Consider the following 62,983-nt stretch of genomic DNA (forward strand, 5'->3'; position numbering starts at 1 on the left):
CTTCTCCCATGCTTCTATCTATCCTTTGCTCTCCCTCTAACAGGGAGCAAGGTAGGGCTAAGGCTTTAAGTGCAATCACCTTGGGCAAGAATGTGTTTATTTAAATCTATATTAAGGCTTACCTGGAGTGCTGCAGTCCATGAGGTTGCAAAGAGTTGGACACAGCTTAGGGACTGAACAACAACAAAAATCATTTTCGACCCTTATATGAGAGTCGGTTTTTAGCACCGGGCACCTGAGTTTGAGTAAACTCCGGGAATTGGTGATGGATAGGGAGGCCTGGCGTACTGCAGTCCATGGGATCGCAAAGAGTCGGATACGACTGAATGACTGAACTGAACCTGGAAAGAGTGGATGGAAAGGAATTAAGATGAAGGTACAGCAAGGGAACATCAGGGCGGGAGCCTCGACCTCCTCCCCACCTCCTCAGTTCCACCCTCTTGGTTCTCTCTACCCCCTCAAAGACTCCAGATATTGAAATAAATTTATCTGGAGAGCCTGGAGTTAGAAGGAGTCAGCAAATGGAGAAAGATAAACCATCAGAGAAAATGCAAGTGAAAAGTGTTTTTTCACTTAGAACTCTTTGTCGCCTGGTCTCTGCTCTTGTAATTCAGACTCCGCCTGGCACCTCCATGAGCTTCCATAAGCACAGATCTACGCAGGTCACCCCTGATTACAAACCCTCAGCTCCTCACTTTTGTCGCTTGCAGGGACCTCCAAAGAGGGTGTGTATATACACAAGCCAGTGAGGTGGAAGTGTTAATCACTCAATCATATCTGACTCTTTGTGACCCCGTGGACTGTAGCCCACTAATGGGCTCTATCTGTGGAATTCTCCAGGCAAGAATACCCACTCCAAGGAGTGGGTAGTACTGTCGTTCTCCAGGGGATCTTCCTGACTCAGGGATCAAACTCAGGTCTCCTGCATTGCAGGCAGATTCTTTACTGGCTGGGCCACCAGGGAAGCCATTTTCATGATTCATCTCAAACATTTTAAAGTCCATTCTTTTTGTGTATTTTTTACAATGTAAATAACGTTTAAGTGTGGTATTTCTAAAACCTTTATAAATTAAAAATTATATCTGTTGGAAAGGGTTCTTATTTAAGGAGTGAAGATCAGAAGAGTTTGGAGACCAGACCCCTTAGCTTGGTTGGCACAGTCCCAGCCTCGTTCCTAGCCTCGTGACCCAAAGACACACTAAGTACTCTAGACTGAGATTTTGCTGAAATTGCTTTTCTGTCTTCAGCATCTCAGCTTTCCTTATCCCAGCCACTCTCTTCTCAGTCCAGACAGCACGTTCTTTGGGAGTCTTTCGCATTCCTGCCCAGCACTCCAGCTGTGTCTTTAATTAGCACCCACCAGTCACTTCACTTTACAGTTAGTTCCCCAGCTGTTTGTTCCCATAGAGCATGCAATGTCCCTTGGGCAACCTGTCAGGCCGCTGTGGTAAGTGAGGCCATCTTTCCACTGTCTGTGTCAGCAAGCAGTGGGCACCCTTTTGATAAAATAATCCAGAGTGTGGGTACATCTCTCCCTTTATGGGACACACCCAAGATTCCAAATTGTCTCCTTTTCTGGAATTGTTATCATTTCCACCACCTCCAAATATTAGAGGAGTTTTGCAGGGACACCCTCTAGGGATGGCATTTGGGGGAGACATCCTTGCCTAGCTCCTCAAGTCCTGCATCCAAGTGGGTTTTTTTTTTTTTGGATATCCAGACACTGGATTTCTTCTGCCTTTCTGCCCCATGCTACCATTCAGATTTATATTTCAGACCGTCTGCTTCTTACTGGAGCATCTCATCAGTGTCTGGTTCTCTTACTTCTCTAGTTTCTTCCATTGAGTCTTTTCCTTAAATTGCCTTTCCACTTAAAAAAAATCACTCCTAATTTCAAATTAAACTTACTTCTGAATTAAAATTTGAGATCTCTGTTCAGTTTTAATTGTGGCAGGGATTTGGAGAACGTTACTCTCTATTCCCACAGTCGTTTTTCTTGTCTTCTGTGTTAAGACTATAGAATTCAAAACATCGTTATTCATGACATTTCAAATCTGTTTTCAGGAAAATGGTCCAAATGCTATCCTCCCACTGACACACTATCTCCTTACTAGTAATATCTTCTTATAAACAAAACTAGTCCAGTTTGAAACGTTCCCTTTGGAGCCAAGTATAAACATTATCTAAATTTTGGGTGTAATCCTAGATTGGGAAGGAATCTGTGTGGAATTTGTTTTGAAGTTGTCTGATGTCTGTATCTGCTCAATTCAGGAGTCTTTGCTTTTGTGCAGCTAGCTGTTCACATTAATTGCACTCAGGATTTTCCAACTGCAATATAAAAATGATATTTGCACTAAGTCTGAATAGGACCTCTGGTTTCTGGACATGTTCAGTGATTCCATGATCAAAGAGTCAATGATCATACACGGCTTTCAGCCTCTTGCCTGAAAGGTTTAGGAGGATTGACACCACTTGAGCTTTTGCCGTCGTTGCATAAAGTCATTCTTTGTGTCTTACAACCTAGGTGTGGTCAGTAACTTTTAGTGCCCACCAATACCCATCCTCTCCTCTTCCTTCCTGGTACACTGCTGGGCATCATTTCCAAGCTGCGTGCAGTCAGGTGGCTCAGTTCTGGCCCATGAAATGTGGGCAGAAAATGCTGTGGAGGACCTGAGGTCTCTAGAAGTTAGCATTAAAAAAAAATAGAGCCTGAGTCCCTGAATGACTGTGTGGAGCCGAGTAAATCCACCATATGCCTTTAACGGCATTAGACTGTAGTGTAAGGAAGCAATTAAACCTTATCCTGGTTTCACTACACATTTGTTCATTTGTGGGCAGATTCTAGCATGGCATAAAAAGACGGGCACAGATAGATCCCATGCCCCCTGCCCCTTCCTATGTCCCTGCCCCTAGGGTTGTGGAGGGGGTTCATATTAGGTCGCAGCAGGCAAATCTCAGTGATGGAGTGAGCACAGGAAAGGCTGGGACACTGAGAAAATGATATGTCAGAGCAAGCCAGAGGATTCCAGCCCCACAGGACCCTCACTCGCCTTGCTTCCTACTGCTGTCTAGTCACAGCTATGGTTTTTCCAGTAGTCGTATATGGATGTGAGGGTGGACCATAAAGAAAGCTGAACACCCAGGAATTGATGCTTTTGAACTATGGTGTGAAGACTCTTGAGAGTCCTTTGGACTGCAAGGAGATCGAACCAGTCCATCCTAAAGGAAATCAGTCCTGACTATTCTTTAGAAGGACTGATGCTGAAGTTCCAATACTTTGGCCACCTGATGCAAAGAACTGACTCATTGGAAAAGTTCAATGCTGGGAAAGATTGAAGGCAGGAGGAGAAGGGGACGACAGAGGATGAGATGGTTGGATGGCATCACCGACTAGATGGACATGAGTTTGAGCAAGCTCTGGGAGATGGTGAAGGACAGGGAAGGCTGTTGTGCTGCAGTCCCTGGGGTCACAAAGAGTCGGACATGACTGGGCAGCTGACCTGAACCAAACTGACTGCTACTCTTGCCGTCTTCATAAACTGTCCATCTCTCTATCCTGCTTTTTGATTATAAAAATTCTGATCACCCTATGATAATTACATAGATAATGTTCCTTTTATCTTTCCCATTCAAGAAATATTCCTCTAATCGGATATCACCTCCCCTGTGAACTTAGCCACTCCCAGGGAGTCCTGGTGCAGACTGAATATCCCGTACGAGTTGTGGTCATGATTATTATCGCGTGACACTGTGACTACTGGTTCAGTGTGTCCTTGGCTAGAGTGTAACACCTTGGCAGAGCTCCTATTGGCTTTATTTTCTCCACTTCTAGCACAGTCCAGGCACAAAGCAAGTGCTCAACAAATGTTTACTGAGTGAATGAAGAAAGCCTAGTTTATCAAATGTCAGTGCGCCAAGACTCCTTCAACTGCTCAGTATAGAATCCCAATTCAAACTGGCTTGAATAGGGGAAAAGTGTGGTTCACATCTATTTTAAAAAATCAGGAAAGAATGTCACTACGCCATGTGCCACAACTGCTGCGTCACTGCTCTGGAGCCCTTGAGCTGCAACTACTGAGTCCACGCACCTGGAGCCTGCGCTCCTCAACAAGAGAAGCCTTTGGAACGAGAAGCCGGTGTACCACAGCTAGAGAGCAGACCCGCCCTCTGCAACCAGAGAAAGCCTCTGTGCAGCAATGAAGACCTAGCACAACCAAAAATCAAATAAATCATGTTTTTAAAAAAAAGAAAGAATGTCAGGCATAGCTTGATCTGGGTGCTGAAAAACAAAAAAGATTGTTAGGAATATCTTTCCACTTCTTATCTCTGTTTTTCTCTGGGTTGGCTTCACTCTCAAGCTCACCCCTTCTGGACACTTGGCACTTGCCAACGGATCCATGGTTCCCTTCTACAAGTTCAGCAGCCTCCAGAGAAAACCATCCTTCCCACGGTGCCACCCCAACTATGGGTAGAGGCAGATCAAGCGGCTGGGGTAGGGACCTGTCTGCAGGTCCAGTGGCTGAGACTCTGCACTTCTGATGCAGGGGGACCAGGCTCGATTCCTGGTCAGGGAACTAGATCCCACAGGCAGCAACTAAGACCTGGCGCAGCCAAATAAATAAATATTAAAGGGGGGTGGGGGGGGGTGGGGCAAAGTGACACACTTGCACCCATTCTGCTTACGCCAGTCTGGAATTTACCTCCAAATGAACAGTGGGAAAGAGTCTGCCTGCAATGCCAGAGACAAGGGTTCGATCCCTGGGTTGGGAAGATCCCCTGGAGAAGGAAATGGCAACCCACCCCAGTATTCTTGCCGGGAGAATCCCAAGGACAGAGGAGCCTGGCGGGCCACAGTCCATGGGGGTCACAAACAGTCGGACAAGACTGAGCAACTGAGCACGCACAAATACGTCATGAAAGTCAGGTGCTCACAATCCACAGTCAAGAAAACTAAAGAAAGAAACTCATGGTAAGACTGAAGGAGAACAATGTCCACATAGCATCTTTGAGGAAACCACGTAAACCCGTTACCAGGGACACTTGGCCCACTCTGTGTCCCTTCATGAGGCCCCATGCATCTGGCCTCCTTGGTCTGGCCTTCAGTCTCCCTGACATCCAGAAGGCAGGGCTCTCGCTGAGGTCCGGCCAGGTCTTTGACTGCTGGGAAGTTGCTCACAAATCCCTTTGGGGACCTCCAGCCCAACTTGTTCCGGGAAATTCATGTTCTTTTCCTATCTTCAGTTCAGTTCAGTCACTCAGTCGTGTCTGACTCTGCGACCCCATGGACTGCAGCACACCAGGCCTCCCTATCCATCACCAACTCTTGGAGTTCACTCAAACCATGTCCATTGAGTCAGTGATGCCATCCAGCCATCTCATCCTCTGTCGTCCCCTTCTCCTCCTGCCCTCAATCCCTCCCAGCATCAGGGACTTTTCAAATGAGTCAGTTCTTCCTATCAGGTGGCCAAAGTGTCTTACCCCTATCTTTTTCCACCTGTGCCTCTGATCAGTATCTACACTTAAGAGAATGATATCAATACTTTGTTGCCAGGTTTCAGCTGATGGATAGATGCCCCTCCCTTCCTTTCCCTCCAAGGCTGGGAGCAAAGCAGGCCAGTGGTACTGGCGTCAGCATTCCTAGTCCAGGGATGAAGAGGTTTCTGGGACATGAAGTCCTAGAAACCTTCAGTGGAATCTGGGACAAATAATCATCTAAAATTGTCTTGTAATTAATAAATTATGCACTGTTCCTTACTAAATGGGGTACTTACCATCACATTGCAACACAATTTAAAACCGTTAAGCCTCTCGTTCAGGGAGAATTATGGCTCTACACATTTCTCAAACTCTTTCTTTCGCTACAAAATCAACTAATGAATAAATCCTTTAAGAAAACCCTGTGAAATATAGATACTACTAGACGATGTAAACAGGCAGAAAGCAGGTCTAAGAACTTGCAGTAAAACACACTCCGATATGGATGCTGGGTACGGTGCATGCAAACAAGAAGAGCCTGAATATCCACCAAGCTAAAGTGGCAGAAGGGACACAGTTAACAAGAATATGTTGAATCTGTGTGTTAAACGTATTACTCAGCCATAAGAAAGAATGAAATAATGCCATTTGCAGCAATGTGGATGGACCTAGAGACTGGTGTGGGGCTTCCCTGGTAGCTCAGCTGGTAAAGAATCCCCCTGCAATTCAGGAGACCCTGGTTTGATTCCTGGGTTAGGAAGATCTGCAGGAGAAGGGATAGGCTACCCGCTCCAGTATTCTTGGGCATCCCTGGTGGCTCAGCGGTAAAGAATCCACCTGCCATGCGGGAGACCTGGGTTGGGACGATTCCCTGGAGAAGGGAAGGACTACCCATTCCAGTATTCTGGCCTGGAGAATTCCATGGACTATAGTCCACAGGGTAGCAAAGAGTTGGACATGACTGAGTGACTTTCACTTTCAGAGACTGGTGTTCTGAGTGAAGTGAATTAGAGAAAGACAAATATATGATATCGCTTATATGTGGAATCTAAAAAAAGAGGTATAAATGAACCCATTTACAAAGCAGAAATAGAGTCACAGATGTACAAAACAACCTTATGAGTACTAAGGGGTAAGGGAGGGAGGAATAATTTGGGATATTGGGATTGACATTTATACAGTATTATATATAAAACATATAGTTAACAAGGACCTACTGTACAGTACAGAGAACTCTTCTCAATACTCTGTAACGACCTATATGGGAATAGAATCTAAAAAAAGAGTGGATATATGTATGTGCATAACTGAATTACTTTTCTGTACAGCAGAAACTAACCCAACATTGTAAATCAACTAAACTCCAGTAAAAATTAATTAAGAAAATTTTTTTTGAAAAATCCATTGTGAGAAAGGAGAAAACCACTGCTTATACTTTTAAAAAAGGTAAAACTCAAACTCTGTGGCAACTTCAAAATAAACATAAAGCACTATCAAACGTCTTATCCAGTTTCCTGAATGGACTCTTAGCTTGCCTCTCTGCTATGATCCTGTGTGTGTATCTTCAGGAGTTCAGTTCAGTTCAGTTGCTCAGTCATGTCCGACTCCTTGCGACCCCATGAACTGCCGCACGCCAGGCCTCCCTGTCCATCGCCAACTCCCGGAATTCACCCAAACCCACATCTATTGAGTCGGTGATGCCATCCAACCATCTCATCCTCTGCCGTCCCCTTCTCCTCCTGCCCTCAATCTTTCCCAGCATCAGAGTCTTTTCAAATGAGTCAGCTCTTCGCATCAGGTAGCCAAAGTATTGAAGTTTCAGCTTCAACATCAGTCCTTCCAATGAACACCCAGGACTGATTTCCTTTAGGATGGACTGGTTGGATCTCCTGCTGTCCAAGGGACTCTCAAGAGTCTTCTCCAACTCCACAGTTCAAAAGCATCCATTCTTCAGCACTCAGCTTTCTTTATAGTCCAACTCTCACATCCATACATGACCACTGGAAAAACCATAGCCTTGACTAGACTGACCTTTGTTGGCAAAGTAATGTCTCTGCTTTTTAATATGCTGCCTACTAGCTTCCCTGGTAACTCAGTCGATCCCCAGGTAGGGAAGATCCTGTGGAGGAGGAACTGGCAACCCACTCCAATACTCTTGCCTGGAAAACTCCATGGATGGAGAAGCCTGGTAGGCTGCAGTCCACGGGATTGCCAAGAGTTGGACACGACTGAGCAACTTCACTGACTGACTGACTAGGTTGGTCATAACTTTCCTTCCAAGGACTGACATCCTCAGTTCAGCCTTCTTTACCTTCCTCTTTTGCATAGGCGCCCTCGGGGCAGGATCCAGGTTTTGTTTCTCTCTGTATCTTCACTCTCCTAGCCTCTGGTCCTCACATGCAGGCCTGGCCCACCTGGGGCACTGGAAGCAGAATCAAGTCCCACGGAGCTCTTTGCTCATTTTCTCATTCTGCGCTGCATCCCCAGGGCTAGCAAAGTGCCTGCCACCTAGGAAACTCCCCATGAGCAGTTGGATGAATGGACGGATGACATTGTGACTGCTGTGAACCAATGTCTCCCCTCCTGTTCAGGTGTACTTGGCTGAGACGATTCATTATCTCCTTACCCTCCCTCCAGCTCCTGCTGATGGCCTTGTGCTGCCCGTGTACCCGCCCTAGCATTCTTAGCTCTGTCCCCGCTGGGTTTCGCGCTGACCTGCGCTGCCCTCTTGTAGCCTCATCTCGCTCCCTAAAGGGTGCGGGTCAGCCTAGCTCCTTTCCCGCCTTCACCATCTTCTCTGGACACATGTTTATTCCCCCGGGCACTGACTTTCCATCGGTGTCTCCTTAGCACTCCTCCTGCGGGGGCTGTCGCCAGGTCCTGTTCAGAGGTCTCATTCCCAGCATCTTGCCGTGCCCACCGCCATATGGATAGATACCCTGGATTATATTGTTTTCTCTCTTCGGTCATCAGCTAAGTCAGCAGAAATTTACTTATTTTTGAAAAACTGAAATCTGGTGTCCTATTTCACAAGGTGTGTCATTTCAGTCACACCCCATAAAAGAACACCACACACACATCAATTAAACGCCAGACACCCATAGGGCATTTTCACCCAAATTGGACACCAGGGCTGCTCTTTCAGTTCAGCATGCATTCCTACCTAATTTGATCACTTATCGGTGTTTACATACTATTTCACATTTTGGAGAAATCAGTTCATAGGACTTCCCTAGGGGTACAGTGGTTAGGAATCACCTGAGAATGCAGGGGGCGCGGGTTCGATCCGTGATCTGGGAAGATCCCACATGCCACTGAGCAACCAAACCCACATGCCACAACTACTGAGCCTGCGAACTCGAGCCTGTGCTTGGCAACAAGTGAAGCCACGGCAACGAGAAGCCTGAGCGCTGGAAGGAGGAGTGTCTGCTGCTAGCCACAAGTGGAGAGAGCCCATGAGGCAGCAAAGACCCCGTGCAACCAACTGAAAAATAAAAAAAAATTAAATCAATTGATACGGTTTGTTTGGGGGAAAGGAGCTGGTAAATCAAGATCCCTGCGGTGAATTGCTGCGCAATGGGTCTTTTCCTTGTCTAGTGACACAGTTAATGTGGGCTACAATTCTGGTCTCGGAGACCAGGAAAATATGAACGGTAGTATAAACAGAGTGATAAGAGGGAGGGGAGCGTGTTTGTCTAGTTAGACATTGAGGTTTACCATTAACTGTTTCATCATCGGTATGCATGCTGCGTTAACAGATAGCACGTGGGTAGCTGATTCCAACAAGAAACCGCTTGTCTCCTGAATTCCAGGAAGTCAGATATTGAGGGGGAGGAGGGAATGTGCGTGCTTAAGTGGGTAAGACAGGCAGTACCCTCCAATCACTCCAATTCTCCATCCGCAGGCAGTAGGTCTCCTCCCCCGGCATCTACTCTTTGCTTGCTTGTTGGCGTGTTCGTCTCACCACCAGCAGACACCACCGGGAGTTTTCCAGCTCACTTTTTCAGATTTTAGGGGCCTGGTTGCTCCCCTCCCCCCTCCCCCACCCCAGGCTCTTAGGAAAGAGCCTGCCCTACACTTGGGCTCCTAGCATCGCCTGCCTTTGCTGGAACTGCAAGTGAGAAAGTTTACATGTTATTTCGGGGGTTCCTTTTTTCCCAGAAGTTGCTCGTTTCTAAGTAGAAACGATAACAAAACTTATTTTCTTTCAGGTGATTTTCAGTGAATCGGCTCATGAAGAGGAACCTGGCTGGCCTGCGCTGAGACGAGAATGGCAGCTCCTTCTGGGCACAGCTTCTTTCTGATCGGTGCGCTGGGCGTCTTTGCACTCAACTGCTTCACCAGGGCTCAGAGGAACGGCACGCTCATTTTCACCAAGGAAAACACCATTCGGAAGTGCAGCTGCTCAGCAGACATCCGAGACTGTGACTACAGTTTGGCCAACCTGATGTGCAGCTGTAAAACCGTGCTGCCTCTTGCCGTTGAGCAAACGAGCTATAGTGACCGTCTGACCATCTGGTTCACAGACACGTCTGCGCTGGGGCTCCTGCTGAACTTCACGCTTGTCCGGGACCTGAAGCTTTCCCTGTGCAGTACCAACATTCTCCCCACTGAATACCTGGCTATTTGCGGTCTGAAGAGGCTTCGGGTCAGCACGGAGGCCAAGCATCCCTCCCCTGAACAGAGTTTACTCATCCACGACGGTGGGGAGAGTGAATCCAGAGAGAAGCCCACATTCCAGCGAGGCTGGCAAACCTGTATGTATCTCTCCTTCTTAGATATGGCACTCTTCAACAGGGAGTCCGCCTTAAAATCATACAGTGTTGCGAACTCTGCCAGCATGGCCAACAACTTCCCCTGCTTTTCCCACCTTAAAACCTTCCCAGTTCTAAACAACAAAAGCTACGTCGTCACCTTCATTTACTAACATCGTAGCCGTGCCCGGTCCTCCGGGGACTTCGGCATCTGCTGGATGATCTCAACAAGGGATCTGTGAACAAGGTCATGGGTATTCCTAGCCTCAACTTCACTTCTCCTCCAGCCTCCTTTCACACAGAGCCAGCCCTCTGCTCCACCCATGCCTGGCCATAGGAAAACAAAATAAAAACAAGCAAAAAACCTACTTGATTCAGTCTAGAAGCATATGCTGGGGGCCAGCTAGAGGCTAGGTTTTTGCTACTAAGGGAGGGTAGGGAAATGTCAGATCAGTGCACCCCAAGGACTGCTTAGTGGACCTCAGCAGAGGGGATGAACCCTAAAGAAAGGCGTCTTCCAGGTTTCCCCTGGATACTATAGATAGTACCCATTTTTTAAAATTAAACCAATTTTTGAAAATGGCAATTATGGTGATGCAGTGGTTGACACTTGCCTTTCAATGCAGGGGATGCCAGTTCGATCCCTGGTCAGGGAACTAAGATCCCACATGCCTCATGGCCAAAAAACCAAACTATAAAACAGAAGCAGTGTGTAACAAATTCAATAAAGACTTTCAAAAAATGAAAGAGAACGGAAACTGTTAGTCGCTCATTCTTGTCTCACTTTCCACAGCCAGTGGACTGTAGCCCACCAGGCTTCTCTAGCCATGGACTTCTCTAGGCAACAACACGGGAATATGTAGCCATTTCTTTCTCCAGGGGATCTTCTCGACCCAGGGATCACACTTGGGTCTCCTGGCAGATTCTTTACCATCTGCCATCTGAGCCACCAAGGAAGCCCTTAAGAAAAAAAAAAAAGAAGTCCACATCAAAAAAAAAAAAAAAACTTAAAAAAATAAAAGCATCTTCCTTCAAAACACTGCCTTTTTCCTCCCCCTCTTCATGTTCTTGCACAGGCTGGAATTCCCCTACATAGAGAACGACAGGCTTCAGTGGTTTTGGGACAAGGAGCCCCTCAAAATGATTAAATCCTCTTAGACTGGTATTTTCCAAACATCTTGTAAAGCACATTCACACTGAGAAAGGGAAGTCCTGTGAGTGTGTTCAGTGGTGGGGAGTGGGGGGCGGTGGGGGTGGGGAGGGTTGAAGCCTGGCGGATATGGTGGAACCTTAGGGCTGAATGAGAACATCAGGGTCCGAGAGGGAAGTCACAAAAGCCAAGTGCATTGGGGTTTTTGTTGCTTAGAACGAGGCCTAAATCCGGGGAAATCTCTCTCCCTCTAGCCCTTCTCTCCCTCTCTTGCCTTGCCACCTCCTGCCTTTGGCCCGGCTATGCCGCTTCCCCAGTGTTCCTCCCCTCCTCCTCCTGCTCCAGAAATCAGAGCTTAGATTAATACTACTGGAACTGTGTTTGACCACATTAGGGGCTGGCCTGGGAATGTAATAACCCCTTCATAACACTACTCGCATGGGTAAATACATCCAGATTACTGATGGATGATTAACAGAGAACTTTTAGGGCTTGGTCCATTTGGAAGTTTAAGACTGGAAAGTGAAGACACTCTGTATGATTGGGTTAACATAAAATGCTTTATGTGTGTTCATACAAAGAACTAAGGCAATATTTTTCATTAATTTTCACTGGAGGATAGTTTCTTTACAAAGATGTATCAACTTCTGCTCTCAGCAAAGAATACACGCAGGCACGTGCCCTCTCTCTTTTGGATTTCCTCCCGTGTAGGTTACCAGCCAGCACGGAGGAGAGTTCTCTGTGCTGTACTGCGGGTTCTCCTCAGTTATCTATTCTATAGATAGTATCCATTTTTTAAAATTAAACTGACTCATCATTGGACAAAGAAAATCTTCCCTCACAGCAACCCAACTCAACATTAAAGTGGAATACAAAGAATCTGTGGCAATTATGGTACAAACATCTAAACCCAGAATGCAAAAAGTTGGAATGTATTGAATGCATGATACCATAATGATAAGAAATAGTTCTACCATGAAATAACACACATTTTTCTCTTAGCCTTAACACCAGGTAGCTGAAATAACCTGAAAAGTTTCCATTTGCTTAACTGGTGAGAGATTTGGCCATTCAGACTAATTAGCATGCATCTATAATGTCAGTGCTTAAATTAGGCCAGAGCTAAGACCACGATACCAATTTTAATAGAACGATGTAATGAACTTATTACTGACATTGTATGTGAGAGGTAAGATTAAAGTGGTAGAAAAAGATAAATAAGGAAACAAAAGAGAAGGAAAGAATGGCAAGAAGGATATAGATGAAAAGATTCATATTAAATATATTTACTGTCATCAGTTACTGAAAATATAACAAATGGAATTTTAATAATTTTTATTAATAAATTATAAAATGTACTGATACTACAAATTATGAGTATTTTAATGTGCATATCTTCCATTTGGTGACTTTTAATAGCTTCAGAGCTCTTTCACATATGTTTTAAGTAATTCTTAGAAGAAATACTTTTTGGGTCCTTCTCTGGTGGCTCAGTGGTAAAGAATCTGCCTGTCAGTGTAGGGGACACAGGTTTGATCCCTGATCCAGGAAGATCCCACATGCTGCAGGGCAACCTGGCCTGCATGCCACAGCTACTGAACCGGAGCTCTAGAGCCCAGGAGTCACAGCTACTGGGCCCACGTGCTGCAACTACTGAAGCCTCTGCTCCCCAACGAGAGAAGCCACCGCACCAAGAAGCCCAAGCACCACATGCAAGACAGCCCCCCGCTCACCACAGCTGCACAAAGCAACAAAGACCCACTGCAACCCAAAACAACGTTTTAACAAGTGAACAAGAAAGAAGTAAGTAGTATATAGTGGAGCTATATGTAACCTTGCTCTGCATTTTCCAAGTCTCCTGTAAATGTGTTATTGTGTTTTCATAATTAAAAAAAAAAAAACCTCATGTTCCAAATACAAAAAAGAAAAGAAAAAATTCTGAACACAATGATAAGTTCATCTTTGATAGGAAGAAGTTCACTTTTTTCATTTTCCTGAGTGGAGCCAAGAGAAGTACAGATGCAAGTAGGTGTGTAGATGCGGTTCCCTCTGATGCTTCTCTATTGTCAGTAAAGAATTAGCTAGTTATTAGCTGGGAATAGAATGAAGGATTTGAGAAGAGGTATATAACATTCCAGTACTCTTGCCTGGAAAATCCCATGGACGGAGGAGCCTGGTAAGCTGCAGTCCATGGCGTCGCTAAGATTTGGGCATGACTGAGCAACTTCACTTTCACTTTTCACTTTCATGCATTGGAGAAGGAAATGGCAACCCACTCCAGTATTCTTGCCTGGAGAATCCCAGAGACAGAGGAGCCTGGTGGGCTGCCATCTATGGGGTCGCACAAAGTCGGACACGACTGAAGCGACTTAGTAGCAGTAGCATATAATAATCTCATGGTATGGGAAAGCTGGTGGCTCAGACAATAAAGCATCTGCCTGCAATGTAGGAGATCCAGGTTCAATCCTTGAGTCGGGAAGATCTACTGGAGAAGGAAATGGCAACCCACTCTAGTATTCTTGCCTGGAAAATCCCATGGACAGAGGAACCTGGTAGGCTACAGTCCATGGGGTCACAAAGAGTTCGACACAACTGAGCAACTTCGCTTTCTTTTCTTTCTTTCTATGGGAAATCAAACTTACCAAGGGAACATTAAAAATACGGGACAGATAAATTTGTTGAAATCCCAAAAGTACAGATGACTCTCTCATGATCTCTTCATTGCCGTATGTTTACATGTTTTCAAACTTTGCCATTGTTTCACTGGAGTGATGGGAAAAGGAAATGATAAAAACACATGATTATTCCCGTATCATTAACTCAAAATCTATTTACCTCTTTCAAAACTTCCCCGCTTCTTCTTTGCTTATTTGTTTGTTAAGACCCGTTGTTGTTGTTGTTCTGTTGCTAAGTTGTGTCCGACTGTTTGTGTCCCCATTGACTGCAGCACTCCAGGCTTTCCTGTCCTTCACCACCTCCTGGAGCTTGCTCAAACTCATGTCCATGGAGTCTGTGATGCCATCCAGCCATCTCATCCTCTGTCATCCCCTTCTCCTCCTGCTTTCAATCTTTCCCAGCATCAGGGTCTTTTCCAATGAGTCAGCTCTTCGCATCAGGTGGCCAAAGTATTGGAGCTTTAGTGTCCGATATTCCAGTGAATATTCAGGGTTGATTTCCTTTGGGATTGACTGGTTTGATCTCCTTGCTGTCCAAGGGACTTTCAGGAGTCTTCTCCATCACTACAATTTGAAAGAATTTATTCTTCTTAAATCAGTTGTGAAATTTGTATTTTGCTAAAATATACATTTTCTGTAAAATTTCCAATGTATTGTCACTGGGTACCATACAACATTTTCTCACAATTAATTTGGCTCTACTTCATGTCTAGTTATAGTTAAAATTTGGGGGGATATGTATGTTCCTTAATTAAGTTTGGGGTTTTTTTTGGTAATCCCTATGTTTGGGGTTTTATTTTATTATTTTCTAATTTATCTTTTATTAGTAATCATTTTATCTTTGACTATTTCTACTCTTCACATTCTTTGAATTATTTTGCTGTTTTTTTTCCTTTGTTTTTCTGAGGCTGAATATTTCTCTTTTCACTGGCTTACTTCACCCTGTTAGGCTCCAGTTTCATCCACCTCATTAGAATTGACTCAAGTGCATTCTTTTTTAATAGCTGTGTAATATTCCGTTGTGTATATGTACCACAACTTCCTTATTCATTTGGACATCTAGGATGCTTCCATGTCCTGGCTATTATAGACAGTGCTGCGATGAACACTGGGGTACACGTGTCTCTTTCAATTCTGGTTTCCTCAGTGTGTATGCCCAGCAGTGAGATTGCTGGGTCATATGGGAGTTCTATTTCCAGTTTTTTAAGGAATCTCCACACTGTTCTCCATAGTGGTTGTACTAGTTTGCATTTCCACCAACAGTGTAAAAGGGTTCCCTTTTCTCCACACCTTCTCCAGCATTTACTGCTTGTAGACTTTTGGATCGCAGCCATTCTGACTGGTATGAAATGGTACCTCATTGTGGTTTTGATTTGCATTTCTCTGATAATGAGCGATGTTGAGCATCTTTTCATGTGTTTGTTAGCCATCTGTATGTCTTCTTTGGAGAAATGTCTGTTTAGTTCTTGGGCCCATTTTTTGATTGGGTTGTTTATTTTTCTGGAATTGAGCTGCAGGAGTTGCTTGTATATTTTTGAGATTAATTCTTTGTCAGTTGCTTCGTTTGCTATTAGTTTCTCCCATTCAGGATGCTGTCTTTTCCCCTTGCTTATAGTTTCCTTTGTTGTGCAAAAGCTTTTAAATTTAATTAGGTCCCATTTGTTTATTTTTGCTTTTATTTCCAATACTCTGAGAGGTGGGTCATAGAGGATCCTGCTGTGATTTATGTTGGAGAGTGTTTTGCCTGTTTTCCTCTAGGAGTTTTATAGTTTTTGGTCTTACATTTAGATCTTAATCCATTTTGAGTTTATTTTTGTGTATGGTATTAGAAAGTGTTCTGGTTTCATTCTTTTACAAGCGGTTGACCAGTTTTCCCGGCACCACTTGTTAAAGAGATTGTCTTTTCTCCATTGTGTATTCTTGCCTCCTTTGTCAAAGATAAGGTGTCCATAGGTGCATAGGTTTATCTCTGGGCTAAAGTTATACATTATTCCATGAGTACTCCTTTAGCTATGCACCATATATTTTTATGAGGAAATGACACTTTTATTAATTTCTAGAGATCTTAGATAATGTATGTCTTATTTCCCCTTTGATTTAGAGATTTAGATGACTGCTCATTAATTCCCAAATAGTTAAAACTTTTTTTTTTTTTTTTTGTATTGGAGGGGTCATTCAGCTTCCTGGATCTGGCTTGTCATTTAACTTTTTTCTCTGGTTGGAGAACGTTCCCTGTAAAAATCTCTGTTTTGAAGAATTTGTTCAGTTGTTTGTTTACCCAGGTTAATGATTGATATTTATTAATGTTTCACAGATGCCATGGGTAATTAAATAGTCTCTGTTTGGAGAGAACATAATTTTATTAATCTATATATTTGAGCTCACTGATTATATTATTAAAATCCTATATAAACTTAAACACATTATTTGACTACTCCATCTGCCTGATTCAGACGGAGACCCACATATAAATAATAATAAAAAACAATGTATTTAGAGTCCATTTGATGTCTGCAGTTAATTTAAGAGGAAATCTGGAAAGTTAACTAACCAGGAACAGATACAGAGAAGGCCACAGTCTGGCTCAGCTATGGCTAGGGTTTTTCTGAATGAGTACAACAAACCATTCAATCCTAAAGGAAATCAACTCTGAATATTAATTGGGAGTACTGATGCTGAAGCTAAAACTCCAATACTTTGGCCACCTGATGGAAAGAGTCAACTCATAGGAAAAGACCCTGATGCTGGGAAAGATTGAAAGCAGGAAGAGAAGGGGATGACAGAGGATGAGATGGTTGGATTGCATCACCAGCTCAATGAGTTTGAGCAGACTCCAGGAGATGATGAAGGACAAGGAATCCTGGCCTGCTGCAGTCCATGGGGTGGCAAAGAGTTGGACAGGACTAAACAACAACAAAGCAGGAGTGGGGAAGGAAGCTGAGCTGTTGGAAGGGAGTGACTATAATCTTATCCCCATGAAATCCAATCTGGATGAGGCAGGAAACAGGCAGGAGGAAGAGAATGGGCAATGAAAAGTGATGGCTTCTGGACTGGAGGTAGAACAGACAGACTAGGAGATGGAATGAAGTTTTACTGAGGAAGACGCCAAGTAGCTCCCTAGTAACTTGGAGAAGATGCAAGTTGCCAACTCCACGATGCAATCATTATGATAGGATTAGAGGGAGGAGGTTAGAGAACTAACTCCAAGCAGAAGTCGCACTGGAGTGTTGAAAACATGAAGAATGAAAGAGTGAATGTTCATCAAATAATTCTGGAAAGAAATGCTCCAACAATTCAGTGTTAAGATGAATGACAATTATTATTTCCTTCTTTGTATTGTTCTGCACTTTCTAAATTTCTAAAATATAGTAATGCAGGTAGCACTTTTATAATTAGATAAGGGACTTCCCTGGTGGCTCAGATGGTAAAGAATTCACCTGCAATGCAGGATACCTGGGTTCATTCTGTGGGTTGAGAAGATCCCCTGGAGAAGGGAATGGCTATCCACTCCAGTATTCTTGCCTGGAGAATCCCATGGACAGATGAGCCTGGGGGGCTACAGTCCATGGGGAAGCAAAGTGTCGGACAGGACTAAGCAACTAATACTTTCAAAGGTTGCTTTTTAAAGTCCACTTCATTTTTTCAAAAATTTGGACCTTGGGGACTTCTCTGGTGGTCTAGTGATTGAGAATCTGCCCGCCAGTGCAGGAGAGACAGGTCTGAACCCTGGTCTAGGAAGATCCTGCGTGCCTGAGCACTTCAGAGCCTGTGATCCACAATACGAAAAGCCACCACAATGAGCCGCCCATGAACTGCAGCGAGAGTGTAGACCCCACTCACTGCAACTAGAGAAAGTCCACAAGCAGCAATGAAGACCCAGCACAACCAAAAATTAACAGGCAAATAGAATATTTTAAAAGATCTGAAAAATTCGAAGCTTGATTTGATGCCTCCCTCTGTAATCATATTATAATGTTACTGTGTGTTTGCTGCCCTGGAGTAAAATTAAATAGTACAGAAAAAAGACACAGTCCCTCATCTTTATTCCCAAAAGAGATACTTGTAACTCTGTTGCCTTTGATAAGGTATCTGCTTTTGCCTTTTTCCCCAAGAAGGAAAGACAACAATGTCTGAACGATTTTGAGCTAATAGAGGTGAATTCTCTTAGAAAGGATGCATAGCTATTTTTGCTTCTGTATTGGTTGTATAGTCCTTAGATGTATTTATAAAGTGTTTATTGTGAATGTAATATAAATATCACATGGTACTATGATTATGAATTGTACTTGTTGACATAGTAACACCAGAAGATATGAAACACTAAATCATACAAGATGGTGTTATTATTCAGTCACTAAGTTGTGGCCGACTCTCTGTGAGCCCGTGGACTGCAGCATGCCAGGGTTCCCTGTCCTTCACTATCTCCCAGAGTTTGCTCAGACTCATGTCCATTGTGTCGATGATGTGATCCAACCACCTCCTCTGTTCTCCCTTCTCTATCTGCCCACAAGTTTTCCCAGCAGCAGGGTCTTTTCCAATGAGTCGGCTTTTTGCATCAGGTGGCCAAAGTATTGGAGAAGGGCAAACCACTTCAGTATTCTTGCCTTGAGAACCCCATGAACAGTATGAAAAGGCAAGAATACCACTGGAGTGGGTTGCCATTTCCTTCTGCAAAGGGTCTTCCCAACCCAGAGACGGAACCTGCCTCTCCTGCATTGCCAGTGGATTCTTCACCCCTGGGCCACCTGGGAAGGACTGTGAAGCTAGCAGTGAAAAAAAAAAACAACCACAACAACAACCCAAATCTCCTCTCCCAGGAAGCTTACATTTTACTTTAAGTTAATGCAAAACAGTCTTCGCTAAATCAAGGACAAGAAATTTAATGAAATAATTAAAAGTTTTCTCCAGCTTTTTGCCCCCCAGAATAGAATTCTTGAGTTGTTTAGGAAGAAAGGTAAAATTTGTAGACCAGGAATTCCTAGACTATTAGATTTTGCATGCCACATAAAATTTTTAGATATAATAAACAATTTGAGGGGACTTATAGCTTTCACTACTTTTCAGTTTGTCAAATAAGGGTATGAAAACAAACAAAATATACCATCATCATTATCTCATTTAAGGAAAGAGATTTTAGTATCTTAATATGGAGGAGGAAGATCACCTCAGAACAAAGCACCATTTTCTTCCCCCTGATAAGAGACATCTGGCTACTATACATGAGCAGACTGTTCGTGTGCTTCTCATTTGGCAACTGACTAGAGAAAACTTCATGGGCTCACAGAGCTACATTTGGTAATCATCATCTCAGACTACACAGTCTAATACTGAGTTGGTAAACAAAACAAACAAAAGTGGTTTGCCTATTTTGTCTGAAATCATGGGTCAGTTATTCCATGCAAAGTCACAATTTAGTAGAAAAAAAACTAATTGGAATTATTGCTTGGCAAGGTAACTTTAAAAAGCACTGGGTATGGCACATATACACAGTGGAATATTACTCAGCTATAAAAAGGAATACCTTTGAGTCCAAATGAGGTGGATGAACCTAGAGCCTATTACACAGAGGGAAGTAAGTCAGAAAGAGAAAGACAAATATGTATTAATGCATATACATGGAATCTAGAAAGATAGTACTGATGATCCTACTGGCAGGGTAGCAAAGGAGATGCAGACATTTTGTGACACAGAAGGGGAAGGAGAGGGTTGGACGATATGAGAAAATAGCATGGAAACATGCATTACCACATATAAAAAAGATAGCCAGTGGGCATTCGAGGCATGGCACAAGGAACCCAAAGCCAGTGCTGTGTGACAACCTGGAGGAGAGGGATGGGAAGGGTGGGGGGTTTCAAGAGGGAGGGGACATAGGTATACCTAATGTTGACTCATGTTGATGAATGGCAAAAACTGTCACAGTAGTGTAATTACCCTCTAATTAAGAAAAAAAAAATCACTGGGGACCTCCCTGGCAGTCCAATGTAGATTTTGCCTTCTGATGAGGGGGTGTGGGTTCGATCCCTGGTCTAGGAGCTAAGATCACACAGGACTCACAGCTAAAAAAATGAAAGGTAAAACAGAAGCAATATTATAAAAAAAAATTCAAGAAAGACTCTAAAAATGGTCCATGTGATCAAAAAATACAACAAAATTTATTTTCTTGAAAAAGCACTTAACTGATTCAAACAAAATGATGAATGGAAGTATTCTATGAAAGCAGTCTTTGTCTAAAATACTCCAACATTAAATAGTGATGATATGCTGTAAACAGTCAGTTTAATACTCAGTGCACAGAGCAGTTTATAACATAATTAGTTTCAGATTGTATACTGGCTGACAGACGATGAAAGCAGCTCTTCTGTTTCAGGAATTTAATTTCCACAAGGTCTGTAACCTCTAGAAGGGCCTTTGGCTTGTGTTAGCAGCAAGATAACTTCTGAATCTTTAACTTTGCCCTTCAATTATCTGAATAGGTAGATTATAAAAGTTATAAATACATCCTGGCTTTTCATTTGTTAGCTTGCTTTAAAACACCCAGTGTTCTCCTCTCTATCCATTTTTAATCATCACTTTCATACTGGAAGACGTTTTTGAAGTTTCAGGCCAAGATATTAACACAGTCTGCTCTGAACCTTATCTTTCTTACCTTTGTCCTAATCATGTTACTGCAAATCCGTCTCTTGGCGCTGGCACTGGTGTCTACAGGCTGACCAGGCACAATCTGAAGCTTTTGTGATGAGAACTGGAGTTCAGTTTCACCAACGAAACACTCTGCTGGAATGAGAACTTAATGCTGAACAGCCAGAATATAAGAACTTAGAGTAATGCGAGTAGAATGGAAGCCAGATGTTATTAACTGTCTCTACTAACTGGAAGAAAATGTTACAGAGGACACTCTCAGCCTAGATCATCTTTCTAGCTTTCAAAAGTGAGTCATGGGTGGGCAGATTTCAAATGGCAGTCAAAGAAAACCAGTGAAAAGAGCCAGTTGTGTATGAAATCTTGAGCTTGGGATCTTTTGCTTCAACCTGCAACTTAAATCTCGAGTGAAATTTTGACAGAATGGTGTAGGCAAACAGACACTGTGGTAGGAGCACAAACTGGCATTGGGAGTGGGCAGAATGAATGAATGGGGTTAAAAAGTATATAAGCCATGGTAATGTAGTGATGAAATATGACTTGACTTGGTAAATAACACTATATTACAAAAAAATATTATATTACATATTTGAAAGTTGCTAAGAGAATGGATCTGAAAAGTTCTCATGGCGAGACAAAAACTTTGTAGCTACGCACGGTGATGAAAGCTAACTACACTCTTGTGATCATTTTGCCATATATGTAAATATTGGATAATTCTGCTGTACATGTGAAACCAATATAATATTATATGTCAGGTGACTTCATTTGTATTTCCCTGGTGGCTCAGTGGTGAAGAATCTGCCTGTAATTAGGAGATGTGGATTTGATCTTTGGATCAGGAAGTTCCCCTGGAGAAGGAAATGGCAACCCACTCCAGTATTCTTGCCTGAAATCCCATGGACAGAGGAGTTTGGCAGGCTATATAGCCCATGGGGTCACAGAAGAGTTGGACATGACTTAGCAGCTGAACAATAATTCCATCAAAAAAAATTTTTTTTAACTGGTATGCTGCTATAGAGAGCAGCTTAGAATTGGCAAAATTACAAGTGCACAACTGTGGATCTAGTAATTTCAATACCAATTCATCCTACTTGTGACCATTTTTCAAAGCTTTTCATCACAGTATTGATTATCATAGCAAGACTGGAAAAAACATTAATACCAATTATTATGAAACTACTTAAATATTAATAAATTATGGTACATTTGGGGCTTCCCTGGTAGCTCAGAGGTTAAAGCGTCTGCCTGCAATGTGGGAGACCAGGGTTCAATCCCTGGGTTGGGAAGATCCCCTGGAGAAGGAAATAGCAACCCACTCCAGTATTCTTGCCTGGAGAATCCCATGGACGGAGGAGCCTGGTGGGCTACAGTCCACGGGGGTCACAAAGAGTTGGACACGACTGAGTGACTTCACTTTCACTTTCATGGTACATTTGAACAATGGGTCACTATGCAGATTGGTAGAAGGGACAACACTTTATGAACAGATATGAGCTGATGTTCAATGCATGTTAAACTAAAAAAGTAATTTACACATTGTATTAGAAAAAGGTAATTCATAAAACACACATCTTCATTTTTATGTTCAAACAATATCTCTTGTTGTTCCGTCACTAAGACGTGTCCGACTGTTTGTGACTCCATGAACTGAAGCATGTCAAGCTTCCCTGTCCTTCACTTTCTCCGATAGTTTCCTCAAACTCATGGCCATTGAGTCAGTAATGCCATCCAACCATCTCATCCTCTGCCGCCCCCTTCTCCTGTCCTTAATCTTTCCCAGCATCAGGGTCTTTTCCAATGAGTCGGCTCTTCAAATCAGGTGGACAAAGTATTGGAGCTTCAGCTTCAGCATCAGTCCTTCCAATGAATATTCAGGGTTGATTCCCTTTAGGAGTGACTGGTTTGTTCTCCTTGCAGACCAAGGGACTCTCAAGAAGACGAGTCTTCTCCAGCACAATTCAAAAGCATCAATTCTTCAACACTCAACCTTCTTTATGGTCCAACTCTCACATCTGTACACGACTGTTGGAAAAACCATAGGTTTGACTATCCAGACCTTTGTTGACAAAGTGATGCCTCTGTTTGTAATACGCTGTCTAGGTTGGTCATAGCTTTTCTTCCAAGGAGCAAGTGTCTTAACTTCATGGCTGCAGTCACCATCTGCAGTGATTTTAGAGCCCAAGAAAATAAAGTCTGTCAGTGTTTCCACTGTCCCCCCATCTATTTGCCATGAACTGATGGGACTAGATGCCATGGTCTTCGTTTTTTGAATATTGAGTTTTAAGCCAGCCTTTTCACTCTCCTCTTTCACTTTCATCAAGAGGCTCTTTAGATCCTCTTTTCTTTCTGCCATAAGGGTGGTGTCATCTGCGTATCTGAGGTTATTGATATATCTCCTGGCCATCTTGATTCCAAATTGCGAGTCATCCAGCCCAGCATTTTGTATGATGTACTCTGCATATAAGTTAAATAAGCAGGATGACAATATACAGCCTTGATGTACTCCTTTCCTAATTTTGAACCAGTTCATTGTTCTATGTCTGGTTCCAACTGTTGCTTCTTGTCCTACATATAGGTTTCTCGGGAGACAAATGAAATTGTCTGTTATTCCCATCTCTTTAAGAATTTTCCACAGTCTGTTGCGATACACATAGTCAAAGGTTTTAGTGTAGTCAATGAAATGGAAGTAGATGGGGTTTTTTTGGGCGGGGGAGGGGGGGAACTCTCTTACTTTTTCTATGACTCAACAGATATTGGCAATTTGATCTCTGCCTTGTCTAAATTCAGCTTTTACATCTGGAAGTTCTTGGTTCATATACTGCTGGATTTTGAGCACTGCTTTGCTAGCATGTGAAATGAGTGCAACTGCACAGTAATCTGAGCATTCTTTGGCATTGCCTTTCTTTGGGATTGAATAAAAGCTGACTTTTTCAGTCCTGTGGCCACTGCTGAATTTTCCAAATTTCCTGGCGTATTGAGTGCAGCACTTTCACAGCATATTTTAGGATTTGAAATAGCTCAGCTGGAATTCCATCACCTCCACTACCTTTGTTCTAAGTGATGCTTCCTAAGGCCCCCTTGACTTCACACTCCAGGATGTCTGGCTCTAGGCATGTGACAAGACCATCGTGGTTATCTGGGTCATTAAGACATTTTTGTACAGTTCTGTGTATTCTCTCCACTTCTTCTTAATCTCTTCTGTTTCTGCTAGATCCTTGCCGTTTCTGTCCTTTATTGAGCCATTTTTGGTCCATTTTTGCAGGAAATGTTCCCTTGGAATCTCCAGTTTTCTTGAAGAGATCTCTAGTCTTTCCCATTCTATTGTTTTCCTCTGTTTCTTTGCATTGTTCACTTAAGGCTATCTTATCTCTCCTTGCTATTCTCCGGAACTCTGCATTTAGTTGGGTATACTTTTCCTTTCTCCTTTGCCTTTCACTTCTTCTTTTCTCCTGCTATTTGTAAGGCTTCTTTAGACAACCACTTGCCTTATGGCATTTTTCTTTGGGATGGTTTTGGTCACCACCTCCTGTATAATGTTACGAACCTCCATCCATAATTCTTTAGGCACTCTATAAGATTTAATCCTCTGAATCTATTCATTACCTTTACTGTATAATCATAAGGGTTTTGATTTAGGTCATACCTGGATGGTCTAGTGGCTTTCCCTACTTTCCTCAGTTTAAGTCTGAATTTGCAATAAGGAGCTCATGATCTGAGCCATAGTCAGCTCCCAGTCTTGTTTTTGCAGACTGTATAGAGCTTCTCCATCTTTGGCTACAAAGAATATAATTAATCTGCTTTTGGTATTGACCATCTGATGATGTCCATGTGCAGAGTTGTTGCTTGTGTTGGAAAAGGGTGTTTGCTATGATCAGTGTGTTCTCTTGGCCTTTGCCCTGCTCCATTTTGTACTCCAAGGCCAAACTTGCCTGTTACTCCAGGTATCTCTTGACTTCCTACTTTCGCATTCCAACCCGCTATGATGAAAAGGATCTCTTTTTGGTGTTAGTTATAGAAGGTCTTATAGGTCTTCACAGAAAGAATCAACTTCAGCTTCTTCAGCCTCAGTGGTTGGGGTACAGACTTGGATTACTGTGATACTGAATGGTTTGCCTTGTAAACGAACTGAGATCATTCTGTTGTTTCTGAAATTGCATTCAAGTACTACATTTTGGACTCTTTTATTGACTATGAGGGCTATTCCATTTCTTCTAAGGGATTTTTGCCCACAGTAATAAATATAATGGTGTGAATTAAATTCCTGTGATCCCACTAGAGACTGAGATAGATCCGCCTATCAGTGTTGAAGATCTCCTGCAGAGGCATGGGTTGGCAGTAGCCTGCCTCAGGGACAGGGTTACCGGCAGCAGCAATTCTGGGAGGTATGTGTTGGCATAAGTCCTTTTTGAAGGTTGCCAGCAGTTCTACCATAAAGCCTGTAGACTCCTGTATTGAGTTGCATCAGGGCATAACTAACACAGCATAGATCCAAATACCAGCAGACAATTGGATTAGCGCTTTACTGAGCATGGCCCTGCCCACCAGAGCAATACCCACATTTTCTCACAACCAGTCCCTCCCACCAGGAAGCAAGAACTATAATCCCACAGCCTCCAGAAAACCAGGATCACACAAAGCTAACCAAAATCATCATATAGATAACAGTCGTGTGGTTCTCAAGGATGCTATCAGCCATACCATGCTGATAGCCACTTGAGGGCCACCCAAGACTTGACAGCTCATGGTAGAGAGTTCTGAGAAAACATAGTCCACTGGAGAAGGGCATGGCAAACCACTTCAGTATTCCTGCCTCGAAAACCCCATGAACAGTATGAAAAAACAAAAAAAAATATGACACTGAAGGATGAGCTCCCCAGGTCAGTAGGTGTCCAATAGGCTACTGTGGAAGAGGGGAGAAATAACTCCAAAAAGCATGAAGAGGCTGGGCCAAAGTGGAAATATAGCCAAGTTGTGGATGTGTCTGGTGGTGAAAGTAAGGTCTGATACTGTAAAGAACAATATTGCATCAGTTCAGTTCAGTTCAGTTCAGTCACTCAGTCATGTCCGACTCTTTACAACCCCATGAATTGCAGCACACCAGGCCTCCATGTCCATCATCAACTCCCAGAGTTCACTCAGACACACGTCCATCGAGTCAGTGATGCCATCCAGCCATCTCATCCTCTGTTGTCCCCTTCTCCCCCTGCCCCTAGTCCCTCCCAGCATCAGAGTCTTTTCCAATGAGTCAACTCTTCGCATGAGGTGGCCAAAATACTGGAGTTTCAGCTTCAGCATCATTCCTTCCAAAGAAATCCCAGGGCTGGTCTCCTTCAGAATGGACTGGTTGGATCAAGGGGCTCTCAGGAGTCTTCTCCAACACCACAGTTCAAAAGCATCAATTCTTTGGTGCTCAGCCTTCTTCACAGTCCAATTCTCACATCCATACATGACTACTGGAAAAACCATAGACTTAACTAGACGACCTTAGTCAGCAAAGTAACGTCTCTGCTGTTGAATGTGCTGGGAAGCTATAATGTTAGGTTCGTGAATCAAGGTAAATTGGATTTAGTCAAGCAGGAGAGGGTAAGAGTAAACACCAACATTTTAGGAATCAGTGAACTAAAATGGATGGGAATGGGTGCATTTAACTGAGAAGTTCTCTGGAGGATCATAAAACTTTTAACATTGCCAGCGAACTGGAAGGTGACTAGAAATGGATGGGAATACCTCTTGTAACCTTTTGAATTTTGAAACAAGGAAATTCACATATAGGCACATAGGCGAAGAAGGCCCTACATTCGGTGACACAATGAGAAAGTATGTGAGCTCAACTTCAGAGTCAAATGTGCCCTTGCCAGTTTAAAGGGTTACGTCTGTGACATACGTCTCAAATGTGTCTCGCTACGTCGATTTTTTTCCTACACTTGTTTCTGAAATCAGCCAAGTTGAGGAACTGCTAACAAGCTTGGCTTTCTTCTGAAAAGACACTTTTGCTTTCATTGTAATAAAGGGAAAGGTGCTATTAGAAGAAAAAAAAAAGGCCAAATAACATTTTACCCTATGTGACATTCCGTCTTTTTCAAAGTGCTCTTAAATCATGAAAGGTGTAGAAATACGGAGTACTAACAAGGTTAGGCATATTAATGTATCACGGCTCAGTAATCTGGCCTAGAGAATTCCATGGACTGTATAGTCCAAGGTGTCGCAGAGTCGGACACGACTGAGCGATCTTCATTTCACTTCACTCAGTTCAGTCTCAAGAAAAAATATCCCATCCTTGGGATTCCACTTCCAGCTCCTCCCTACTTCCTCCCGCTCCACCTTGGGTCTCCTCCTTCCCTCGCCACTACTTCTCCGCCTTTTCCCCGTCTCCTCCTTCACTATCTGCTCCTCCCAGGGCCTGTCGGGAGGTTTCCTCGCGTGACTACGTCAGTGAGGGAGACGCACTGCAGCACCCGGGGCTGACTCTGTCCTCTCGTCTCTATGATCCTCTTTGTGACAGGCCGGACGGCGCCGGACTCCCAGGGTTCCGTGCCAATAGTCCTCCGGGCCGACAGGGGGACGCCGCGGGTGGGTCGGCGGGAACAAAACAAAACAAAACTGACGTTCTCGCGAGAGGCGCTGAGTTCTCTCCAATCAGTGATCGCGTGAGCGGCTGCGCGCTCCCCGCGGTGCGCGGTAGCTGGGAAAGGGAAGCTAGGAGCCGGGCTGCACTCCCGGGGAGATCGCGCGTGCGCTGTCGCGAGCTCGGCGCTGCCGGGGCGGCGGAGTTGGGAGCCGGCTTGGTGTGTGTGTGAGAGCGCCGTGCGGGACGTGGGGCAATGTTCCGAAAGGCCCGGCGGGTGAACGTGCGCAAGCGGAATGACTCGGAGGAGGAGGAGCGAGAGCGCGATGAGGAGCAGGAGCCCCCGCCGTTGCTGCCGCCGCCGCCTGGCACCGGCGAGGAGCCTGGCCCCGGCCCGGGCCCCGGCGGCGGCGGAGGCGACAGGGCCCCCGCGGGCGAGTCCCTGCTAGGCCCGGGGCCGCCGCCGCCGCCGCCGGCCGCGCTGACCTCGGGGACGGAGGCCGGGGGCTGCCTCCCCGGCGGCGCGGAGCCCGGCAACGGGCTGAAGCCGCGCAAGAGGCCGCGCGAGAACAAAGAGGTGCCCCGGGCCAGCCTGCTCAGCTTCCAGGACGAGGACGAAGGTAAACCGCCGCGCCTTGGGGGGCCTCCCGGACCCCAGGATCTCTACCCTAGCTAGACCTCCACCGCGGGTTCCTGCGTTCCCTGGACGCTCCCAGCCTCAGCATCCCCGCCCCGGGAGCCGAGTCGCTTCTTCCCGCCGCGACCGGCTGCACGTTTCCCCCCGCCTCCGGCCTTCTGCGCAGGCGGGGGGTGGGGGTGGGGGCTGGGGACGTGTTCCCGCGCCGCCGCGGGCCTTCTCTTAACTACCGCCTCCTCCTCGCCGGCCTCCCGAGCATCCCCTGTTCCGAGGGGCTGGGGACCTAAGATCAGTCATTATGAGTTTTTTTCACCTGGAAATTCAGTGCCTCCTGTCCTGCCTCGTTCCTAGCCGCTGTGTTTTAGGGAGAACCAGACTGCTCTAGTTTCTAGACGGCTCCCTGGACTGCTCTGGGCACGTTCTCCGGGCCTTCGTAGGTCACCGTGCCCACGCCTCTTGGCATGCTCGTCCTGGTCAGATATCCTTGAGTAGGAAGGGGCCAGACATCCTTGACCAGGAAGGCTGAGTGTGTCAAGAGGAGTGCTAGGTCTGGAAAGAGAAGCCCGGAGTTGAAGCTCTGGTTCTGAGTCACTTTGGGTCAGCCCTTGGCGATCGCCGATCCTGTTTCCGATCCTGTTTCCCTGTAAAAGCAAATAGGGGTACAAATGTACGACCTTAACTCGCATTAACGTTTGGACTGTGAAAAGAGACGGTGTAATGGTAATTCAAGGCGGTTTATCCAATCTGGTGTGAGGGGCCAGGCTACAGTGGATTTAGATTTCTGATCGTAGAAGAGCCTTCTATCATTTTACTTCCCCAGTTGTTGAGTGTATGTTTGTATAATCCAGTTAAGTCTATGTTATGAAAAAAGAAGTTTAGACTTTTGGAAATCTGACTTGCATCTTGATGCGCAGTGCTTTCTTGTTTCCAGTAATAGGCCGTTTCCGAAGTTTGCCAGGAGTACAGTCACATTTTTGTTTTCGCTGATGTAGGGACAGCTTGGTAAAGTGTTTGCATTCGACTTTTACAGTTTGCAAATCAAAGATGATTGATATGCCATCGAAATTTATTTTTGACAAGTTGATTAGCTCTCAGCTTGGTCTTGAAATAACTGTCCGTGTGTGATGGGTATAGAGTTAACTCAGTCTTGACAGCTCTGTAAACTAGCACCTTTTGATTTTGGATATTTTATTTAATATACCTTAAGAATTTGATAATTAAGTGCTTTTTTGAAGATCTCTTTTCCTCTCCTGAAATAAATTATTTAAGAAAGACAGAACTTTATTTAAGAACACAGAACCTTGTGTAGTTACATGTGTTATGCCTTTAAAAAGTCTCAGATTGGCATTTTATTCCATATTATGAGGTTAATTCAGTTTTTGGAAGCCTATTACGGATTTTAAGTAATTTCAAATTATGTAATGATTTGGAATGTTTGAGTATATTTAGAATTCAAAAGTTAAAATGGAAAATATTCTCTGAAAATAGTTGCTACAGATTTTGTTTATTTTTTAAAGAAACTGAAGAAGTTTTCAAAGTGAAGAAATCAAGTTACAGCAAAAAGATAGTAAAATTGCTTAAGAAAGAATATAAAGAAGATCTTGAAAAATCTAAGATTAAGACAGAACTCAACTCATCTGCCGACAGTAAGTACTAATTTGATTCTTTTGAAGTGACAAAATGAAACTCTGACAGGGATTGAATAGATTTGGTGTATATATAGTGAACTTGTTTGCTTGATTCTGTCAGTGTCAAGGGCTCAAATTCAGAATGATGCAGTTTTATTTAATTCCAACATGACTGCATTGTGAATGCGTTATTTAAAAAGACAGAACCATTGCCACTGGCGTGTTTCTGCTGCAGTGACTAAATTCTTCCAGTTTTCTGACTAGTGCTGCGAGTGCTGTTGAACAGAGAGGTTTCCCACTTAAACCTGAGACGCAGTTTGTTTCTTTTTGAAGGAGTACTGTGCAAATTCCTGTACTTGTATTCTGTACTGGTATTTTGTAGAGACAAGTTTTGGGTTCCTTTGGTTTTATTTACACAGTCATTTTAATTCGTCTAGAGCTTTTAGGAACCCCCTAAGTCTAAGGTTGATAATGTTCCCATTTAGCAGCCTTATCAGATACATGAATGCACACTCCTGGGTGTGTGGCACCTGTCTACATTGTACAAAACATCTCTTATGTCCTCTCACAACCTAAGTTAAACTTTTAAGCATTTATTTGTCCTTAGGAAAGTGATTTCATGATAATACGCTGTGGTCTAGTTATTCTCGTGCAAATGTTTTAGGGAGATCTTTTTATTTTGTGAAATTAAAGATAGAATTATTATTGCCCAGTTCTCCACTGTAGGCTTGATGTGGGAACGTATGTCATTATATCTCAAGTTTGCAATCTAATTTTGGAGACATCACTTCAGTGTATAACTGGATCCCGAATTTGGCAAAATGTCTAGTGAGTGACTTAAAGCTTTTTAGAGATGGGTGAAGGAATGCTTCATAGATAAAGTGGAATTTGAAGCTGGTTTTTGATCTTTTAAATTGCAAAGAAAATAGGGGAGGTGTGGAGCTATTATCAGAGACTTGCTGTTTTGGAAAAGAGCAAGTACATGTGACAGGCTGAATAGATGATTTGTGGGGGATGCAGAAGTTTAAGGTGAAAGGTACGTTGCTGACAGATTGTGAAGGATGTTTAGTATCTAGTATGGGGTTTAGAGTTGCCATTTCAGGGGCCTGCCAGGATGGTGACATGATAAATGACTTTTGAAATCTTAACCTGGTGTTAGCATGCAGCATGGATTGGCACAAGGAAATATTAGAGGCCTAAAGAAGTTTAAATGCAAGGGCCAGCTTTAATCCAGTAATAGTGGGTTTAAAAAGGTCTTAGTTGAGCAAGACTGAGGCTTTTCCTGACTCAGTGGGAAATTCTAGGTGAATTTAAAATGTTTGCTGTGGTTGTAGGGAAAGAAATAGAAAAAGATTATTTGAGAAGTATTCCAAGGGAAGAATTGGTAGATATAATGTATGTTTCAGCTATTAGATCTAAAAGAAATAGATTTGAGCTTTTGTGCCAGGTGACTGAGAGGATAATTGTGTGTGATATACAGAAATAGGGAATGCAGGTGGGAGGAGGAGTATTTTTAGGGGAACTGATTAGTTTGGAGTCTAGGAAGCTGCTTCAGTTTTTCCAAATCTCTTAAGAACCAACCGTGTATGATGAAGTTGAAGAAAGCTCAGGAAAAGTGAGAACTGAGAAAAGGCCATTTACTGCTGGGTTTAAAAATTGAAGCAGGTGCAAAGTTTATGTGGCCACCTTGTTTTCATATTAACTGATTTCCTACTTAGCAGATAACTCAATTAATGTCCTCCCCAAAGGTAGAGCCTCTGTGTTATAGGTTGCTGTTCCTGTTTCACTAATCAGCTCACAGTCCCAAACTTTTCCTACCCCAACCCTCCTTAGATAGGCAGAGGTGCATTAACTGGAAAACAAGGGTAGAAACAACTTAGAAAACCTACCTTTGGGATATTCCAAATTGATGAGTTCACCTTTGAACTTGAATTTAAGTAGAAATAGCCAGTGAATAGTTGGAGATGAAGATTTTGTTTTGGTGTTGATTGAGGTGATAATTGAAGCCAGGGGTAAATGGAATCGAGGCTGCAGCATAAAGGGAATATTCCTGAGGACCAAAGACCTCACCTGTAATAAGCATACACATGGAGAGGACAGTTTACTCAGGAGATACAAAGAGTCATAAAGTCCAAAGGAGAACAGATAGGAAAGTTTCAAGATGATGGGTGTTGATGAGTGTCAGTTGTATGAAATAGTATCAGGAAGGGCAGGAAAAGGAAGGGCTGTTGGTGTGGTGGCTGGGTTTTGGGGGGGCGGGCGGAGGGGGGCATCTGGCAAAAGAGACTAATTTAACTTGCCAAGCTCTGCCTGTTTAGAGGAAGGAACATGTTTTGCTCAATTGCTCAGTGATACTGTATCAGTTAGCTATGGCTACAGCCTCTGGTTTAGTTGGTAGGCTTGGAATGGGAGATATCAAAGGCTGTTTGCCAAGGTCGAGTCTGGCAAACTGGTGAGGAAGTGGAAGGTAGCAGGTCCACACGGCTGCTTTGGAACATTTGGCAGAGAGAGCAGATGACAGTAGCTAGTGAAATAGTTGGGATCATGTCGAAGTTCTTTTGCTAAAGAGAAGCCTGTGTCTCTTTGTAGACAGAATAGAGGAGATGGAGAACGTGCCCACAGTCAGAGTAGAATGTGTGTGGCGTCAGGTTTCCTAAAGTAGCGAAGACACTGAGGCTCAAGAGGAGCCTCTTTTTATAAAGCTGTCTGGAAGGATAATACAAGACTAACAAAAATTCATCTGTCACCATGTTCTGACTTTGTATTTGCTCTGTCACAAGCAAATAACTTGTGAACTTATTGCAACACTGAGTCTTTTAAAGTCTGCAGAAATCATCTGGGCATATTGGATCAAGTAAACCTTTTCGCAGTTCTGTTTTGTCTGTTAAAAGCCATTGATTTAATGTTAATTGAGAGCCTAAGCAAACGGGTAGTTCTTGACTCCCGGTATCTTTATGCATCTGATAAAGTGAGTTTTAAAATCTCAGCCTCAGAATGCACTTCAGAGGGAGTCTGTGGCAATGAGGTAGAGTGGTGAATTAAAAAAATTTAAGAGATCTGAAGCAGAGTGACCTAAGTCTTCTAAGTAAAGTTGTGCGGTAGGGGGTGAGGGGGGTAGGATCCTATCCCCAGGATTCTTCTTTAGGGGAGCAGGAGATGTAGGAGATGGTTTGAGAACTTTTGAAGCAGTTTTGGGGAGGGGCACATGCTAGGGAAACAACAGAAGGGTATCTTTCATATTTAGAATGAACTTTTTGTTTTACTCTTTCATTATATTCTTGGTGCCTCGTGTGTACATTGCCAGGTTCAGTGATTGAGGGTGGAAAATGCCTGTTTTTCTGCATTTTGCCTGGGATGGAAGGTGTAATAGGACTATTTAGTTATAAGTGAAATAAACCATTTGGTATAAACCAGTGTGACGTGGTGCCACCTGGAAGCCTGTGGCAGGAAAGGAGTCTTGAAGCTGGCCTCCGGAATGGCCTGCAGAAGAGAGAGCTCTCTTCCCTGCCCTTGTGATGGAGTGTAGCGACGCCACAGCTCCCTTCCTGGTTTGCATGCGGTGGTTTTTAGTGCTAACTAGTTTCTAACTTGTCTCTGTCCCAGTTTCAGGTTGCCAGAAAAATCAGGTTTAGTCACAAACCCACTGTTCCAAACATTCAGTCGTGGCAACAGCATCAGGGGTTTACACAGTGTAACTGTGACTTTTGGGTCTCCACCCTTCAGATGATGGTTATAACCTAAGATGATATCCCATAAAGTGTTCATTACAGAGAAGTTTCTATCTTGTTCTTGATAGAAAGCTGCCTCAAATGGGCTTCCCTGGTGATTCAGACGTTAAAGAATCTGCAATGCAGGAGACCCAGGTTTGATCCCTGGATCCGGAAGATCCCCTGGAGAAGGAAATGGCAACCCACTCCAGTATTCTTGCCTGGAGAATCTCATGGACAGAGGAGCCTCGGGAGCTGTAGTCCATGGGGGTCACACAGAGTTGGACATGACTGAGAGACTAACACAAATGGATTTAGAGTTTAATGAAATACTGACATATAAAGTGAAATAATGCTTCCAAGAGGTGAGAACAGTTACCTATGAGAGTTTAGAGGAAGAAGTTAGTTTTGGTAAAGTGGTAAAATGTCAATAAAATTAACTAAAGGTAGGGATTGGGCAGGGCCCCATGCATCCCGCTGTCCCCTGTATTGTTTCTGCCTTCTGCTTGTCTGCTGTGATCATTTCACATGTCAGTAGTTTGAGTATCTTTATAGACAATTAGAATAGTTGATGCTTTAATGAATTGAACCCATAATTGCATTAAAAGTGCCTCCTTAATTTATGGATTTTGTTTTAGATATGTTGTATTATTTATTTATTTATTTTTCAAAAATGTAGACGAACCACCTTTGGACAAAGCAGGTCATGTTAAGGACGCCAGTCTAGAAGATGGAGTTATCATCAGTGAACACGGGGAAGATGAAATGGATATGGAAAGTGAAAAGGAGGAAGAAAAGCCAAAGGCTGGTGGAGCCTTTTCAAATGCTTTATCTTCTTTAAATGTTCTCCGTCCAGGTACGTACTTGCAGATGTTCCTCAGAACTGAAGTGATCCCTCAGGAATGAGCCCTCTGTAATGATGGTCGTTAAGGAAGGAGTTAGCCAAGTGGTGTTTCTTACGACATCTGTTCCTTTTGCAAATACAGAATAAAGGAGAATTAGAAACTTCCCAAGTTCATTCTCAGACAGGCAGTTTCATTATCAAAACAAACGAGGGGTTCAGGTAAATGGATAAATAGTACAAAAGTCCTTTTTTTTTTAAAATGTATTTCAGACTAAGATTTTAATTTTTTCAAGAACTGCTACCAAAAGCAAAACTGCTGCTAGCTTTATAGTCAGGGTTTGTTTTTTTTTAACATTTTAATGGAAATAGTTCTCAGATCTATTCACTGGTTAATCAGCTTTTGAATAAATACTTAGTCACCAGATTTAAATTATGAAGAGTAACCATTTAACTCATTATAAAATTTAAAAATGCTTACTCTGTGGGAACTCCTTAGAGCTTTCACTGCTATGGTTTGATCACTGGTCTGGAAACTTCCACAAGCCGTGTAAAACAGCCAAGAAAATGATGATAATTTTTTTTTTAAGTCAAAATGTTTGCTCTGGGTTTGTAAAGTTGTGAAAAATTACATGCATAGATCTAATAGCATTCTGATTGGTACAGTCTTTATGGGAAGCTGTTTGACATTATGAATCAGGAGATTTCAGATGTTCTTACTCTTTGACCTGTAATTCCATAGCTATAAATATATCCCACAGAAACAATGTTTTTATTGTAGCATTAACTGCAATGAGAAATATTTAGAAAAAATGTCTAGTAAGAGAGGAGTAGCTTAGTAAGTTAAGTTACGGTGCGTTTACATGATGAGATATCCTGTGAGTGAGTGAAGTCGCTCAGTTGTGTCTGACTCATTGCGACCCCATGGACTGTAGCCTGCAAGGCTCCTCTGTCCTTTTCCAGGCAAGAATACTAGAGTGGGTTGCCATTTTCCTATCCCATAGCTACTTATGTAACAAATTCAAAAAATAGCAAGGCATTAATTTTTACTGTAGGTGAAAGTGTTAATTAATTTGATTATGTAGTAGATTATGCTTTATCTATTGAATGTTGTAAACCACTAAAAATTGTTTATGCAAAACAACAACAGGGAAAAGCTTACATTTTAATATGAAGAAAAATCAGATACAGGATTATATATTCAATGTATTTTCAGGTGAACTGAAAACTATTTGCAGGTGAAATACACTCTAAATCTAATAGTGTGTTTTAGGGTTGTAAGGTGTAGATCCCTTTTTTGTTTTATTCTCCAGTTCAGTAATAAATATGACTTTATTACTTTTGTTTATTTCTTAAAAATGAAATATAAAAACCATTAAAATAAAACTGTTTTCATGAATTTTCCCCTCCCTGCCTTCTTGTGTATATTGCCATTGTATATATTGTTTTGTTTCCTTAGCTTCTTTCAGTTTCTGTTTATACTAAGTTAAAAAAATGAACCAGTCATACGGCAGGCAGAGTTTGGGGAGAGGGGCGGGGATGCCAGCAAGGGATGTTAGAACATCATTTATGCATGGCTGTCTTGGAGAGATTCTTTTATCTTTCATAGTTTCAAGAAAATAGAACCTTTCTTCCTAATGTGGCATGGGTTCTAATCCTTACTGTTTGTTTCCAGGAGAAATTCCAGATGCAGCTTTTATACACGCGGCAAGGAAAAAACGTCAGATGGCCCGGGAATTGGGAGATTTCACTCCTCATGATAGTGAGCCTGGGAAAGGCCGTCTTGTTAGAGAAGATGAGAACGATGCCAGCGATGATGAAGATGATGATGAGAAACGCCGCATAGTTTTTTCTGTGAAAGAAAAGTCACAGAGACAGAAAATTGCAGAGGAAATAGGTAACTTTATTTAGTGCAATAGTAAGCCTGTTATTAAATTTTATTTGATACTACAATCAAGTAAAATGTATCTATATTTATTTAAACTATGTTTAATGTTGAAGATTCCCTCATGGCTCAGTTGGTAAAGAACTCGCCTGCAATGCAGGAGACCCTGGTTTGATTCCTGGGTCAGGAAGATCCCCTGGAGAAGGGATAGGCTACCCAATCCAGTATTCTTGGGCTTCCCTGGTGGCTCAGCTGGTAAAGGATCCGTCTGCAATGCAGGAGACCTGGGTTCAGTCCCTGGGTTGGGACGATCCCTTGAAGAAGGGAAAGGCCACCCACTCCAGTATTCTGGCCTGGAGAATTCCATGGTTCATGGGGTTGCAAAGTGTCGGAGATGACTGAGCGACTTTCACTTCACTTTCAATGCTGGAGAACTGTTCTTGCTTGGATATGAGGTGTCTTACTGGAATTTTGGGGGAAATGTAGCATGATTTTGATAGCTAATGTTTATTGAGGACTGTGTGACGGGTATTGTGCTAAGCACCCAACATGTTATAAATATATTTAATTGGTTCTTCGTTCTGAGGAGGCATTAGGTTTCATTCTTCTCTTTGTTGAATTGATGTCAAACTAACAGAGTTTAGGAAGCCTATCTAAGGTTTTAACTGTTGATACTGCCTCTTGCTTAAGGGATAACTGCATTAAGACAAGTAAAGCAGAAGGGTCAAATACGAGAGATCATAACAGACACTTTAATTTTAGTAAGTTTGAGTTCACGCCAATATTCTTGCTTGATTTTGTGAAATATCAGGGTAGCATCTCTTCCCTTGCTGTTTTTTGGACTTATTTTCTCCCTGCTTACGGCCATAGGTATCGAGGGGAGTGACGATGACGCTCTAGTAACTGGGGAGCAGGATGAAGAGCTCAGCCGATGGGAGCAGGAGCAGATAAGGAAAGGAATCAATATCCCGCAGGTGAGAGCTAAACAGCTAAGCTTCAAACCTGAAAAAGTGAATAAAGATTTCTAGCTTATTTTGTTGAAGTAAAAAACACATTGCCAAAAAAGAAAAAACTGTCTACTGTATAGATTAAATGTTTCTTTCTTGTACAGCTTTTTTTTTTCTGACTTTAAAAATTATTTTGTAGAAGATGGATTTCTCAGTAGTGCAAAAATCTTACTGTAGATGAAAAACATCTTCCAAAGTAGTTATAACAACTTGTTCTATAGAAGTAAGTAGTTCAGTGGAAATGTCACACAAAGTTTCTTTTTGTTAGTGTTTTGACACAATTTAATGTCCCTCCTAACTCAAAACCTGCTCATTGTTGTTTTCCTGAAAGTTATTGGAAATGAATCCAGTAATCCCATAAGAGAAATTTCATCTAGCCCTACTTTTGATTTTGAGAAGCTCTGCAATTACTTACTTCAATTACATACTGTTTAAAAAAATGGATTTGTTATTTCCTGTTAGTTTTTTATTCTTTTTGTAGTTTCAGCTACTGGTCTTAATATACATCCCATTTCTCATCTAGGTTCAAGCAAGTCAGCCCACGGAAGTGAACGTGTACTACCAGAACACCTACCAGACAATGCCTTACGGTTCATCCTATGGCGTTCCATATAGTTATTCAGCCTATGGATCATCTGATGCCAAATCTCAAAAACCAGATAATGCAGTCCCTTTCAGAACTCCCAGTAATGAGATGCCTCCCGTTACTATTGATTTGGTAAAGAAACAGCTTAAAGACAGGTAGGGCAGATCAGCTTCTTAAAGACCTGTCTTCTAGCTTTCCGTTCCCTCAGGCAACATGTAGTCTGGGGTAGCAGATACAGAATATCAGCAAAGAAGATTGACTGGCCTATCTTCAAAATCTAACCAGAAGATGACTTCATACATTGTTCTGCTACCTACTTGGATTCCTTCTGTGGAAGCCTCGAAGTTTCTTTTTTTAAATACCACTCCATGATCTGGTTGAAGACAGTTCTCAGTTTTCTCCTCTTGGACTCTGAAAAAAATGTAGTCAAGATATGGGGGGAAAGGCAAAACAGTGAGATTTTGGTTAGCCCACCGAATAACTTTATATAAGAAGTCTGTAGACTGCCGTTTTCTTGAGCAAAGCAGGAGTACAGATGAAAAGATCTACTCCAAGCATTTTTATATTCTAATAGTGGAACGAAATGCATTATTAGAAATATTGCAAGTGTCCCGACAGCATAGACTTGCAGATGTAAATGTGTTATGTTTATCCTCTTCTGTTCTTAAGGTTGGACTCCATGAAAGAACTGCACAAAGCAAACCGACAGCAGCACGAGAAACACCTGCAGAGCCGAGCGGACTCCACCAGGGCCATTGAGAGACTAGAAGGGTCTTCTGGGGGTATTGGTGAACGGTATAGATTTTTGCAAGAAATGCGAGGGTATGTCCAAGACTTGCTTGAGTGTTTCAGTGAAAAGGTAAGAATGCAAAAATATTAATCTCTTTGAATAAGGCAAAACTTAGGGAGGTCTAGATTTTTATATTTCTCAGAGAATATCCACTGACTTCAGCTTTAGAAGTGATGAAAAGTCATGCTTCATTTTCTCTACTTCATTAGCAGCATTCTGTCTTAGGGGCAGTTTAGTGCCTTTGTTGAAAACAAAACAGATAATTCAAAGCACATTTAAAGACTTTGGCAGATCCTGTCCTCGGTTATTAGAATATGAGACTCATGATGAAATTTTCTTTCTTATGGTTCAGATCTAAACTTACCTTTAAACTGTTTCTATAAGTAATTCCAAATACATATAGCATAAAGTTGCAAAATTTTATTAGTTTTTCTTTTTTATTCTAGATAAAGTTTATTGCCACTGCTAGTAATAGTTTTCATCTGAATAAGCCTGTGCTTTATCCATTTCAGAAACCATTCATTGACCATAATTTGTTTTAAGGTCTCATTTCCAAGTTTTTTTCTTTTTGGTATGATAGTCAGTTGGCAGTTATTTGCATTCTGTTGTACCATTTGTTTGCATTTTTGTTAGCTGCACACAGAATTCTCTTTCAAGCAACTTTTAATTGATTTTTCTTTAAGACAAATCTATTGTTTGATGCACTGGTTAAAAAAGGCATTTGTGGACTTCACAGCCTTGCCTTTCAAAAGAATTAAAATTATACTACTTTTGAGTATCCTGTCTCTAAACTTTCATGGGATACAGGATTAGAAGGCACCTTCTCTCTTATCCTTGGCCATATGAATTAGCATAGGATTTGTAGGCATATAGTATATTTAAATGAGTATTTTAACTTTTTATTACCTCTTGATCAGTATCTTAAGGCCAAAGACTGGCTAAAGAACAGTGCCAAACTCTGTCTTCCTAATGAGCTTTAGTGATTCCAGCCAGTCTGGTCAGATCCATGAAGTCTTCTCTGGAGGATTTGTGTTCTTGTCCTGATCATCTGATATCTGGAGAAGCAGCTACATTCTGAGCTGTAATTGCTCTTATGGCAGGTCTGTGGCTTAGGGTGATAAGTACCAGGGTGAGAAAGAAATATAAGTTCGATTCTGTGCCGAGGAGCTTGAGTTAAGAGGGGAAGTGGACAGAAATGTCAGAGCTGGCGGTGTGTCCTACTAACAAAGCCCTTGTGAACCCAGGGGGCATGCTGGTGGGAGCTGGCCCAGGAAGCTTTTGTGACTAGAGAAGGGATCTTTGTCTTAAACCATACTTTGTAAGTGAAATTTGTCCCTGTGGAGTTTTTCTTGGAAATATCTCGGTCTTTGCTTTGCAATTTACTTGAGTAAACTTACACACTGTGATTGCAAACTGAGCCCTTAAAAAAATATTGACAGTAATACGATCAACTAGATTGTACCACTCTTGAGTTAGAGACTAGTAGAATATCTAGTTCATATTGTTTTCAGTTGCTTATTATCTTGAAAACATGTAGCAGTATGCTTTCTCTCTCCTGGTTACTCTATTTCTAGGGAAGTATACCTCAGACTGTGCTGAGGTTTTTACAGAGTCACTTAGGTAAATGTTTTTGAAACAGATCTTAAACCGTATCTGTTATATAGTGGCTACATTTTAATTAAAAGAGAAGTAGGTAATTCCCTTTTGAAGATAACTTTTATTTCGTTTTGACATTTCCATATCCATTTGATTTTATGGAGCCTGCTGCTAAGTTAATAATGTCATAAATTGTCATTCTAGAAATACTGAGGAATAATTGGATAGATTTGAATGCTCATTTCAGTTATAAAAATACTGTGTCAGGGTAAGACCATAAAAAGATAAGCTTTCTTTTGTTTTTTTCTCTTTCATTATAAAGGTTTAAGTGATTTCGAGCTTAGATTTCTATTTTTGCAGATTATTTTAACTTTCCATTGTTTTGTTTTCCTGGAGTCATCTTCCTTCTTGTGTTCTTTGCCTTAAATTTGGTCTTGAAATAATGGTAGTCAGTAGCAGTTTTGAGTTTGGAGAGGGTAAAGAAATTGTCATGGTGCACTCTTGTAATAAATTATAAATCAGTATTGTTAAGAAACATGAAAGAGAGGTGAAAATGTGCTTTAGGACTTTTATTCTCAGAATTTTCTCAGGGCTTTGTTAAAAGGCATTTTAATTACCTGAACAAAAATTACATTATCAAAATTTTAACTGTAAATTGAATAATTAAGTTTCTGTCTGATGCAGCCTCAGGCAGTAAGAAGAGTGTTAATAACCTCCAGGACTAAAGGAGTGCATTGTAGGCCCATATGTTCATTTGTCCTTAGTCCTGAACGGTTTGCAAAAAATGAGGGGGTGGGTGAGTGTGAGTCACAATAATATGACAATAATTGCTTGAAAAATGGATTATGGTTAATCTTGGAGTTAGTCTGTGGGCTCAGCTGATATCAAGGTCTGGGGATGCTGTTTCCCGTGGTGTAGCATATGAAAGAATGAAATAACTGCATCAGTTTGACATTTCTGTGAACATTTGTTGCTTTTGCAATGGAATCATTCAAGTGTATGAAATTGCTTTTATTCCACCTGCTTCTTTTTATTTTCCATTTGCAGTCTGTTCAGTTCAGGAAGCTGCTATAACACTTGGTGCCAGTGTTGCCCAACTCTAAATAGTGTGTTTTTTTATTCGCACTAACCATCAGGAAACTAGAATTTCTGGTTTCCTCAGGTATGTCTAGTGGTTGTTAGTGTTTTGTGAAAGTTTCATAGCATTTGATTATATAGCATAAGGTATTTATAAAAAGAGGATGTTTTCTGGTTTTTTCTTTTAAGTTAGGTCTCATTCCATAAGCTTTTTGTATTCTGTATGAACCAGTTGAATGCTTAGCTGTGGCTGTTAACCTGGAAAAACCTGTTGATTTTGTAAAGCAACAATTCATGCAGGCAATTTTATTTTATTTATTTAAAAATATGGAAAAAATTAAATATTTGATGGGAAGAGAAGAACTTTCTCAGTTGCAAGTAGATTGATTTTTAAGACAGGTTAATGATAGCTAGAAATTTTATTCACTTTATTAATATAAATGAATGCAGTTCACATTTTAAATGTGTAATAAAGCCAAAAAGTAGTATCACATTACTGTAAAGTACTTGGTCTTTGTGAATGATAGAGCAATTTAAATGTCAAAAATTGGGCAATTAGCAAACTCTTTACCTACTCAGAGCCATTTTTTTGGTCTTACACAGCAATATTAGTTTATTTTAAGCTGCAAAAATTGCAAGGTAGATCATGCTGCTAGAACACTAAAAATGGACTCACGTACTTTAAAAGAAAAGCACTAAAATTTCTGACGTTTCTTTACTCACTCTCTTTACTGTTGTTAAGTGTTTAAGTTCCCTAACTAAACTTTTGCTCCAACAACTAGGCACTGGGCATCATAGCTCCATATACGGGATAAAAGAAGAAGTGTTACTTCCCAGACGCCGTAAAACTGAATTACTGTTTGCATTTCATTGGGAATTCATGATGATTCTGTCCAGAGGGTACTCCTTCAGAAATCCGGAAATAATATGGAACCCGCAAGTGAATAAGCATCTGAGGAGTTTGGTGTTACGGAGTGTGTTGTATTTTCACAGGTGCCACTGATTAATGAACTTGAATCAGCAATACATCAGCTGTACAAACAGCGAGCTTCCCGCCTTGTCCAAAGACGACAAGATGATATTAAAGATGAATCTTCGGAGTTTTCAAGCCATTCAAGTCAGTCCATCTTGAAGGTTTTTATTATTCATTAAACAACCTTGTTTACTTAGTGCATCCTAATTGAAACGTAGACATCTCAGGGCATTTTTTTTTGTTTTTGTTTTTGTTTTTTAAAGAAACGCGTTTCCTTGCTCTTGTGTCAGGTAGATCTAAAATTATTAATAGCATGTGCTTGGATTGTGTTTAAGAAAATACAGCTTCACAAAGGAGTGTAAATCATGTTCTAATATTCTGTCTTATTCTTCTTTGGGCATATTTTTTCATTCTTCAAAGTATAGTAAGGACATCATCAGTATTTTATCTTAAAACCAGTATCCACTTGTCCTTAAGTGATTTTTTCCCCCCATTTTAACATCTATACAAATGCTAACACAAATGCTGTTGTTGATCATAACCAAGGTTTTGAGTTAGGGGCTGGAAAATTTTAGATGGTAAGAGGGTTTTGTTACTTAACAAATGATACAATTCCAAGATTAGGGGAGTTTTGAGCTTCATCCCTTGCATAAAGCAAAATTTTTTGTATTGAATTTTTTTTTTCTAGTTTGCCTTATATAACTAGGTTTTTTGTTTTTTGGGTTTTTTAAGTAAGTCAACTGATGCCAACACTTCTTGAAATTTTAGTGTAAAAATCTGGAAATTTAAAATTTATATTCCTTTCATTATGATATGGGTTATGGAAGAGCAAAATGAATTAGAAACCTCTTAATAAGAGTTTAGCTGAAACTCTTTAGCCAGACATATTAAAAAACATTTTAATTCCACTTTTTCATTGCCCTCTATATTCTTGAGTACTGTAATAGGAATTTTCCTATGTTGGATTTCTCCTGGCTTTTTTTGTCATCTCTTTGGTCCCTGTGTCAGCAGTTCTTAAATGGATGTATATATCAGAATTACCCACGATGTTAATTTAAAATGCAGATTTCTTGGTCCTGTCTCCAGAAATTCTTGCCAGGTCTTGGATGGTGTCCAGTAATCTGCATGTTAAACAGCCCCTCCAGGTGTTCCAAGTGCAAAGTGCCCTGTCCTTATTCTTTCTGAAAACAATGCTTTGTCATATAGTGTGTCCTCTAAATTAGAGAGACATTGAATCCCTGGAAAGCATTCTCCTGTGTGCCGAATGGGTTTTGGAGCATCATAAAGAGATGGTGACATGGCCCTCAGATGAGTCAGACTCAGAGTGAGCCATGTGAATGGCTTTGACCTTCTGTTTTTGCCATACACATTTAAATTTGGATTAGTGCCATTTGGGGCACCTAAATAACTAATGCATGCCTCTCAAATCACTTTTGATCCAGACAGAACCAGATTTCTGGGGCAGATTGCAGGTAATCATTATATCTATGATGGGAAGTAATTTCCTTTTAAGTTAAATGGTTGTGTGAGCTTTGCGTTTCATCAAATACCTTTTCCTAGCTATAATCTGTTCTTTATAATTTGGAGGTATTTACTTACATGGAATTCAGAGTAAGGGTTGAATGATGGGTGTTAATTATCAATGGATTGACAGTTGGAAAGAAATGAAAGGTAATGAGAAAGTGAAAAGTATTGTCCTAAAGGGAGTATTCATTATTGCCAAAGATTTGAGGAAGATTGCATGGGATACTGAAGTATCGATTTCTTTTTCTGATATCTTTTTTTTTAGAGAAACAAAAATACAGCCTGAAATTCTTCTGTTTAGATTTGCAAGTGCTTTACCACAGTTACTGCATATAGTTCTTACAGAAAGAAGGAAGCTATCAGTTGAGTTGACTGCTCTCTCTCCTTCAATATATATTTTAAAAAGTCTCTAAATATAAACATTTTAAGTATTATGCTAAGTTAACATTATAATTTTCTTTAGAATACTTCTTTAATGATGGCTGCCTCCTAAAGAGACAGGAATCATTTCTATAGTTTGGGACTTTTTAGCTAACTTATCTGTGATATGTAGTGAAGTCCCAGTTGAGGCAGAGCTGGGGCATCTTGTTTACCAAGCAGTGAAAGAGTCAGCTTCTAAAAGCAGCAGGATCCGGGGTAGGCAGCATGCACTGAAGTAACCACCAGCACTTTTCTGGGTTTATTTTCCCTGTTGCTGTGCCAGATCTTTGATAGCAGGAAAAACCTTCAGTTGATGCCTTTCATTTTGCACATGATTCCGCCCCCCACGCCCCCACACACCTCCTGGGGTTTTTGCTTCCCATTACTATCCTGCGTATTACAGGATGTCTCCATAGTGTCGAACTTGAATGTAGAAATAAAGCATCACAGAGAGATGTTTCCTCCATTTCTGCTTCTACCCTAGGCAAGAGAGTCTCCAGGATTCTTCTCTGGACAAAGAGAGTGGGTCCAGAGAAAAGACCATGAGACACTATTATCTGGGGGCCCCAACAAAAGGTTGACTTTTACCCAGTGATCTGATGGAGACGCCTCTTAGACAGCTCCCACCTGCATCCACGAAGTTTCCAGTCTCATTCCTGCGTAGTTAATGATCATCGGAGAGCAACACAAGCAGTAGGACCAAAGAGACTGAGGACACAAATGCAGGTGGCAGGAGAAACTTTTAACACATGATTGCTGTCCTTGGGAGACGGCAGAAGAGGTCCTACATGTAGCACAAGTAGAAGATGCTATAAAAAAGAAAGATTCTGAGAAAAATAGCCATACCTTGGAAACTAGAAAATGGTAATTGATGTATAAATAGGAATGTTGAAAGCTAAGTTAGAAAATTTGTCCTAGAAATTAGAGAGAGAGAGAGATGGAAAATGGAAAAAAAAGAAATGAGGGAATTGTGCTTTGAAAGCAGTGGTTGAGAAAGCACAACTTGGTCCTATTCAGATAAGATTTTTAGTCTATATTGTTGATTCTGCCCTTGTTCTTAAAATAGTAATAAAGAATAAATTTCTACAAAGAAAAATTAGAACAACATAGAATAAATCATTAAATTCCTACAATAAAGATGTTTTTTCATACTTCCTACTTAGACCTCTTTGCTGTCATTTCATATCATTCAACAATATGATGTTTAAGTTCATTCCTAAAAAAGAAACGTATTGTTTTTCTCTTTACACAAATAACTTAGGTTTTTAACTTTGTCATCATGATAGCATAAACTAGTTTTGTTACTTAGACATAAGAACAGGGAATCAGCCAGTTTGTGTTGGGGTAGTGTTGTCAGACTCTTGTTTCTCTGCTTCTTTTTGTGGAAACATGGATTAATGTTGAGATTTGCTCTAAGTTAGCACACTACTATCTGGTTTATCAATTATTGCAGAATCCCGCTGTTGAGATTAGAAAGCAGTCTGTCATTATGGCTTATTCTGTGCAAACTCTTTCCTCAAGATTGTTGGAGGAAGGCTTTTAATTTTAACCGTTGTTGTTTTCCAGATAAAGCTCTGATGGCACCAAATCTTGACTCCTTTGGACGAGATCGGGCACTGTATCAAGAGCATGCCAAACGTCGGATTGCAGAACGGGAGGCCAGGAGGTAATCTCCAGATGCTTGCTGTTGGTCGGTTTGTGAAGGGAGGAGTCTCCTTTATCTGGTTTGGGAACTCACTGCTTGTTATTTAGGACTCGTCGTAGACAAGCCAGAGAGCAGACTGGTAAGATGGCAGATCACCTTGAAGGCCTTTCCAGTGATGATGAAGAAACTTCTACAGATATCACAAATTTCAATCTGGAAAAAGGTTAGACTTTTATTTGGAAATGAGATTCATTGTCATGGTGCTTTCTGCTTGGCTGTAGTTGTTACCATGAAATAATTTGAGGTTTTGTGCCCTCTGCTTTAGAACCTGGCACTTGTTGCTTGCTTGCACCTCTTTTTATTACTGAATAGCATGATGAGTTCTCACAATTAGTGGTAACACTTTGTTATGGGGTTTACTTAGTTACTTGCATTATAAATAATATTACTCTTCAGAATCGTAGAATTTTAAAAGTGACAGGAGAATGTTTAAGATCCCAAGGGCCGCCCTATTGCAGCCTGTCTGGTCTGGAATGGTAAAGGTTGGCAGTAGAGAGCCCTTCTCAGCCCTAAAGGGAGTTCCTGTTTGCAGAGTCCTGAATCAGTCAACCACAGGGAATAGTTAGCACTGTTACATGAAGGCATTTCCAGAAGGAACCCCAAGTAGAAGTCTTCATTTCCCACCATTGGCTGCAGTTCTCTGTCATTTATTAACTTTGGAACATAGTTGGAGAAGCTAATTTTGTTTCTCCTGCTTTTTTATAGTGAACATTTCTAAACACATAGGAAATTGGAAAGAATAGCATAGTGATCACCATCTACCTGTCACCCAAATCCAGCAGTTCTTAACCATCAGTTGGCCAAGTTTGCTTCAGATATGTGTGTGTTTCGCTGAACCATTTGAAATTAACTTACAGACATCATGGCACTTGCCTCAAAAAACTTTAACACATTTAATGTCTCCCCCCTGAAAAAGGATGCTTTTCTACCTTATTGTAACACTATTACCACCCTTGAGAAAAATTAACTGAAATTTCTTAGTATCATATCTGTATTCAGTACTTCCCAAATTCTCAGGACTGTTTTTGTGGGTTACTCTGTGTTTTCCAAACCTGGATCCACACAGGACTCCTGCATAGCACTTGGTCATTGTACCTTTTTAATCTAGAATGAATCAGTATCACAAGTACCTTATAATACACACACCCCTATACTATCTGTTCAAGGCATTTGCTTTCTGAAGGCCATTTGTCTTCTAAAATATCCTACATTCTAAATTTGTCTGTTTCCTCGTGGTATTAACTTGTTACTCCAGTCACTGTATTTCTTGTTAACTGGAATTTAAGTCTGGAGTCTTAATTAGATTCAGGTTAAACCTTTTTGGCGAGAATACTTCATACAAGGTGCTCTTTTTTATTATATAATAGTAGATGGCAAATGTTAGGTTGCCTTCTATCAGTGGTGTTTAGGTGGATCTTAAGAAGTAGATTGTTGTGACTAGATCTCTTCAGTATAAAGAGTCCACTGTTCAGAGTCATATAGAGCATCAAATAACTTCACTCAAAGAGCCTAGCATCCGTTGTGGATTCTTGTCTGTGTTAGTTATTGCAGTCACCAAGCAACTTTGGAAGAACAGATATGATTGGTCATTGATGATCATGCACATCTGTTATTTAAATGGTGATTTGTGGGCTGAAGAGCTGGATACAGAGTTTGTACTTTATGAAGTTATTCACACTTACTGTTCCATGGTAACTGAAATTTGAACTGAGTTTTGGGGAACGCGTGTTATTTAGACTATGGTAGCAGATAATGGCAGTGGCACCCCACTCCAGTCCTCTTGCCTGGAAAATCCCATGGCTGGAGGAGCCTGGTGGGCTGCAGTCCATGGGGTCGCTAACGACTGAGCGACTTCACTTTCACTTTTAACTTGCATGCATTGGAGAAGGAAATGGCAGCCCACTCCAGTATTCTTGCCTGGAGAATCCCAGGGACGGCGGAGCCTGGTGGGCTGCCATCTATGGGGTCGCACAGAGTCGGGCACGACTGAAGCGACTTAGCAGCAGCAGCAGATAATGGTACATATTAGAAATATGCAGAATGGCGACTGCCTGCACTGTAGGTTGTGTGGTAGATATTTGGAGGCTAAATTTATCTCTGTTTCCTTTTCTTTAAGTTGCAGTTGATAATTCATTTCAGTTGCCCAGTCTTGTCCAACTCTTTGCGACCCCAGGGACTATTCCTTTGTTAATGAGCCTATCTTATTACTTACTCAGGCTACAGAGAAAATGCTGAAAATAATTGAACTGCATTTTTTCTACAGCATACTAAGTTAACATTCTCTGTGCGGGTTTCTTTGTTGTTTTTGTTGGTTTTAGATCGCATTTCAAAAGAGTCCAGCAAAGTTTTTGAAGATGTCCTTGAAAGTTTCTATTCAATCGATTGTATTAAATCCCAGTTTGAAGCCTGGCGTTCAAAATACTACACATCCTATAAGCATGCCTACATCGGCCTTTGTTTGCCAAAGCTGCTCAACCCCCTTATAAGGCTGCAGCTTCTCACTTGGACTCCGCTTGAGGTGAGTGGCTTCTCCCTCACTGTTGGAAAGCAGGATACCATGATGCTTGGGGAAGAGATGAAGCTTGAATAAAGTATTTTTCCCAGGAGTTAGGTCATGCTCAGGGCTGTAAGTGATACAGAGTATCACTGGGTGTAATCTTACCAATCTTTCCTTTTATGTTCTGTCCCTTTTTAAGAGAACCAGCTATTGCTTCTCAATTTGTATACAGTATCTTTCTCAACTAAAATTACAAGTATTGACAGGGAGATAGGAACATGAATGAATAAGAACGTGATCCTTTGATCCCAGAAAACTAGAATGTCATGGGAAAGCTCAGTGAGGAAGATGTGAAGTGGGGCCCTGAACTAAGTTAGTGGTGATGGAAATCAGGAGGATGAGGTAAACTGGTAGATTTAAGAGGTGTAATCAGTAGAAACTGTTTGCATGTTACCTGAGGGAGGTAATTGTCTAGACAATTGTCGAATTGTCTATGTACATCTAGTGGTCCTGTTTTAGATAACAGTTTTGTAAGTTACCGACGTACGGGTGGAGCCGTGGGCAGGAATGAGATGGGTTGGGTTGAGTATGTAAACTGTACCAAAAAGAAGGCTGAGATGGAAGCCCTGGAAACAACAGGAGAAAAACGTGAGCTCTGGGGACTTTTCAGCTCCCAGCTCCTGCTTGCCCAGCGCCCGTGGCGTCGTGTGCTGTGCTGTGTGTCCCGTGAGCAGAGGCTCACGGGCGCGGTGGTGCAGCCCTGCCAGCTCTCGTCCTCATAGCTCCTCCCTCTGTCCCACAGCCGCCAGCTGTCTCAGCCTCCCTGAGCTCCCTTTCTGGCTCCTGGCGCAGCAGGACTGCTCTGCTTGGTACTTCCCTACCCTGCTCTGCTCTCCTGACCAGGAGTCGCCTCCTTTGACTCCCTTCTTTCAGGGGCCATAGTCCTATGCTGCCTCTGGTGGTCCGTTGTCTAAGAATAGATGTTTCCTATATTTTGTCGCATATTTAGTTTATGGCTGAAGGCTGAATCCAGTTCCAGTTACTGTCTTCATGGCTAGAAGCAGAACTAGCCACTGTTTTAAATGTTTGGGTAACCTTTTAAATATTTTCTAGGCAAAATGTCGTGACTTTGAGAACATGCTGTGGTTTGAATCTTTGCTGTTTTACGGTTGTGAAGAGCGAGAGCAAGAAAAGGACGATGTCGATGTTGCACTGTTGCCTACCATTGTGGAAAAGGTGATTCTTCCTAAACTAACAGGTAGAGATTACGGAATCGAACATTCAGACACATTGGGTTTTTCATATCTATTGTTAGGAGTTTTTAATCAGAGCATATGTTCTCATAGAAATTACATTATTAATAATGAAGTTACAGTCAGACCAAGAGATGGCTAAAGGGTACCTGTCTCTTACCTTGGGACTTTGAAGACCACCTTGGGGAGGGCCTGGAATTGGGGGCAGTAGGGAGATTTTAGACTCCTGAGGACTGCCTGAAGCAAAACTGAATACATAGTTTTGGGAACAATACGCATTTTTCCAGGGAGCAGTTTCATTTCTTTCATCAGTTTCTCACAAAAGTGTAGAAATCATTGACCTAGGGAACTATTTAAAATATGAACAAAGTTTAGGTTCAGTTCGAGATTCTTGTCACTGGGACAGAATCTCCTGGGATATAAAAATCTTATTTTCACCAAGAAGCAGAAAATAATAGGAATCTGTGTCTCCTCTTCACCTTTGCCTAATCTTCAACATTTCCTGTGGTTAATTGGACAAAGACAACTGAAGCTTATGCTCTAGAAGAGTCACTATTGGCATTTCTAAACTGAGGACTGCTTGACATCAGATTTAAGTCAGCTGCAGTTTACGTCTATATCTCAGTACTTTCTACCTTTTTTTTTCTTAATAGTGATTGCTGAAAATATGTGGGACCCCTTTTCTACAACACAGACTTCAAGAATGGTTGGAATTACTCTAAAATTAATAAATGGATATCCTTCAGTGGTGAATGCAGAAAATAAAAATACACAGGTAATTTAGTTATTACTTATGAAAAGTTTTAAAATTTTTATATATATTCTCTCCCTTTGAAAACGAACAAGTTGAGAAAACGAGTGGGTTATAGTCAGAAAATCTGTTTCTCCCACTTGAGGTATCTGGTCCTTTATATAGAAAACCTGAGATAGTGGTTTTTAGTTTTAAAGTAAAAGAGTCTAGATAGCTTCTTATCTATACTGTTTTCATCTTCTCACCACCCCATCCCCATTCACAATCAGACATCCCTTGAAGAACTTTTTTTTTTGTGGGGGAAAGAAAAGCAGAAAAGTACTGTGATGTGTACCAATTGGTAATTTAAATCCCGAAACATGTAATAGCGTGTAAAACAATCAGGTGTTATTATTATATAATTAGTTTCCGAAATTTAAATTGCTGCTGCCCCCACTGAACTTCTTACAAGCAATATAGACATAGGAAAGTACTCTTGATCATTGCTTTACTTTCACTGACCTCATTTTGAGAAGAACCAGAGTTACAGGTCTGATTTTAAACCTTTCTATAGTAGATTAAGGGGCTGGAAGATTTCTAAATGACTTTATTACTTGGTTATTGATGAGGTGTGAACCAAGAAGAAAGACCTTCGGTGAGAAAGTAAATTTGAGCTTTTCACTCAAAATTGAATACTCAGTTAATTAGGTGCTTTGGAATGTGGCTTATTTTTATTTCCTAAACTTTTATCATAACCCTTATTATAATACATGATCTATTTTTAACTCTTCAGATATACCTAAAAGCACTTCTATTGAGAATGAGGAGAACTTTAGATGATGATGTATTCATGCCCTTGTATCCCAAAAAGTAAGTCATTCCTAAAAATGTTAAAGATTATAATATTCTCTATTGTTTTTCAGAGAAAGCTTCTTAAATTTTGGGAAAACTAAGGATAGCTTGTAATATAAACTTTACCTATGTAGTCTAAACCTGTAGCCCAAATTGAGGAGCTCATTGTGGAAACCACTTCCCTTAAGCAGAATAAAACAAATAGTGCTCCGTTCCCTTAAGCAGAATAAAACAAATAGTGCTCCATTATCTCAGAATACATTGCCATTACCTTTTAAAATTACTGTCTTCTGGAATACAATTGAAAATCAGAAAAATTCATTGCTTCCTTTGTTCACCTCTTACTTAACAAAAATCTTCTAGAAATAAGATGGAACTTAACACACAGCTTTTGATCATGATGTGTTTCTGTTTTTTTCCTTAGTGTCTTGGAAAATAAAAATTCTGGGCCTTACTTGTTTTTTCAACGACAGTTTTGGTCTTCAGTTAAGGTAAGTGTCTCCAGGCTATCTGAAAGCTTTGGATTATGTTTGACTTTCATACAGTATATTTCGAAAAGTATTTTAATATTTGGTTAAATAACTTCATAGGTTTGATGTTTCCAGAGGAGGAAATGAATTCTGAGTCCCAGTAAAGTCCAGACTACCCAACAAAATGCCTTACTAAACCACAGTTGATTTATTCAGCAAATAGAGTACCAGGTACTCTTCTAAGTTGGGGGAATATAGCACTGAATAAGATAGAAGTAGAGCCATCATGTTGTTTATAACCCAGCACAATTGACGATAGCAAATAAGTAACCTCAGGTAGGAGGAATTTTGAAAAAAGAAATTCAGAGTTGTATTGGAGCATATGACAAGGGGCATAGAAGATTCCCTTCCATCCTGAGGTGAGGGAGAGAAAGATATACTAGAATTGAGAGAAGTCCAGGATGGCTAGAGTTAGGGAAGAGATAAGCAATCCAGATGATACAGAAGCTATAATTCATGTGGAAACATTATAGGAGACTCAACAAGATTATAACCCAAATCCCCCAGTTCCTAAGCCCTTTTTATTGTCTTACAGTTTTCTTAGTAAGAATGTCTTAGGAATGGAATTATATGTTAGTTAGCCTTTTGAATCTGGCTGCATTCATGTAACACAATGCATTCGTAATTTAGTGTTATTTTATGTTCATTCTTGTTTTCAAATGGTGAATATAGCATTTAAAAATTTTTTATTGAAATATAGTTGACTTGATAGCGTTGTGCTGTATAGTAGAGTGATTCAGTTATACATATACATATCTTTTCTCAGATTCTTCTGGATATACCATTTTTGGTGTGGTTTTTTACCCATCAGATAGTTTACAGTTTGGAGTAATTATGAATAAACTTGTTAGCATACAGGTTTTTCCAGGTATATAAGTTTATTTCTGTTCGATAAATATCTAGATTATTAGGTAAGTATCTGAAAGCTGTTTTCTAAACCAGCAGTATTAGTGTTCTAGTTCTTTCTCACACACCTCGGTATCTTTCGAGTTTTTATTTTTTTTAAGCCATTCTCCAAGTGTATGTTCAGGTCTTGTAATGGTTTGCGTTTCCCTAATGACTGAAGATGCTGAGCATGTTTTCATGTGCTTGCTTATTTGGGTTATACTTCATGTAGCTCAGATGGTAAAGAAACTGCCTGCAGTGCAGATCTGGGTTTGATCCCTGGGTCAGGAAGATCCTCTAGAGAAGGGCATGGCAACTCATTCTAGTATTCTTGCCTGGAGAACCCCAAGGACAGAGGAACCTGGTGGGCGATAGTCCATGGGGTTGTAAAGAGTTGGACACAACTGAGCAACTAACACTCATATGTTCTTTAGTGAAGTATTTCTACAAATCTTTGGCCCATTTTTTAAAATTGGGTTTTCTTATTACTGAGCTTTGAGTTTTGTATTCTTGATACAAATACTTCACATACATGATTTGCAAACTTTTTCCCCTGAGTCTGTAGCTTGTCTTCATTCTCTCAGAAGTCCTTCATTCTGATGAAATCCAATTACTACTTTACCCTGTTATGGATTCTGCTTTACGTCACATCTGAAAAATTTTTGTGTAACACAAGGCTACTAAGTTTTTTCTCTAGCCTTTCTTCTAGATATTTCATGGCTAAGTTCTACATTTAAGTTTGTGATCGATTTTGAGTTAATTTTTATATAGGGCATGAGGCCTGGTTGTTTAGGTTCATTTGCCCCAGCACACTTTGTTGAAAAGACTATCTTTTATTAAATTCATTTGCTTTTGTACCTTTGTTGAAAATCATCTGCCCTTATATGGGTCGTGGAAGGGATTTTAAGTAGGGAGGTGACTTGCAAAAATACTGTCATTTTTTAGGTATTGCAGTTGCTGTGTGGAGATAATGGTTTGAAGTAGGTAAAGATGGTAATAGTGAAAATGGGAATTAGTACTTACCACATATTTACTGTGTTCCAAGCGCTGTACCACACCCTTTATACAGATTATATTCTCTTAAATCCTCACAACAGCCCTGTGAGCTTAACTCCACTGATGGGACAGTAGGACTCAGAATCACCTACCCAGGCTTACTCCTTTGTTAACTGGTAGAGATGGGAGTCTACTTCAGGCCAGTCTGACTCTTCACCAGTTCTTCTCAACTGCAGTTCTGGGAACAGACTAATTCCTGGTGCCCTAAGGCCTCTGTCGTGAATATACCTGGAATGGTACTAGTTGGTCCCATCCTTGGGAAAATTAAAGAGTTATGCAGATCGTTTTTTGTAGGATTGAGTTCTGTCACAGACCCTGCTTGAGAAGAACTGTCCCAGAGCCATAAAGAGATGACGGCAGCCTTTGTTAAGGGCATGGCAGCGGGGACCAAGAGAAGGGACAGCAGGGGTGGTGGCGGGGCTTGAGGGAGAGGCTGGGAGTGACATCGGCTGTGGCCTGCTTGATTGGGTGGATAATGTTGTATTTCCTAGAATGAGAGATACTGAGAACATCTAAGTGTTTATGGTAGAATGGGCGGGGACTTCCATTTTTGTATGGGTATTGAGCTTAAGTAGCTTCCAGTGTCCTGGTTCATGAGGTCTGGTAAACATGCAAGTCTTACAAGTTAGTCTCTCAGTGGCGTCTGACTCTGTGACCCTATGGACTGTAGCCTGCCAGGCTCCTCTGTCCATGGGATTTTTCAGACAAGAATACGGGGATTTTCTTAATCCAGGGATTGAACCCAAGTCTCCCGCATTACAGGTGGATTCTTTGGCAATGAGCCACCAGGGAAGCATACGATGTGGTAGTCAGAAAGAAAATTTTCATCTTTTGGCATGTTCATAGGATTATGACATTTTTCATGATTTTCAAGGGAGGACATTTATCTAAGAGTAATCACTTCTCTGCCAGTACTTTGTTATGATGGAAACTGTTCTTACCTGCATTGTCCACTACAGTAACTACTAACTCTGTGTGGCTATTTAAAATTTAGTAAATCTCAGTCATTCTAGGAAATATTCAGGCCCTTCAAAACTGCTGCTTAGTGCTTGGGCAAGACATGGTCCATAGTATTTCATAAAGTGTTTTAGTGTGTAAGTAATTTACTTTGTATGGACTTAATTTAATCGCTTTACATTGCCTCTCAGTACTTTTTTTCCCTTCTCAAAAAAACAAACTTCTAGTAACAGAGATCTGATTTGTGGTTGCCACAGGTGGGGTTCAGTTCAGTTCATTCAGACGAGTCTGACTCTTTGCGACCCCATGGACTGCAGCACACCAGGCCTCCCTGTCCATCACCAACTCCTGGAGTTTAACTCAAACTCATGTCCATTGAGTCGGTGATGCCATCCAACCATCTCATCTCTGTTGTCCCCTTCTCCTTCTGCCGTCAGTCTTTCCCAGCATCAGGGTCTTTTCCAATGAGTCAGCTCTTCGGATCAGGTGGCCAAAGTATTAGAGCTTCAGTATCAGTTTCTCCACTGAATATTCAGGACTGATTTCCTTTAGGATGGACTGGTTGGATCTCCTTGCAGTCCAAGGGACTCTCAAGAGTCTTCTCCAACATCACAGTTCAAAAGCATCAATTCTTCGGTGCTCAGCTTTCTTTATAGTCCAACTCTAACATCCATACATGACTACTGGAAGAACAATAGCCTTGACTACATAGACATTTGTTGGCAAAGTAATATCTCTGCTTTTTAATATGCTGTCTGAATGGGGAGATGGGGTAAAGTAATCAAAGGGTACAAACATCCAGTTGTAAGGTAGGTTCTGAGGATGTAAAGTACAACATGATGACTGTAATTAACTGTAGTGTACTATATATTTGAAAATTGCTAAGAGAATAGAAAAAAGATGTGTAACTGAAGGGAGTGATGTTAACTAAACTCGTGGTAATCATCTCACAATATATATTTTAATTATTATATGTTTAAATCGTTAAACTTATGCATTGTTACATGTCAATTATATCTCACTGGAACTGGGAAAAATAATTTTTCTCTTCTTTCTAGCTCTTAGGGAATTTTCTTCAATGGTACGGCATTTTCTCAAACAAAACTCTTCAGGAATTATCAATAGACGGTTTATTAAATAGATACATTCTCATGGCTTTTCAGAATTCAGAATATGGAGATGACAGCATCAAAAAAGCCCAAAATGTGAGTTAAATGACACATGTTGTAGTTTTTAAAGCATATACGTTAAGATGAATTGTTCGAAGAGATTTGAGAAATTTATGAAAACCCCTTTGATTATTGAATTTGGTGTAATGTTGATAGTCAGCTTGCCTCCCAGGTAGTCCCAAATCCCCTTAGCATTTTTTATATAAAAATTTGTGCTGTTAAATGTGTTTATTTATCCTTCTATCTGTCTATCTATATCAATATTTATTTTTGTAGGTACTAATAAAAGTTTAACTTGGAGATAGTTTTTTAACAGTTTCTAAGTGTTACTAAAGAAATGATTTCTTTTCTCATTTAAGAAGTAATTCTAGTTAATTTTTTTTTACTTTATATACACGAGTTTACTTTATATGCATGTGTTATATACACAATTTTGATAGTTTTTTTTTTTAATTTTTAAACAATAATACAATTAAATTCTGCAGGTACAGTATAGCTTTTTGACCTGTACCATGTCAGAGTAATTCTCTGACATAACTCCCTTACCATCAAATATTTTTGTGTCTTGTTTCCTGTAAACATAGATTTTGTTGTATATTACAGTATAAACATCAACATTAGGAAATTACATTTATATATTGTCACCTAATTCTTAGGGCTCTTTTCAAGTTTTATCAGCTGTCTCAATAATATCCAAAGAAATTGGCAAAAGAAATTTCCAGATCATCCTTTGCATTCAATTGTCATTTGAAGGTTTCCTTGACCTTCATACCTTGATACCCCTGAGAAAGATAGGCCAGTTTTTTATAGAATGTCCTTCAGTTTGGGTTTTTCTGATATTCTCTCATGGCTATATTCACATTTTACATCTTTGGCAAGAATTGTCCTAGACTTGGATTAGTATGGGCTCCTTCAGGTTGACCTCTGTGACCTTGTTTCTAATTTGGAGGAGCATTTCCTTGTTTCCTGGCACGATGTTCCAGGCTCACCTGGTACTTGCTTGGCCCAGTTCAAATCCGTTGTTTCTGCAAGCATCCCCAGGTTTTTCGGTGGGGCGCCTTGTCTGCCCACTGGCTGCTTTCTCGCAAGTGGGAACGGGCTTCCCCTTGCTCAGGTTTTGGTTCCCCATGCCGAGTTGCCGCCATGCTGTGCCGGCCCTGCTTAGGTGCCTGCGCTAGGCTGCCCCTCTGGCATGATGCTCTCTCCACCCTGTGCTGGGCCGGCGTGGCTCCTCTTGTTGGCACAGGTGCCTGCTGACTGAACCATTCTGCGGGGGAGGGGCTGTAATTTGGTATTTATGCTATACATATCATTACATCAGAAACTGCTGACGAAAGGTCAGTTCAATTCATGTAGGGCTTGGAAGACTGGAAAGTGAGGCAGTTGGTTATCAACTTTATGTCCCCAATGTACTTATATTTTGGAGAAATTAGCTTTTACTTTGGGTGTCTGTCGAAGTTTAATATTAGAGTATATCCAAGTATATTTGTATAGCTTATGTAGAAAATCTGTTTTAAAAGAATATCCCTTTTAAGTAATTAGTTAATACATAGCTCAATAGCATATCTTCTAGTTAAATACATTATACCTATTGTCTAGACTCAGCTTTTAGGCACTTTATTTTTGTTTTAACTGTTCTACATCTTTCTTCTCCATAGGTAATTAATTGTTTCCCCAAGCAGTGGTTCGTGAATCTGAAAGGAGAAAGAACTATTTCTCAGTTAGAAAACTTCTGTCGATACCTTGTACACTTAGCAGATACAATTTACAGAAACAGTATTGGGTGCTCTGATGTGGAAAAAAGAAATGCAAGGTAATTATTTATAATTACTGAATGAAACAGTGATCTAGAGTCTTAGTTGTTGGGTCTAGTATTATTAAAATGCTTTTGGTAGCGACATGTTTATATTTTACTTTAAATTGTACTTTAACTTCATATTGATAAACCTACCAAAAATGTGCATTGTATTTTTTCACTTTTGCAACTCTTACCTAATCTTTTTCCAGTATGTTATTTATTCATGAAAATATTAAGGGACGACTTCTACTTCTAGTAAGCACCAGCTGTAAGGGGAATGAATGAATCATTATTTTCTCTGCCTTCTCCCTTGAAAAATTGAGGAGACTGTAGACTCTTAGAATGTCATGCATCTTGGTCTTTCGAGGTTCATTTTACAGATATAAACCCAAGGAAAAAATAGCCACTGAAACCCCAAGTATATTAAAGGTTATATCCCAATTTGGGGATATTTGTGTTCTATGTTAAGTTTTATATCATTTTGGTGTTGGTTGCAGTGTTTTGGGGAGTTTAAATATAAACAAACAGTATTCACTTTTCTACAGAAAAGAATTTAGCAGCTATTTAAACACCTGCTGTGTGTAGTGCACATAAAGTAGGCTCCACGTGGGTCACAACATCTTACTAATTATAATTCTTCCCAGGAAGGTGCTTACTACAGTTCTGTAGAGAAGAGACAACTGACAGTGTCACAGTGATTCAAACTAATGTTAAACGTACTTCCTGGACCAACAGCAGCAGCATCACCTGGGAGCTTTGTTAGAGATGCAGATTCTCAGGCCTCACCCCAGACTTGCTGAAAGAATTCCAAGGGAGGGACCTGGTGGTCTCTGTTTCAGCACTCCTCTAGCTAATTCTGATATATGCTAAAATTTGAGGATTGCTGAGAATGACTTGTAGCTGGGTGATAAAGGAAGCCAGATTATACTTTATTATTGGATTTTAGAGGAATGGAAGTTATGCTGGATCTTGATGGACTGGTGATGAATACTCACAAATGCAATTTGTGTTCCTGGTGTATTCTGGAAGAGCTAGGACTTGGGTTTGGGAAGGAATGGGTGGCTGGGCTCTGAAGTAGTTAGGCAATAAATTGCTTCCTTTCCTTTCTAGATATTAATGAAAATCATGGATCTGAACGAGATGTGGGGTTTTTTTTTTTTTTTTTTTAAATGAGTCCTTTTTCTGGCTAGTCATCTAAACAGGAAATTTTTTTTTTTTAATATGGATAATTTTTTTCACATGCTGTAACTTGCTTATTTCGGTTTCCTTTTTTCTTTTTTAGAGAAAACATAAAACAGATAGTAAAACTCCTTGCAAGTGTTCGAGCTCTGGATCATGCTATGTCTGTTGCAAGTGACCACAATGTGAAAGAATTTAAGTCTTTGATCGAAGGAAAATAGATCTATGAGACTAAAAAAAGCCTATTTGCTCTAATACCATTCCCAGTGTAAAAATTTTGTATATATGTAAAGTTTCTTAAACTGTAAAATATTGACTCATTTTAATACAAAGAATGTTATTAATATTCAATACTGTGTCCTTAAATGCAATTTCTTCAGAATGAAAGGAATTCAGATTATTTCTAGGAAGTCTATGAATGGTTTCCTTACTGCCTGCCATACTTTGTTTACAGAAGTATTTTATATGGTCAATTAAATTTACCCTCTCAGTTAACTGTTCTCTGTAAAGGATGTGTGCAGTGTATACTGTATAGTTATGCATATATATATTTATACCACCATGGAGTTACTTTCACACTGGAAATCTGTGGTGTTTTTCTACAGAGTAAGCCTTTTAACAGCAGAAAAATTATTCAGTAGCAAATTGTCTTAGGGAAATTACTACACTGTTGGAACAAAAGGGCTGGCAAGTGACTAAATATTCATCACTTTTGGTTAGCAGTTGCTGTCACTGAAGCTGTGCTGCCTTAAAATTGAGAGTTGAGTGTGGACTTAGTCATTGGTGAATGGTGAACTTTTCTTCCTTGAGTTAGCATTATAGTCAACTGTTCGTTTAATGTGAGCTCTAAATAATATATGCAACATAGGTTTCTGAAAAGAACACAGACATTTCATTTTTGGAAATAATAGACCCACAACCTAACTGCATGGTTTGGGCTGACTGTCCTGCCTCATTATGATTTTACTCCCTGACCAGGTTAAATACATGCATTTGTATTTTAGTAGTCTAGCATTATATTTAAAATCCCACATATGTGAGTTATATATGCAATAAAGAACACATTTTGCTGATTCACCACACCCAGGCAGTTAATACCCATGGTCTTCTATAATATTTATGTACTGTGCTTAGTTGCTCAGTCGTGTCTGACTCTTTGAGACCCTGTGGACTGTAGCCTACCAGGCTCCTCTGTCCTTGGGGATTCTCTAGGCAAAAATACTGGAGTGAATTGCCGTGCCCTCCTCCAGGGGATCTTCCCAACCCAGGGATCGAACCCAGGTGTCCCACACTGCGGGGGGATTCTTTACCGACTGAACCACCAGGGAAGCCCTATAATATTTATACCATGTTGTAAATGATTCTGTGATTTTCAAAAGAACTTTATGGACATTAAGAACTACTGTTTGATAGTTACATATGTAATTAGCCTTTAGCCAAGCATTAAATTAATTTTTAAATAGAACCATTGTTGTATTTGGCTGGCGACTAATTTTACTTAGAGCATTTCAAATGACTGATATAGTGAGATAATTATCATGAGTATCCTTGGTCAAGTCAAATACTGTTTAGAACAGTGTCATGCACTCTTTATTGCTCTTGTCAGTTTTATCTTTATTGTAGGAACACTGCTTATCCCTACAGATTCATTCTTGATGGATTTTGTTACAACTCAGTGGCCTACTAAATAGAATTAAAATAGAAGGCTTATTCTCAACTTCAGTGTACTAAAATATACAGACATATATATATATATATATATATATATATATGACATGCACATCATTTGTGCCTTAAATTTGTTTTTTGAAACCTATTGGACTGGTTACTTTTCCTATATCTGCTTTTAGGGACTCGAAGTTAAACTCAGATTCTTCATCCTATAAAATCCATCAGGTTCTTATACTTTCAGGAGTGAGTTTGGTGTAAGGTGAATTTAGCATAGAACTGTGTGTTGAACAAGTAGTTCTTATATCTCCAACCTGAAGTTTTTTATTCCTGAAATAGGTGAAGGACATTCTTTCTTAGGAAGGAAATTGTCAAATGTTTAAATTCAGAGGGTGACATTTTAATAAAGCTTGAGGTTTTTGTCTTTTCAGTTTTTCTTTTGGCACAGTCTTTAAAAATACTTGCAAAATAGATGAGGAGGGTTTTTGAAAAGGAAAGTTATTGAGACGCTATAAATCACAGCCATAAATACCGATAACTACTGTTGTGTACCAGATGATGCTGGTGAGCCACATCCTTATTGATGTCATGGTGCAAACACCTGCAGCTGTGCCGGAGGGCTTTCTCAGCCTGTGCTACAGGCTAGAGGGTCCAACACCTCTGGGAGCAACCCTTGGCCAAAGAAAGGAGGGGGAGGGTAAGTCCCCCAGTGTGTTAGTTCAGGTCCTCTGGGGAGCAGTCCCTGAGATGGCATTGGATATACAAGAGATTTGGGGGGTGGAAATGATGATGGGAGTGAAGGAGAGGGAGTGGGAGGAGGCTGAGAGAGCTTTAGAGCCAAGAGATTGTGAGTAAGTGTGACCTCTGAGGGTGATCGGGAAGGAATTACGGAAGGTGTCAGACATCAGTGGAATTCTAAGGAAGTTTCAGCAAGGCTGACAGAGTCCTCAGTACAAAGTCATGGTCCTGAGGAGTTCTGTGTTTCCAGGAGCTGGCCTGCCTTTGTATCCCCACCAGCTTAGTAATGGGTAGAGGACAGTTCTTGAGCATGGCCACTCTTTGGAGATCTAAAGGAGCACGGTTTCACGTTGACCACACCAGCTTCCTAGTTTCAGGAAAATAGGTATGTTCCGCGTCTTCTCTCATAGGCTGCAGTTGACTTGAACCAGAGTTGTCTGCAGTGAAGACCTCATCACCCAGAACTGGCCCAGAATTTTCAGGAATCTTAAGTGACTTCCTTGTGAGAATATACTAAAATACAGAGTTCCCTGGTTGTTTTAAAGATAGGTTTGTGGGGTATGATTTATTATTAACGTTTTACCCTTTATAAACACGCATAGTTCAGGGCATTTGAACAAATACCTAATTTTGTTTTAAATGAGAATTCCCCTTGAAATTATGACATCCTCCTAAAAATAGTCACATGTTTTAGAGCTGCAAGATACAATATGAAAATGTCAGTTGCTACATTGTATCTTTTTATGGTTACAATGACTTCTCATTTCTAACTGTAATATCCATGTAGTAGAGGGAGTGTTGCCATTCCTTGATTATGACAAAGAACACTTTGTTGTTTCAGGTAAACAACTGTCTATCGGCGTTGGGTTCATAGTTTCTAAGAGAGACTCCAGATTGTTCAGCAAAGGCAGACAGGCTAAAAATTGTTACATGAAATCAGTATTGATAGGCAATGTTGATTGGTCACTGGCCTGCTTCTGGACCTCTGAGCCCGTTACTTGTACTGGCTTCCTCCCAACCCCGTCACCCCTAACTCTCACAGAGGCTCAGAGGTTAGACTCATCCAGTACGAGGAAAATGCCTAGCACAGCATTTCTCAGAATGTGTACTGTGGTGCACCAGTTCAGGGGCTGTTACTTTAAATGATCTTAAGGAAAATGAGACTGAAATATATGACACCATAAAACTCCTAGAAGGGAATGTAGACATTCTCTACCACAATTCATACCAGTGATTTCTTAGGTCAGTCTCCCAAGGTAATAGAAATAAAAGCAAAGGAGTATGTCAAGGCTGTATACTGTCACCCTGCTTATTTAACTGATATGCAGAGTACATCATGAGAAACGCTGGGCTGGAAGCAGCACAAGCTGGAATCAAGATTGCCGGGAGAAATCAATAACCTCAGATATGCAGATGACACCACCCTTATGGCAGAAAGTGAAGAACTAAAAAGCCTCTTGATGAAAGGGAAAGAGGAGAGTGAAAAAGTTGGCTTAAAGCTCAACATTCAGAAAATGAAGATCATGGCATCTGGTCCCATCACTTCATGGGAAATAGATGGGGAAACAGTGTCAGACTTTATTTTCCTGGGTTACAAAATCACTGCAGATGGTGACTGCAGCCATGAAATTAAAAGACGCTTACTCCTTGGAAGAAAAGTTATGGCCAACCTAGATAGCATATTGAAAAGCAGAGACATTACTTTGCCAACAAAGGTCCATCTAGTCAAGGCTATGGTTTTTCCTGTGGTCATGTATGGATGTAAGAGTTGGACTGTGAAGAAGGCTGAGCGTCGAAGAATTGATGCTTTTGAACTGTGGTGTTGGAGAAGACTCTTGAGAGTCCCTTGGACTGCAAGGAGATCCAACCAGTCCATTCTGAAGGAAATCAGCCCTGGGATTTCTTTGGAGGGAATGATGCTGAAGCTGAAACTCCAGTACTTTGGCCACCTCATGCGAAGAGTTGACTCACTGGAAAAGACTCTGATGCTGGGAGGGATTGGGGGCAGGAGGAGAAGGGGACGACAGAGGATGA

General features: G+C 41.0%; 2 protein-coding genes across 3 annotated transcripts in view; both read left to right on the plus strand.

Annotated features, from left to right (window-relative positions):
* Positions 1-10,904, plus strand: part of C1H21orf62 (chromosome 1 C21orf62 homolog) — a 20,241-nt gene extending 9,337 nt beyond the window's left edge. Inside the window, exons 1-2 of one of the 2 annotated variants that reach the window (XM_005674686.3) lie at positions 9,367-9,592; positions 9,687-10,904. In XM_005674686.3, the coding sequence (XP_005674743.2) occupies positions 9,746-10,402 (657 nt within the window). In that variant the 5' untranslated portion in view covers positions 9,367-9,592; positions 9,687-9,745 and the 3' untranslated portion in view covers positions 10,403-10,904. Of the gene's footprint in view, positions 1-9,366; positions 9,593-9,686 lie in introns of those variants that run through there. The other variant, XM_005674685.3, reaches the window with a different exon arrangement.
* On the plus strand, positions 27,340-60,008 carry PAXBP1 (PAX3 and PAX7 binding protein 1). Its single transcript, XM_018047016.1, has 18 exons — positions 27,340-27,881; positions 29,416-29,544; positions 33,913-34,089; positions 35,750-35,971; positions 36,830-36,933; positions 37,490-37,707; positions 38,222-38,411; positions 42,009-42,132; positions 45,499-45,598; positions 45,685-45,800; positions 47,956-48,155; positions 49,248-49,392; positions 50,041-50,162; positions 50,911-50,987; positions 51,394-51,460; positions 55,456-55,602; positions 57,225-57,379; positions 58,647-60,008. Exons 1-18 carry the CDS (start codon positions 27,518-27,520, stop codon positions 58,762-58,764), a joined length of 2,775 nt encoding a protein of 924 aa, XP_017902505.1. The 5' UTR covers positions 27,340-27,517; the 3' UTR covers positions 58,765-60,008.

This window comes from Capra hircus, chromosome 1 (genome assembly GCF_001704415.2).
Source record: "Capra hircus breed San Clemente chromosome 1, ASM170441v1, whole genome shotgun sequence".
NCBI lineage: Eukaryota > Metazoa > Chordata > Mammalia > Artiodactyla > Bovidae > Capra > Capra hircus.

Excerpts from the sequence above, each read along its gene's own strand:
- PAXBP1 (XM_018047016.1), top strand. The coding sequence starts at position 27,518 with ATGTTCCGAAAGGCCCGGCGGGTGAACGTGCGCAAGCGGAATGACTCG. Across the intron at positions 42,133-45,498 it reads GGAGTTTTCAAGCCATTCAA|ATAAAGCTCTGATGGCACCA; the intron begins GTCAGTCCATCT and ends GTTGTTTTCCAG. Across the intron at positions 50,988-51,393 it reads ATGCCCTTGTATCCCAAAAA|TGTCTTGGAAAATAAAAATT; the intron begins GTAAGTCATTCC and ends TTTTTTCCTTAG.